The sequence below is a fragment of the Trifolium pratense genome, linkage group LG4 (genome assembly GCF_020283565.1).
Source record: "Trifolium pratense cultivar HEN17-A07 linkage group LG4, ARS_RC_1.1, whole genome shotgun sequence".
NCBI classification, from domain to species: Eukaryota; Viridiplantae; Streptophyta; class Magnoliopsida; order Fabales; family Fabaceae; genus Trifolium; species Trifolium pratense.
The window spans coordinates 6,325,465-6,386,608 of record NC_060062.1 but is presented as its reverse complement, the minus strand read 5'-3'; the positions used below and the strand labels follow the sequence as shown (position 1 = coordinate 6,386,608).

The following is a 61,144-nucleotide window of genomic DNA, read 5'->3' as shown; positions in this document are numbered from 1 at the left end:
ATCGCGAGGCTTCTTTCAACGCAGCAGCGCTGTATCCTGTGAAGTCTGCTGTAATAATGATTCTGCAGTAACTAGTTCGCTGTTTGCTGTAGCAGCAGCAGTATAACCGTTGGTCTGTTGCATTCTATTGACTGTGCTCCATTCTCCAACCATGTGCACAGCTCGCATGGCTACTTCCTTCGCCGTGTCTTTAACTCCGTTCCAAACCCAATTGTTTCTATTGTGCCAAATAAACCACACAACCATAGCCACATTTCCTGCCGTGGTTGCAGATTCATTCCTGCATATATCAAATAAAACATTTTCCACACTGTTAATGACACGCAATCTAGGCTCAATAACCTCTCTCAACCCGGCTTCAATCCACACTTGTCGACTTTCTCTACACCCAAATAGGATATGCCAATCATCCTCTTCATTATTAACGCATAAAGGACATTCACTTGGGCACGACACATACATTTCCTTTAACCGAACTCGGGACGGTAAGCATCCACGACATATTCTCCAAAGCAGATGTTTAGGTGCACATACACGCCATAGGGAGCTCCACTCACCTTCCACCAAGCAGTTTTGCTCCACGGACTTACTCTTATGTAATGTTTGTATCCGGATTTCACCATGTAGTTACCATGGTTCTCATAATTCCACACCATTTTGTCCTCTTTCACCTCCTCAAATAAGGGTGTTCTTATAATACTCTCAGCCACTGTTTCAGGAAAAAGTGAATGAATTTTATGAATATCCCACACTTTCACTTCATGTTATTCACATCATGTAATAACAAATCATTGACATATAAATCATACATACTTTGAGATTGAAGAGATTGCACCCATAAATTGTTCTCCCCATGCAACCAAGGTTCATACATAATTTTGATCTCATGTTCAAATTTTCTCAGTGACACTTTCTGTGTTGGGTCAGTTCAATATAAAACTAAGCTTTTGTTTTAAATAGACACATTTGCAAATGGACGGTGAAATTGATATCATTCAGAATTTCAGATTAGTCAATCCTTAGACCAGATACTAATTTTTATATTTTTTTTAAAAAAAAAAAACTAATTAAGAGCTAAATCTTGCACTGAAAAGCACTACTAAAAACATATAGTAATGTGGGTCAAACCTACTTAAGCTAAGATCTTGACTTAATCCATTTACAGAAAATATACGTCGACCACTTGATTAAGTGATTGATATTAGAATTTACCTACATTTTATATCATATTTTTGCTCACAAAACTAAGATATACTACTGATAAAGTACTATTTTAAAGTAACATACAGCCACTTTTCATTATGAATGAAAGGACACTTTCAATTCAATTTTATAGACATCGACTAGAAAACTTTTCTTTTTAATATAGTGACTTGAGTATAAAAAATAAAAATGGATGCTGACTGAAGACCTAAATCTCAAATACTATGATAGATATTTGAGATTTTTTGTTTCGGTTAGATAACACTCCAGTATATAAAATGCGATCTCTTTACTAATTGAATTAAATTCATAAGAAAATATTTGAGATATCTAAATTAGCAGTGTATATTAGTAACAATTCCGTAAACATAACTTAACTGATAGAAATATTATATTTTATATGCAATGCTAACGTTCGAATATCAGATCTTCCACTTATTTACTTAAGAGGTGATTTTTTGTTTTGACCAATCGTTTGAATAGGAGGCATGTTCAACCCTTGAGCAAAACTTTAGAGGGTTTGTTTTACCTAATGAACAAGAGATTATTACTTTTTTTTTTATTTGTTTAAAAATAACATAAAAATATTGAGCTTGACATAGCACCCATTATTTGTGCCTAAATCACAATGCATTTTCCACAAATTATCCATCAAATGAGAGGAAAATACAAAAAATGAGATAATGACATCTAATCAACAATCACCTTCCCTAGAAAAGTATAATCTTTTACACCCACCCACTGCAACCGAAAGTTAGATACCAAAGACAAATAAAAACAAACATTTATAGTAAAAATGACTTCATCTTACTTCTAAGTTCTAATAGTCCTTTAAAATGAACTGTGTGACTAGTTAACAAAGGAGTAATCTTCTTTTTTGTTATATGAGATTCATCACAAACTTCTTTTTATGTTTATAATGTTGCCAATAAAAATCGAATATGTAAAAAAAATTTATGCATACTATTCAAATTCTTCATCAGCCACGTTAGATCAAATCAGATGACTTTATCATAGACTTTTTTCATTGACTATTTATGTAAAAACAAAATCATATATGCATTAAATTATATCTTATTTCTTTATCATTAATTTACTATATTAGTTTTTAAAATATCTCTGCAATTATCATTTTCATACGAATCGTGCATATCAATTAAACTTTTTTTTTTCTCCTTAATTTTTGTAAGAAACTTGTAGGTTGGCATCAGAAACTGAAAAGCAAAGAATGGTACTTCACTTTTAGGCTGGAAAACAAAAGCTTGAGACCATAAACCCTCACTAGAAAATAGAAATTGCATAATTCAGGGACCACTGTTACAATAATTCAAAACAAAAAAAAAAAGAATGAAAAACAAAACCATTGAAGCGCAAAAGTCTATAGGATGTGTCACCTTGTCCGATATTCATATGACACTTGTACGATACGTGTCAGATAAGTGTCTCAAAAAATTACTTTCTCCTCTATTATAACATTTCTTAGATCATCCGACACCTCTATAACTATGGCACTCGTAAAGACAACTCAGACATGTGGTCCAAAACAAATACGTTTTTCTTTATTCTGACACTCCTTAGACACATCTACAAATAAAAGATGTGTCGAAACAATATTAATCAATATAGGGTTAAAGACATTATTAAAGTCAAATTATATCAAATATTGTTTTAAAACTTTTTTTAACAAAATAAATTATTCAATTTAAATGCAATAATACATTGTGTCGATATAATGTTCTATATTTTTATATAAATAATGTCGACGTGACAGTGTCCGGTGTCCATGTGATACTTCTGTTTTATATAAGAAAACAAAACTATGTATTGACTGCATTAAGAAAACAAAAACACAGTCCACTGTATTTCTTCCTTTTCTGTGGATCATTTGAAGGCTCTCTCTACTTTTTAGTAATTCAGATAATTTCTTCTTCTTCATCATCTTCATCCCTAAAAATGGGTTCATCTCAACGATTATTCAACAGAGAAAGAACTCTTCATGAGATCCTTGGAGGTGGTCAAGGTAATACCATTTTCTCATAGTTTTTTTTTTTTATCAAATATCTGAACTTTATTCCTCATTTCATTTAAATTCTCATTCTTGTTTTGTTTATGTTCATTTGATTCTATTTCAAATTTAAATAGCCAAATGGGTTGGGCTTGTATTTCATTTTTTCAGTATTAATTTTGAAAAGAATGATCCTTGACATTGACATTGTTTTTTTGAATGAATGTGATGTTTCAATGCAGTTGCAGATTTGATACTATGGAGGAACAAGAATCAAACTGTGATGATATTGTTGGTGACATTAGCTACTTTTGTTGTTTTTGAGAGATCTGGTTATACCCTTTTGTCTCTAGTTTCTAATGTTCTTCTCCTCCTTGTTGTTATTCTTTTTCTTTGGGCCAAATCAGCATCAATTCTCAATAGGTAAATAACTAAATTCTTATACATTTATGTTTATTTTGAGTATACTTTTACTTGGATCGATCGTCTTGATTTCCATTGTGATGTTTAAACGTTAAGGACCTGTTTGGATTGACTTATTTGAGCTTATCTATTGACATAGAAACTGGCAAGACTCTGAGAGAGAGCTTATGAAAACAATGTATGACATGTCTTTAAGTTGTTTTCAACTTATTTCCATAAACTCTCCAGCTCTCCAGAATAGCTTATGAAAATGAATTGACTTTATAATACATAAGTACATATATGATAGGGGTTTATATATAAACACATAATTAAGTTGTATATCCAAATTCCAAATAGAGGTTAAGTGTGATAAATTGTGAAAGGGTTTATTGATTATTGATTGTCTGCATTTCAAATTCAGATATTTTATCTGATCTAGAATTGTAAAATATTTGTAGTGTGTTTTCATTTTTGGTTTACTTGGTACATAGCCATTTGTTTTAATGGTAAAAAGTTGTATGATTTGGAGGTTGAAGTTTGTGTAACATGTATACTGTATGCTTAAACTGTATGTGCAAATGGACTTTGTAGTTAATACATTCTTAGCTGTTGAAGTATTAAGAAATACGAAGAATAGTTCGAAAACTTATGCGTAATTGCAGTGTAAGTCTGCATTAATGTTTACCGTTTAGTACTTGCTTTTTAGATTGATTTTTAGATTGAAGAGACAATAGTTATCGGGGATTCCAATTCTATGCAGTAACTGTGTGATCCAATAATTGCATGACGTAGTCTTGATCTGGTGAAGATAATTTTAAGTTGATTTGGTGAAGTTGTAATGTGAGCCGACCGATCTCAAAATCGATTTCCGAGATCAATCAACGTGTGTAACTGAGGCAACACCAAGTCTTAAAGTGTCTTGATCTTACATCCATTTAGTTAGAGTTCATTTTGGTTCCGAACTATGATAGAAGCCTTATTTGCATCTCAATACCTGTAAAAGAAAATAATTAAACTGATAAAATCCAGTTACGATACATTGGATACCTGTAAATGAATTGGTTTGATGGATATATGTTGTTGAGTAATCACTTGGCTTCCTAAAGATTAGTGTATTATCACATCAAACCTCCTTATGCCAAGATTGAACATCTAGAGCGTAATCCAAGTCACTGCAACGGATCTTGAGTAGGCTCTAATACCATCTTAAAATTTGAAAGTCTAGGTTGGTTTGTTGTGGTTCAAGATTTTGTGGAAAATGTTGTTTTCCCACTCCTTCAATTGAAAAATGTACTTTACACACCTCAAAATATTAGCTTTCATCATTCTTTACAAGTCATGTTCAATAATTTGCACCCATCATTTCTTAGGTCAAATATATATTAGTTACTAGAATTTGGTTTGGACGTAACTCTAGCATACCGGCTAGTTAACGAGGTGAGAATTTCCCCCCTTAGGCGCTTACTTGTATTTCCAACATACACTCCCAACACCCTCTTACGCCTAGAACTAAATATCTGGAGTGTAACTCGGGTAGCCTAACGAATCTCATATATAACCATTATTTAGGCCATATCATTATTTAATGTTTGACTCTCGACTATAGTCATAGTAAATGTTTTACATTTATCAATAAAATTTACAAATGCATGTTAAACTTGTTTTTTTGCAGACCTGCTCCACCTCTACCACATTTGCATCTATCTGATGAAATGACAAATGAAATTGCAGCTTTTATCCAAATGAGAGTTAATAATTTGTTTTCAGTTTCTCAAGATATTGCACTTGGTAAGGATTCAAGGCTGTTTCTGAAAGTAGCTGCATACCTCTTGTTAATTTCTGTTGTTGGTGGCTTCACTGATTTTCCTACCTTGGTATACACAAGTAAGTTCAAATGCTACTTGAAAATAGGATCTCAAAAAATACTATAAACTAGTGAAAACACGCTATAAGCTCATGAGAGAAGGGTCGTTACCAAACTGTCAAGCACGGACATAGACACGGACACCGGACACAACACGGACACTGACATGTTGACACTGATAATAATTTAAGAAAATGACACAATTCAATGTAATTATAAGTGTCGGTGTCGTGTCGGTGTCGTCCGACACCGGGACACGGCTAATCCAAGGAGTGTCCGTGCTTCATAGTTACCAAACAATTGTGCTTTAATGTACAAGGTTATACGTCTTTTCAAATAGAGCCTAGCTAATAGCAAAGAATTTTTTTACAAGGACTAAAAACATAAAGTAGTAAATTTACAGTGAGCAAAAATATATTAAAATTTACAATCAATTAGGATCAGTTTTTGAAAAGTGTAGTAGCAAATTTTGAGAAGAAAATTGAATTTGTTGTTTTTTGATTATGTGGTAGGTCTCTTTATTGTTCTTACTTTACCAGCACTCTATGAAAGATATGAAGATTACATTGATACATTTGTTTTGAGGTGCTACAAGGAATTATGCCAATTGTATAGAAAAATAAATGAGGAATATATTAGCAGAGTTCAATACTGGATTCTGGAGAAGAAAAAGTTGAGCTGAGTTTGTATTTTCACATTCATTTTTTGTAAATTTCTTTGTAACTTTTTGAAATATTTCTTACTATGATCATTGGTCATGGTGGCATTTAGCCTGGTCTACTAACGTTTTTAACCACCATGGTCTACTAACGTTTCTGAACACTATATCTTTTTCACTACTTTCTCTGATTCTGTGCCATACTACCATTTCACCATATTGCTTTGGTAATTTTTTTTTTTGAACATCACTCTCCATGAACGTTTCAACATGGCACAAGCAGTACTAAAAATAAACAATGGTTTTTTCAGAATTTCCATTTGGGTCTTCTCAAATTTTCCATTAGTTACTTTTGATTTTGCTATTCCATCACCGATTCATCTGCTTAATATATATCTTCTAAATTTTTTCATATTGAAATTTATTACGTGTTCACTTCAACAAATTGAGATTTTAGGAATAAATCCACAAATTTTGTTAAAAACCCATGAATAAAAAAACATCTTTTAGTTTCATATGCAAAACCAGTAATGAAAAAAACATTTTTTAGCTTCATATTGGTTAAAAAGTCAGTAAAGTTTGAGTGGTGTTAATTAAAGAAAAAATGAAGAAGGTAGTGGGAGATTAGATGATGTGAAAAAATGATATAGTGTGAAGAGAGTATGATAAAAATATGTTCCTTATCTAATCTAATGGTCAAAAACTAACTTGACTATGGTGGAGAAATTTGTCACTTGACCATGCTAAATGCAACCATTGCTCATGGTCAGATTGTGGTTGTGTGTATAGGAATCTTCTCCCACTTAAAATTTTGTTCATTGGTCATGGTCAAATCCTAATTGTTTAATTAGGAGATTAGAAATTAATATATCAGAGCATAAACAAAAACGAGAGTTTTTGCCTCACTTAAAATTTTGTTCATTGGCGTTGCACCTCACGATCTTCTCTACTCTTCTTTCTATAGAGTTTTTGCCTTACGTTAAAACGAGCTCACTCCGGGTCATTTAACTGAGGAAGAATGGAAAATTTCTCATCCCACCTACCCACTTTCTCACCCACCTCCTGTTTTTTCATTTTTGCCTTTGGTCAAAAAATTCGGAACGCGTTTTCCGAATTTTTTTGCCTTTAAAAACAACTTCGAAATGTGTTTTTCGAATTTTTTCCAAATTTGAACTAAAAAAATTCGGAAAACGCGTTCCGAATTTTTTGACCAATGGCAAAATTGGAAAAACCAGGGGGGTCGGTGAGAGAGTGGGTAGGTGGAATGAGAAATTTTCGAAAAAATATGTACTAACTCAACAGTCCTGACAATAGTTGTCTTCATAGCACCCCCTCAATAAAACATTTATCTCGACTATCAATAGCAGTTCCGTAACACCACATCAAAACATTCCTTGATTATTATTTTTTTGGTCAAGTCCTTGATTTTTATTTTGACGCATGCTAATCCTTGGTTAAATTTTCAAAAATAAATTACTTTTAAAATACTTTGATTTTCTTGGCTGAGATTGCTGTCAAATCCGTCAAAAAACATATAAATTGGCAAATTCATATTTAAATATTATATTTATATATTTAGACAACAAAATAGCGGGGAATATGGATTCTCTGCAGTCAAAAAATGACCGCAGGTAAATCACAGTCCTTAGATCTAATAAATTTATGTTGATATATTGATCAAATGGTAGATAATGAACTGACCGCATGAATTTACCGGTCCCTGACTGCATGGAATTCATGTCCCAAAATAGCTGCAAAATATTACAGAGAGAAAGAGAGAGTGGCCGTTTGAACGGCCACCACCATCTCCACCTCAACACACCTGGCTGGCCACTCCTCCATCTCTCTTATTCTCTTTCCCCTCCTATTTTCTGCTTTCTCTCTTTTCCTCCAAAAAAAAAAAAAAAACAAAAAAAAAAGGAGGAAAAAAACAAAACAACAATCTGGGTTAACCCCATCATAAAAAAAAACAAATATTTTCTTCTTCCAATGTCACCACCACGTTAAAACATAAGAAAAATCATTTTTTTTATTCATTTTTGGTTTTTTATATTTTTGTTGGTGTTTTTGTTATTTTTAAGGTTGTTGTTGGTTTATGTTGTTGATGTCAAAGTTGAATTATTGAAGAAGAAAATGCAGCACAATATTTTTACTACAATGCGTAGTTTAAAGATCATGGATGGTTGCAAAGGTTCTCAGGTTTATGCTGTCCACCGTCCTTCTTCTGGTGGAGGAAGTGGTGGAATTGGTGAAAAGCTTCTTCAACAGCTTCATGATCATATTAAAAGTCAAACCTTTAGAAGCAAATCGGTTCGAAATTACCAACCACCAAATCAGACACCGAATCATACACCGAATCAGACACCGTCTGAGGTTGTTGCTGAGGGTTCTCTTTTGCCTTATGGACTTCCTATGACAGACCTTCTTGAGCCGAAGATTGAGCCGTTTTTAAGGCCGGTTGATTTCGTCGAAAGGCTAGCTGAAATTCATAATAAGATTGAGAATTGTTTGGAGGTTGATAGGTCTGAGGTTTATTTGGAGCATTGTACCGTTTTTAGGGGATTATCCGATGCCAAATTGTTTCGTAGGAGTTTGAGGTCAGCACGACAACATGCTGTCGATGTCCACAACAAAGTCGTGTTGGCCTCATGGCTTAGGTATGAGAGGAGGGAAGACGAAATGATTGGTTCTTCCTCGATGGATTGTTGTGGAAGGAATATTGAATGCCCTAAGGCTACATTGGTGGCAAATGGGTATGATCCTGAATTGGTTTATGATCGTTGTTGCTGTCGTCGTGATCGTGAGGGTGAGGATGAGGATGAGGAGGATTTAATGACATTGGTTGTTGATGATCAAGAATGCTCTACGTCGGATGAGGATGATGGAGGTGGGGATATGTCATTTTGTATTGGTGATGATGAAATTAGGTGTCATAGGTTCAATATGGCTTCACTTTCAAGGCCGTTTAAGACAATGTTGTATGGGGGATTCATAGAATCAAGGAGGGAGAAGATAAATTTTTCGAAGAATGAGATTTCTGTTGAGGCAATGAGGGCTGCCGAGGTTTTTAGTAGGACAAAAAGTTTGAGCACCATCGAACCTAATGTGGTTTTGGAGTTGTTATCTTTGGCGAACCGGTTTTGTTGCGAGGAGATGAAGTGTGCCTGCGACGCGCACTTGGCGTTGTTGGTTTGTGACATGGAGGATGCCTCATTGCTCATCGAGTATGGACTTGAGGAGACTGCATATCTTTTGGTTGCAGCTTGCTTGCAGGTGTTTCTGCGGGAGCTACCCGTTTCAATGGAGTGTTCATGTTTTGCGAAATTGTTTTGTAGTCCAGAGGGCAGGGATAGGCTTGCTACGGCAGGGCATGCGTCGTTTGTGTTGTATCATTTCTTGAGTCAAGTGGCCATGGAGGAGGAGATGCGGTCGAACACAACCGTGATGCTGTTGGAGAGATTAGCAGAGTGTGCAAAAGATGGGTGGGAGAAGCAACTAGCATATCACCAATTAGGTGTTGTTATGTTTGAGAGAAAAGAATACAAAGATGCACAACATTGGTTCGAGGCAGCAGTGGAGGCAGGCCACGTTTATTCGTTAGTTGGAGTTGCAAGGGCAAAATATAAACGAGGCCATACATATTCGGCATATAAGTTGATGAACTCCCTTATTAATGATTATAAACCTGTTGGTTGGATGTATGAGGAAAGGTCTTTGTATTGTATTGGGAAGGAAAAAATGATGGACTTGATCTCAGCGACCGAATTAGATCCAACACTTTTGTTTCCTTATAAATTCCGAGCTGTTTCTTTGCTTGAGGAGAACAGGATTGGAGCTGCCATTGCAGAAATAAACAAAATACTTGGTTTCAGAGTTTCTCCTGACTGCCTTGAGTTAAGGGCTTGGTTCTTGATTGCCACGGAGGATTACGATGCAGCACTTAGAGATGTTCGGGCAATTTTGACATTGGACCCAGATTATATGATGTTCCACGGGAATATGCACGGTAATCACTTGGTAGAACTACTTGGTCCTGTTGTTCAGCAGTACAATCAGGCTGATTGCTGGATGCAATTGTACGACCGATGGTCCTCTGTCGATGATATTGGTTCATTGGCTGTTGTACACCAGATGTTAGAAAACGATCCGGGGAAAAGTCTTTTGCGTTTTCGGCAATCTCTCCTTTTGTTACGGTGAGTGTAATCCTTATACTGCTAACTAAATTCTATGTAGTGTCATAAGTTTTAATCTAGGCCATTTTTTTAATTTTTTTTTTGTTATTTATATTCATTGCTTGCGGAATGAATGAAAAGCTGACATCTACTTCTCTATAGACTGCCAGGGCATATGTTTACTGCAAAGAACAAATTTATATTTTATTAGTTTTTATAATCCGATTTTCTCTAGTTTTTAGATATTTATTTCGTTTAGAAAGTGTTTTATGACATCAACTTGGGGAGACGATTAGTCTCATATATCTTTATCATTTTATGCACAAATCTGATTACTGCAAGTGTTGACTTTCCTGAATCTTTCAGGCTAAATTGTCAAAAGGCTGCCATGCGTAGTTTGCGGCTGGCTAGAAATCATTCTACTTCTGACTATGAAAGGCTTGTCTATGAAGGATGGATATTGTATGACACTGGTCATCGTGAAGAAGCACTAGCAAAGGCTGAGGAGTCCATTTCTATTCAAAGATCATTTGAAGCTTACTTTCTCAAAGCTTATGCATTGGCCGACTCAAGTCTTGATTCAGAGTCTTCAAAGTATGTTATCCATCTCTTGGAAGAAGCTCTTAGATGTCCTTCAGATGGTCTTCGGAAAGGACAAGTAAGTACTTTATGTTTTAGTGTAAAATTTTGATTCTTATATGTGCGAGGCGTTATTACAATAGTCCCTGAATGTATGAAAATTACAAAAACATAAATGCACATTTCTTTAGTTAGTTTGGTCCTCGAATGTGTCTTCCGTTAGTCAATTTGTTCCATAAAATTACTAACAAAAGATACACTTAAGGATGTTTTTGCAATTTCTATATAATCAGGAACTATATTGTCAGCATCTCGCACATTTAGGGACCAAAATGAATGTTTACTCTATATTTTACTTTGGATTATGCATGTTAACTTGATTTCAATGCCGAAGTGTATTTATTATTGTCGTTTTATTTTAAACTATAGGCACTGAATAATCTCGGGAGCGTCTACGTAGATTGTGATAAGCTGGACCTTGCAGCTGACTGCTACATGAATGCACTCAATATCAAGCATACACGAGCGCATCAGGGGTTGGCGCGTGTATATCATCTTAAAAATCATCGCAAAGCTGCATATGATGAGATGACAAAGCTAATAGAAAAGGCTTGCAACAATGCATCAGCTTATGAGAAACGGTCGGAGTATTGTGATCGTGACATGGCAAAGAGCGATCTTACTATGGCAACACTGTTGGATCCTCTAAGGACTTATCCTTACAGATATAGGGCAGCAGGTGAGTCATATACATACCAATGGTTTATTATACGTATCAAACCATACTATTGCAGGGTGCATGTTCAGCTGGGTTTGTTATACGTATGAAGTGAAGGATTTTGTGTTTATCCTTGTTCAGGAATATAACTTATTAGTGGTCCTTTGTTGCTTTATATTCTCTGAATTTTTCTCTGCACACACACATACAAGCTTATTATGTTCTGACTTTGGAAACTCTGTTTACCAGTTTTAATGGATGATCATAAGGAAGCTGAAGCAATTGAAGAGCTTTCAAGAGCCATTGAATTTAAGCCAGATCTGCAACTATTACATCTTAGAGCAGCCTTTTACGATTCAATTAATGATTTCGCTTCTACCATCCGAGACTGTCAAGCAGCACTTTGTTTTGATCCTGGATACGCCGAGACGCTTGAGCTTTGTAATAAAGCACGGGAGCGGATTAAAGAACAAAAGTGAGAGGATCAGAGATTGGAAAGAATCCATGTTTTTTCTGAGTGTTCCCTATGAACACAAGACTATTCTCGCCAACCTGTACCATTGTCAAAACATGAAAGACCAGTAATCATCAGTGCTATTCATATGTTAGCTTCTGTCTCCAGCAAAATATATGGTTTATATCTTTCAACTGGCCTTCTGGATACATGACTACAGAAAGGAAAAGTTTAGAAAGCTCATTTGAGTTGAAACAGAAAGGGAAAGTAGAGAAGGATAGCTTGTAAATATATGTAATGACTTGTGTTCTATGTATTACCGACACTTCAGAGTCAGACCCTAGCACAACACTGACACATGTATATAGTTACATTCAATTTTTTTCAATTTTTTGATTTATTATCAGCGTGGTCGTGTCAGTGTCGTGCCCTGTGTTTGTATTTGCTTCATAGGATGGTAAGGTAGTGCACACAGTTGCAGCTGTATTGTTCCCCTATCCACACCATGAAGAATGGTGAGGAGAGTTCCCTGTTAGACAAAACATGTACATGAAAATTCAATTTATGTTGAATCCAAGATTTAGATGTTGTAACATTGTCACTTCTCTGTTGTATAAAGCACAATTTTTCCTTGGCGAATTTATGTTTGTTATGAGTTCTTTTTGGAGAAGCTATATCCATATCCAGATATTTTCAGTTTTTCAACCGTTAATTCATCTATATTTTGTATATTTTTTTGTTTATATTGTTTTTAAACTTCATCTTACCTTGTAAATTTTTGAATATATTATGTAATTCACAACCAGACTTAGATATCTACAGTCCTGATTCTAACCTTGGCTTGAAAAATCCGTAGTCAAATTTACATACGCCACAGTCGAACTCTGAGTTACCAAAATATTTTTCCTCGAGAACCGGAGGGTTAAGACTCTACAGTCTCTCAAGCCAAATCTAAGTTGAATTGATATAACAGCAGAGAGTGTTGATCTTTCTGTCGTTAATTTTTTCAACTATTCAGATTTGAGGAACCGGAAACGACCTAGCTGGGTACACAACCATGTCGATTATTTACGACGCGGACAACCATGCATAGTTGTATACCTGACATTCTTAAACTTTATTCTTTCCTTTTATTGGTTCACATGCATCCCTCTTCATTTTTCAACCTGTTTTTTTTACTGTGTAAGCTGAAACTATCTTGTAATAAGTTCTTGTTCCTTGTTTTTGTAATAGTCTCTACCCACGTGGAAGTGCTTTTTCCACACACCTGTGAACACATAAAAGCAAAAGCTTAGTATTAATTATTTTCACGAGATATCCATATATTCAACTGCTACTATTTATTCCTCCAACAAACTAAATGTGATATCCACTCTAATACCAATTTTTGACAAATCTTTTGTGCTAAAGTTTATCTCAGATATACTCAATCTAGTCATTGAAGTTCATCTTAGCAGAGACAAAGAAGTAGCAGAAGAACAAGAATAAGAAGGCGGTTTTCGTAACCAAACCATGGATCGTTCCAAACGACATAGAAAGTTAAACTTAAATGCGCCGATAATGTCAACAAGGCGATTTGGTTCAGTTTTTGCAGATACGTCGTCAAGTTCATTAGGTGGTACATTTCAAAACACAAGTCAAAGAGTTCCATTTTCATGGGAGAAAGAACCGGGAAAACCGAAAGATTGCTCCAAATTACCTCCCTGTCATCGTTGGTTTCCACGTAAAGAATCGGCCAACCAACCTTATGTAGGTAATGGTTATGACGACCGGGATGACATTGACAATAAAGACGATCTTTTCTCAGATGCTATGGAGGATGTGTTTTCTTTATCAGAAGCATTAGATATTGTTCAAAGAAAATCAGAGAAAGCTCATAGTGATAACAATGAGGGTTTGAAGTTAAAGCTTGCAGAGTGTAGTGGCTATCAATCTCCAACTTACTTGATCAACCGTTTTCTTCCGGATGCAACCGCTTTGGCTGCATCATCATCTGCTTTAAATTTTCATAATGATTTTGAAGAGAATATTTGTAATACTTGTAGTTATCCAGAATGCTATTTATCTGAATCAGGTAGACATTCACATTCATATGCTTATGCTTCTGGTTCTTCTTCTACTTCTCCAAAGGGTTGTGGTCTTGAAGTTCTATTCCCTTGGCGAAATATGAAGCATAAGTTTTGTTCTATAGAGAGCCCTGTCTTGCCATGCTCCGCGACTACGAATCTGCAGAAACATCAGCAGCGCAACTTGAGAGAGTCGAAACGGAAAAAACATCAGTCATCAGGCTACATTCCTTGCACAAATGTGAAGAAAGATGTTTGATGAGTTGAGATAGTTTCTTTTTGGTCTAGACCCTCCGTATAATTTGAGCTGAGTCGGGTGGACTTAGAGAGGACGGTAAAGTTTTCATGATATCATTCTTTTTTTTCATAAAACTTGAATTCAAAACCTTACATAGGGTAGAGAATCAAACTCATTACGACTTGAACCAACGAGAGTTGGTTAGTCGAAATAGTTGTTTCATTCGTTCGATCTTTTTACATTTATCCAAAATCTTTTTTGTATATATCTGTATCTAATGCTATCTTCTTAAGCCATATGCACTTGTTATAATATTATAATGCTATTTTTTTTTTTTGACGAAAAATTATAATGCTATCTTCTTAAGCCATATGTTATTATAATATTATAAACATGAATACAAAAAATGATTCAAAAATTTGAAAGTATACAAGAATTTGATTAAAAGTAGGGATCAAAAATTGTGATAGAAAATTTTTCAGGACCAAAAAGTGCGCCCTCGTTGCCTCAACATAAATCTCATTCTTTGAAAAATTTATCTTCTCCCTCCTTGATTCTATGAATCCCCAATACAAAATTGTCTTAACGGCCGCGAAAGTGAAGCCATATTGAACCTACGACACCTAATTTCATCATCACCAATACAAACTGACATATCCCCGCCTCCATCATCCGAGGTAGAGCATTCTTGATCATCAACAACCAATGTCATTAAATCCTCCTCACCCTCACGATCATGACTACATAAACAACGATCATAAACCAATTCAGGGTTATGTTTAATTTTATCATTTCAACCAAAATCTAAAAAAAAAAATAAAAAAAAAATTGTCAATTGAAAAGTATTTATTACACAATTTAACTATCTGTAAAATCGATAAAATCATGTTTAATTTTATCATTTCAACATAAATCTTTTTTTTACAAGTATTTTAATAAGGTTCAATATTTGGTTTATATTATAGATCAAATATATCAATTATTCTAAAGGTGAATTTTTGCTTATAGTAGTCAGCAAAGAACAATGTCTCTTATTTTATGAACATGTGCGAGAATAAGAAAGGAAAAAGAAAAATATACAAAAGAATAGATGAAAACGTGTGAGCATAGAAAGGAAAAAGGAAAATATACAAAAGAATAGATGAAAACGTATGAGAGAAGAAACATAAGTAATTAGATTTTGATAAAATAATAGAATATAAAAAAATTATGCAATTATTCAAATTTAATAAGTTATTTAATAAATAATACTCCACCCGGTCTTAAATATAAGATAAATTTTACTTTTTAGATTAATTGAGAACTTAATGTATCTGGACCATATTATGAACCATATACTTTAGATTCTTAATGAATCTAAAAAGTAAATTTTCTCTTATATTTAGGACTAGAGAGAGTAGATACATAAATGTAATAGGGGTTACATAAAAAATAAAATAACAGGGATTAAAATTTACATTACAATCACTTTATATTTCAATAATATATAATATTCATTCTTACATGACATGCATGATTTAAAGAGTCATATGAAAAAAATAATGTGACTAATATTATTCTTTCCAAGATCTATTGTGGGTATGTAGTTGTTGGTTTGTTGGGAAAATCAACACTTTTCAACGTGTATATTTTCAACCAACACCAACAAGATGTGATATTGAAATACACGACTATAGTCATATTTAATTCATAAGAATGAGAGAAAATCAACTGAGTGTGAATTATCTAATATTTAAAATTGATTTTTGAATTTAAAAATAATAATATATTTTTTTTTATATTTTTTTTAATTAATATTCATAACACTTAAATTTCTAGATTAAAAATTAAACAGGTATAACCACCGCTCCATAATATATATGTTCTTAATCATGTAATTAAGAAATTAAAATCAATTATTTACTGTTTATGGAATTTAATTATTCTAAATTAATTTTTCTTATTTTAATTGTGAAATTCCCGGAATGAGGGGTGAAAACTATAAGGTTTGGAAGGAGAGTATTCTTCTTCACTTAGGTTGATGGATATTACTTATATTGTTCGAAAACACAGACTGCCTTTTGTTACTGAAACTAGTCTTTCAGATGATGTTGATCATTATGAAAAATGGGGTCGATCTAATCGTCTTAGTATAAAGTTCATAAAGACCAACATCCCTGCTAGTATCCATGGTTGTTTTGGTCAGCATGATAATATCAAAGCATTATTCGACTATTAAAGACTTATTATATCAAATTTAACCTTACGTTAAGAATTTTTAGGTCAATTCGTATACTAAGATTCAAAAGAAAGACAAAAATGAAAATAGCTAAGTCAAAATTTTCAATTTTTATGACTGTAATTTTGATAAAATGGAGCTTGAAGAAGAGGGAGAAGATGTAGTGAATCTGAAAGAGAGCATACCTTTCGTTTTTAAAAAATAAAATTAATTTAAATTAAAATAAATAATAATGAAATGTGAAATTGTTTTATCCACATGACATTTTCCATGTCATAAATGTCTCTACCACATCATCAAAATTGAATCCAAATTAGAGCATCTCCAATGCATTTTTATTTTATTTTAGGTTCTTAAATTTTTTGAGTAGATCTCAAATGGAATAACTTGAATCTCTAGAATGGACCCTCCATGGCATACTTTAATTAATACATTCACCTTTTTCCCTCATTTTTTTAATTTAAGGGTTGGTAAATTACAAAAAATAAAAAGAAGAGAAAATCAACCATTGAATTAAGAAAAAAAAAAACATTAGGGAAAATTGGAGAGATCCAAATCCCATCATATATAACCAACACAAACTTATTTCACTACGATTCAATGGTCCCTCTAGAGTGAACCTCACATGTCATCTTTTTATAATATTTTATTTATGATATGGACAAAATAAATTGGTATTTTATTTTGCTAAGGGACTTTATACATTCATCCCTTGCATAAGAGACCCATAAGGAACACATGTACAAGAGTCATGCACATAAGCAAATAAGTGATGACACATGACATCTAAGAGACTCATAAGGGACATGCATTGGAGATGCTGAGTGGGGATCAAAAGTAAAAAAAATTGAAATAAGGGATAAAAAACTGATTTTTAAAATAAGTGGACCAAATGTTTAAAAAATAGAGGGATCAAAATTACATTTAAGCAAATATTTTAAAATTAATCTTTTAACATGTCAAATTGTACTTTTTACTTAAAAGTTCAAAATAGAAAAAGACTAAATTTAAAACAGAAAATAATAATAAAAATTTATTAAAAATAAAAACAACTCTACAATGTGATTGTGATGGTCATTATTATATGGGAACACCCCCTTATTATATATGTTGTTCACCAATATCACTTTTCTTTCTTTTGGCAAGCTTTGAATTTCAAAGGACCCTTGTAGGCATTGCACACATGATTCAGTAGATCATCCTGGAGAAAGGAATGTGCATATTAATTTAGGAAGATAAATATAACTATTTAAATAATTAAAGAAGATTAATGTTACTAACATTTTCAGCATCCACATACTGGCCATTCACAAGGAGCCAAGGTACATGAGTAAGAGGTGGATTGAGATCATTTGTTTCTTTACCATTGCGTATATGGAGCTGCAATGTTAAATTTTAGCCTAGAATTAGTAAAGAGAGATTCTCAAACACACGAAAATTAGAAAGTGAAAAACATGAAATTGTTTCAAATTTCATTTTCTTTAAGTGTAAACAAAATGCACGTAACTGCAGAGACTAATCTATTACATATACCTAAACCAGAGATCAAAATCAATATTTTGGTTAAGCTATAAGATATCTGCACCATATTATCTAAACACTTTTGGGTTATCTTTTGTTAATATCTAATGCAGGTTTCTTATAGATTATAAAAAGTGGTTTATTGTAATCAAAATATTAAACTGATATTTAATAATTTAATTTTTTTTAAGAAAACCAATTTTGTGTGTTTTTATTTATTATAGTGAAAATATTTTTTTTTAAAAAAATATATGTTGAAGATGATTTACAAAAGGAGCTATTTAAAACGGCTTCTCAATTGAAGCAATTTAAAATTAAGTTTTTGAGATTATCATTTGTCTTAAAAGTAATCTATTTATAAATTTTTTTCTTAAAACTTAAAAGTAATATAGTTTTTTAATTAGAAGAAAATAAAAAGTAATCTTAGGGAGAGTTTGCCACTCATAGGGGTCCCACAATGCTCGAGGGTTTAGTCTCTACAATTGCACGCAGAGGATACCCGGTTTACAACAAAAAAATAAAATATCGTAACAAACGAGCCATAGTATGCGGCAGTATCTAAAATATTTTTTTGGCAGCATACATTCAATACTAATTTTTTTTTACCAAAATACTAAATGAGTTATAAATGAAACTGACCTCATTTCCATGTTTACTTGAATAACAATTTTGGATGGGTCTTGGGTCCAATCTGAGACGGTTGCAACATGATCCCCAAACACTAGGGTTTCCATTTGTAAATAAACCATTCTCAACACAAAAGATGAATGGCAAACTATATTTCTTCATCAAATTTAAAGATAGGTCAAGTACAAAGAAAAATTTGTTAGAAATAGAAGAAATCTCATTTAGATCATAGTAAAAAATGTTTACTAAGGTTTTACAAAATAAATTGTTTGCTAAGGAAAATCCTTACCAATGGCCAAGCTTCAAGAGCACATGCTTCTATGATATTATAATAGCATTCATCAGGACCATGCTACATATTTTAAAATAAAAAAATAAATTATAACTTTTACAATATATATAAATCTGAATTCGGGTTTTGAAAATCTTGTATTTACACGGTTGAAACATCAAGATCGAACAATAAAAAATTAATACTTCTTTTTATTTTATACTTCAAAACAATGTTTCGACTGCGTAAATACAGGAAATTTTTGTCACTAAGAAAGCAAGGAAATTTGGGACCTGGCAAGAAACTGTTCCATTTTGACTTGTAAAAGCATTGCCATAAGGAACCAAATGGAGGTTGACAATAGACATAACATCTAATTTAGTGAATTTCTCAAGTACTTCCAAAATGAAATCTTTGCTAAATGGACACAAAGATTCATAATACAAAGAAACATGGACAACATCATTTCCATTATTCAACTCAGAAAAATGAGATTGAGATGGATTGATGATCATCAAAAGTAGAAGAATTAAAGAAAGGAACCGAAATGAACTTAGTGAGGTCATTTCTATGTGCATATACTTTTTGATATGTTTGTGTCTCTTTATTGACTCTAAAGGGTTTTATCATATATAGTATTGTTGCATTCGATCTTATGTATATATAAATATATGATATACAATCTCTTTCACAACGAACTCCACCAAAGGACAACCGTTCGAGTGAATACTGAGTCAAGTAGAATGAATTTTTATTAGATTTTATTTACCTTCTGATCAAATCTTAGATTACTGACACATCTTCATCTAAGAACCAAATGATTAACAAAAAAATTGTCATTAACTCTCTTAGAATTGAGTTTTAGGTCTAACTCATCCTTACAAAATCGACTTTATAATTATATATTCCAATAGAAATTTTACACATAGGTACTTTTTTTTTTTTTTGTCAAGTACACATAAGTACATTTTTTTGGTCAAGTACTCAAGTACACATGACATAGGTACTTTATCTCTCGATCTCTCTTATTTTAATACTATATGACTATATCATAGTAGATAGATATGTAATATATTCAGCATGCATGGTCAATGTGTCATGTGTGTATCCTTCCAAGAGCTTGACGTGATCAAGTGCACACGTATGCATGTAACATTTTTCTTCACCAACAATATGAATAGTTAAATTTATTTCTCACTTGCATTCAAATGAACATTGCAAGCTGCTGGAATAGCATCACCTTTATAAGCCTTGCAAACATATTGTGTAAAATTTTCATAGTCCTGAATTAACACAAACATGATGAGTATTTTGTTAATAATTTGGAAATTAGACCAATGTGTGTGTGTGAGAGAGAAAAACAAGAAGGAGAAAAGACAAACTTTTCCAATAGGTTGATTATTCACCACCACCCATGGCACAAATGAATGAGGTGGGTCTAGTTTTGCTATTTCATCAATATATTTTTGTCCAAGCTGCAAACAAATTCAAATTTAATGTTAATTTATACCAAAGTAAGAATTAATGTTAAGGACATTTAAACAAGCATTTAACTAAAAAAAACTCATAGAATTAGAATACTTTTTCCATGTCTATATGTGACTTTAGCTCAGTTGACAGAGACATTACAAGAAATATGCATGATCGGAGTTCGAACCCTGATATTCTCATTTATTCACCTCGAGAGGTGAATTTAGACTACATGAAGAAAAAAATTACTTTTTTCAACTCAACTGAAAAAATCGGACACCATCCGAAGTTCAAACCTGAACTCCTCCACTTATATGTGTGGGTTTATAATGGTTTATCATTTTGTCTATCTGCTACCAAAGAAAAACTTTTTCCATTTTCTATGCCATGTCATTTTAATTAACAATGCATTCAAAGAAATGAACAAAATTAACGTCAAAAAAAAGAAAAAGAAAAAGAAATGAACAAAATTAGTAACCAAAAAAAAGAAAGAAAAAAAGAAATGAACAAAATTATAACCTCTGTTCCATTTCCTCTATTAAAGCAATTTTTAATAGGCTCCAAAGGCAAACCAAGTTGGTTGGTACAGTTTTGCCACATTTTGTTCTTTCCATCAATTGCCAGAAACTCAAAGCAGTGAATTAAACCATAATGTGTATCCTGCATCACAATTTAGATATATAATTACGATGATTTTTTTTTATTATACTTTAATTCATATATACCTGGTGAGTGTACATATTTTTTACACTATTAGCCGATCATAATATTTTGATTATTAAAACACATTTAATTTTAGTCAATTTTAAAGTATGTGTTTACGTTGGAATTTGGTAAACAACCGCTAGTTTAAGTATTTAAACTCGCGAGATCAACTAGTAAATCTCAGGACAATTTTGTGTTTATTCGCTTCAAGAAAACTGTTTGAATGTTCGTTTGAATAAGGAAACAAACATTTAGGAATCAAAATATTTTAAAGCATACAAGAGAAACTAATTCGAATCGCCTCGAAGTAGCAGTTTCTCAAGCGAGTATCTGGATTCAGACTTAGAAAAAATTACTGGAAAACAAATTGCATTGCATTGAATGAAAACAATTACAAATAAAGATGGTTCACAAAACATACATTTCTCCTTTGAATTCCGTTCGTTCGATCGCTGAGTACTTAGAATTTTTAGAGAGAATGTTTGTATAAATTTTGTGACCTTTGTTCTGAATGAAAAACTACTATAAATACTACTACAAAGTGGTAACTGTTCTTCGATCATCTGGACGCTCCTCCATTTGCCACGTCGACCACGTTCTCCACTTTCATCTTTCATTCCTTCAGCGCGCGCCAAGATCTTTTGGGCCGTTCGTTGTTTCTTTTTTGGGCTTGGCCCAACTGTCTCTCGATTCGATTTTGCGCCTTCGATAGCCTTCTGGTAAAACCAAAACTATACGCATCTTCTACAGCTCTCGAAACGCTTTTCTGCTTCGACATAGGGAGTTCTCGACACCAACTTTGAAAGTTTTATTTTGATAATATAACCTCCAAAACAAATATTGGACCCACCAATTATATTTAATTGATAAATACCAAATTTATGTCCAACAAATTGCCCCCCAAAAATGCCATTTTCGACGGTGTCTATCGAAAGAGGAAGTGGCATTTTTGAAAGTATTAATGGATAACTTTCTTTTCCATTTATCTCTCCTATCGTTTAGGCTGCCATTCAAAACTTTGGATTGACTCCAAAACTTGTTTTTTTTTTTTTCTTTTCACCTGTCAAGGGGTTTGGACACTTGTCAACATAAGAAGTTGAAAAACTTTGTTATTTTCCTCAATCTGTGTGCCTCTATAAATAGCCAAATTCTTCCTTTATTGCGTTTTTCTCCAATTTTTTGCTCTGTCAACTGTTCATCTTCTTCTTCATCTTCTGCGATTTTTTCTTGAATTCTTGCTTTCAAGAAACTTCTTGTTCTCACCTTTCTGCTCATCACCCAGTCATTAACTTTCTTTTCACTCGGATTTTCCTCAACCGTTGCAAACAACCTGCGATTCCCAAATTTAACCCTAATCACCATTTTTTCACGCCATCTTTATACCTTCATCAATGGCGTCAGATTCAGGTGTCAGAAAATTCCTTCCTTACGCCGGTAAGTGGACCGCCGCCACTCTTTCTTCTTACGATGAGGATGTGGTTCCAGAACCATCGTTGCGTCTGGACTTGCAAAAGTTTTGGGAAAGTCAATTAATCTTTCCTTATTCTGTTGATAACCTTGTGCATGCGTTTGGGGGACCCAAACCAAGTGATAAAAGCCGTAATTCCAAGGTTCTGTCTATCTTTCCTGTTTATAAACCTTGTGTTCCTAGGGTTTTCATTAGTGAGCCCTACAATTTTAGCTATATCAAGGCGCCTAACAGAGTGTTTCGATCAGCTCCTTCTTTGAATGACCAATATCTTGGCTGGTTAGACAGGGTACAACGTGATAAGGCTGATATTTGGCAAGCCTGTGGTATTTATGACCTTATTCAGCTCTCTCGGACAGGCCTTAAATACCAGCAAGAGATGATTATTGCTGCTTTACACTTCTTTGAGTCTTCCACCAACACCTTCCACTTCGAATGTGGCATGATGACTCCTACACTGCTGGATGTTGCTGCCATTACTGGCTTATCGCCTCTTGGCGACACTTATGATCCTTGCAAAGCTTCCGACACCATCAAATTTGATTTTCGAAACAAGTCTTACTCCAAATACATCGTGGAAAATCGAAAGACTAGCGATGAAGTAAGTGACGAGGAACACGTTGCTTTCCTAACCTTATGGCTATCGCAGTATGTCTTCTGCACTCAATCTCTCCAGGTAGCCAAGAAATTCATCCCTATGGCTATTCAACTACATGAATGTCAGCAATTCAACTTCGCTCGACTTATTCTTGGATGTCTTTATGAATCCATGAGGGATGCTTGTGAACACCTTAAGAGAACAGGCGATGGATCTACCTTTTTAGGTGCTGGCCCCTTTTGGTTGCTGCAATTATGGCTAACTGCCACTTTTCACGCTGAACTTGACCTTTTCTTGCCTGAGCCATACTATGAGGAATCAAGAACACGTCGAGTCGAAGGCACAAGGCTGGCGAGGATGGTGCCTAGGGAAAGAGGCCTTGGTTATGATGTAGCCTTCCAGCAGTATTTTAATGCTTTTCTCAGCCTGAAGAAGTTCAAGCCTAGCTTTGCTCCTTTTGTAGATAGGCCACTTGGTCCTCCTTGGTTTACTCACAGATTTCCTTCTCCACCAGAATTTGAGATGGTAACCAACAGCATTTGGAATGCTTACTTGATGCCTACAGTCTTGTCCTGTCGAATTGGCTTGACCTCTGGAGATTTTGGGTTAGTTGGCTACTTCCCAAACCTGGTGTCTCGCCAATTTGGCTTAACTCAAATACTCCCTAAGAGCATATACTTGGAAGAAAGGGAGGTTTGTTTAGGCAAGCATGGCATGACAGAACCACAATTCCATTCATTCTTGAACCACTTCGATCAGCCTTCCTATGAGCTTACCCCATTCGACTTCGCTCCCTCACATGCCTGCACTAGGGAATTTTTTACCTGGTGGTCTCGACACTATGAAGGACGCCTGGTTGACAAGACTGCCTTACTCACTGCTATCTCTAATGGGTTCGACTCATCTATTTTGAACAAGATTAAGTCGAAATTGAACGCCCGAGGTATTCTTTTAGTTTTACTTTTACTTGCATCATTTTTACCTTGCGTGCTTTTCTCTTATTCGCACTTCTCCAATGCAGGGAGTAAGTCGAAGGCAGGTTCTAGCAATTCTAGCAAACCTCTTCCTCCACCACCTAAGGTTGAACTAAAGGTAGGCCCTTGCCTTTTTTGTGGCTTCTCACACTTTTGTAGGATGTCCATATTAACTTTGATATGCCCTTTCCAGATTGCTTCGCGCAAAAGGTCTCATTCAACTGAAACTCCTTCTGTTTCGAAGAAACAAAGACCTATTCCAGCCACTTGTTCGAGTGCTCCAGATAAGGTATCCATTTAGCTTAAGACTTCTTTTTCTTTTGTCCTGAATGTGAACTTACTGAACTGTGGCCTGTAGGATATTCCTGTCCTTTCGACCATCCCTGAGCAGACTAACACTGCCACTATTCAAGATCTCCCTCATAACGCTGAACCCATTACTGATGAGAAGAAGAAAAAGAAGAAGAAGAAAAAAGAACACCAACCCAACCAAGAAGGTACTCCTGAACACAAATCCTCTGAGATTGAGGCACAACCTGCTACTCTGGCATCACCTGAGGACCCTCCTTTAGAGCAATCGGAGAGGAAGAAGAAGAAGAAAAAGAAGCACAGGAAGTCTCCTGCTGCAGCCACTGTTGTCGAGGCTTCTGCTACTGCAAAAGAAACAACTTCACAGCCTGAAGCTTCTGCTACCCCTCAAGCCCAAGTAGGCCATTCTTACTTCTTATTACTTCTTCAGCCCTTGACTGTGTTACTCATTCTTTCATAGTTTCATTTATTTCAGCCAAAAAGTTCTGCCCAGGTTATTCCTCAAGATGAGCCTGCTCCTAGCAAAGCGGCTGAAGGGATGGTCGAAGGACCAAGTGGTACTCATCCTGCAAGTGTGGCAGAAAAACCTTCATCTCCTCAGCCTGTCGAAACGGCCGTCCTTACTGAAACCTCATCACCACCCAAAGCTCCTGGCTCGCCTCACCACGCTTTCGAAGATGATACCCTTAAGCCTAGCAATGAAGAGGACCAACTTGATCAAGGCCTACCGCAACAAAATCCTTTGACGAACCCTGCCCAAGTATTAGCTGAAAATGATCCTCCAACCAATTTTCAAGTTGACCCTGCTGCCAACCTTTCCAGTGAACAAAGGCCAACCGTTGATGGCGAACATTCCACTACCAATCAACCACAACCAAGTGGGTCAAACCATGAGTCTAGTTCACCCAGTGCTGGCACTTTCGACTCTGAAGATGGGAACTCCTATATTGGTGATTCACTTGGTGAAGAGGGAACTTCCGTGTCGAAACCTCCTCCTACTGTTGTTTTACCGGCTGAACTTGCCAAAGAGCTAAGAGATTTAACCCCGGCAGATGCACTCAACAAGCTTTTATCAAGTCATGGCGCCTCTAGCTCTGCTGTTGGGAACACGGAAGATAAGGAAGATGCACTTGCGCAAGAACAGTTTGAGCACGAAATCAGATTTAGGCGAGAGATCCTTGATGGGGATATGCTGGGCCTGCTTGAACATGATTCTTCTATATACTACAATATCAAAGCCCTTTTTCGCAAGCTGCAGAACCCAAGGACTGACGAAGCCATGTTCCTTCTAGTGACTCAGGCTGAAACCTTTTTAGAACAATTCGTTAGTCAATCTCAGCTCCTAACCAGGACTAGCAGCCTTTTGACATCTCTGCTTGCCACCCAGCAACACCATTTCGAACAAGCTAATAGTTGCAATGCAGAGGTCACAACTATCAAGGCTGCCTCTGATGAAGCTCTTGAGCAACTTGTGGCTTGTGAGAACAATATTGCTCAATGGCAATCTGAAATCGAAGCGCTAAAGGCAAAGATTCGACAAGAGGAAGCTAAGATGGAAAAGCTAGCTGCAGTGGCCATTGAAGCACAAAAGGTTAAGCTTGATGAGCTAGCACGTGAAGGTATCCAACACTACAGTGATGGTCTAGCTGTCCAAAAGCGAGTTGAGCACCTTGCTAGTGATAAGGAAATGCTACAACGTAAACTGGCGTCCATTCGAACTCAGTATTACCAATTTCAAGCGGCCAATCGAAAGCCTCCTTCAACATCCCAACAACAACCTTGACTTTATAAATTTTCCTTTTAGTCTCAAGTTTTTCTTTTGGATGTCGTAATTGTAAATCTTTTAACACTAGCAACTGTCAAACAATTTCGTACATGCCTTTTGAATGCATGCCCGTTTTGGCTTTTTTAATGCTGCATGTTCATATATTTTGGCTGAGTATTTTATTCCTTTGTTATTGTTTGCTTTCCTTCTTTTGGGCCACTTTCCCAAGCCTTATTAATGGCATTTTGTAAGGAATGAAGCGAACATGTTTCTAAAGCAGTCAACATAATTAACTACATGGCTTTGAGCATTAATGCAATGGCATTTCCTATGCAAACTGAACGTGGTTAGTTGTAACTGCCTAGCTATTAATGCGTATTAATCCTGCTATAAATACCCACGCCTTGCAACTCTTTTGTTCAGCACTTTGCACCAATTAACGCATCAACACCTCTCCACAAAGAATGGATAACAAGAAAGATCTTCCTTCCTCTACCCCGGGCTCAAGCACACCACGTCCTCTTGGAAGGGGACGAATCAAGATTCCAGCTTCCAAACCTCCACGCACTAGAATCCTTCGCCCTAGGCCGGCACCAGCCAAGGTAGTAGAAACCATCATTCTCTCTTCTGATTCTTCAAGCTCCAGTTCAGATGATGAAGATGAAGACTACCTCAAGTTCCTCAGTACCCTAGAGCCTGATGAAGAATACCCAGGAACTCCAACTCCTTCTTCTGAGGATGAAGACTCTCAGATCTCAGAACTTTCCAATTCTGATTCAAAGGATGAGGGGACTCGGGTTCAGGGTAAACCTTGAGTGTTTATCTTTCAACATTCAACCATTTCTTGTATTTTCTTGAACACTCTTGAATGATTGGTTGTATTGTTGATTTTGTATGAATAAAAATTGATTCTTGGCATTTTCTTTTACCATCTTGCAAATTTTATTCTTGCGTTATTCACTTTTTATGGTTATTTCTTGCAACATTGGCTTGTATTTCTTTAAATATTTGCCATTCATATTGACTGAACGTCTCTCAGGAGTTAACTCTTCAATCTCATAAGCTCCATTTGACAAAACTTGAGAAATCTTAAATGGTCCTTCCCAATTGGGTGACCATTTTCCAAAGACTCGATCTCGTCTGTCCATGGGGAGGATGACTTTCCAAACTAAGTCTCCTACGTCAAAGAGTTTGGATTTAACCCTTTTGTTATACGCTCTAGCAATTCGTTCTTTTTGTCGAATCAAAGCATCTAACGCCTGCAACCTTTCCTCATCCATGTCTGTTAATTCATCTAACATTATGTTCTCATAGTGATCAAGAGGTAGTTCCCATTGCCTTTGTATTCGAATCGACTGCATCATTATTTCAACAGGTAACACGGCATCGTGACCATATGTTAGTCGAAAAGGTGTCGAACCTGTTGACTCTTTAGGAGAATTCCTACATGCCCATAGGACTTGGTCCAGGGTCTTATGCCAATTCTTTGGTTTTTGGGCAACGTGCTTTTTAATTAAACTAATTATAACCTTGTTGGCTACTTCAACTTGGCCATTTGCTTGAGCATAATAAGGCGTCGAAGTCATTAGCTTAAAACCTGATTGTTCAGCAAAATTTTGCATCTTTCGACCAACAAACACCGTTCCTTGGTCAGTAGTGATCGTCTCAGGAAGCCCAAACCTATAAATAATATGGTCTTGGATAAAATTGATCACTGTCTCCTGATCCACATTTGTCAGGGCAACAGCCTCTATCCATTTGGTAAAATAATCAATCCCAACTAGTATATAACGTTGGTTCTTGGATGACGCGGGCCTTATCTCACCAATTAAATCTAAAGCCCAGCCTCTAAAAGGCCAAGGTTTGATAATCGAATGCAACTCACTGGCAGGAACGTGTTGTATCCCCGCGTGTTTTTGACACTCTTGACAACCTTTCGCATATTCTATGCAGTCCTTAAGCATGGAAGGCCAATACAAACCCTGTCGAAACAAAAGCCATTTCATCTTGTGGCCTGCTTGATGGGCACCACAGGCTCCACTATGGGCATTTGAAACTGCTACATACGCTTCGTTTTCATTTAGGCATTTCAACAAAACCCCTTCAGGAGTCTTCTTAAATAGTTCATTTCCCATGATTGTGTAATTCAAGGCTCTATACTTAACCTTCCTATCGGCTGTACCTGTTGGATTTTCTATGTATTTAACAATGGGTTGTCTCCAATCCGTGTCAGCCAAATTGTCAATCACAAAGACTTCGGTCATTACTTCATCAAAATGTGCATCAGCCATTTCGGACTCCCTTTCGCCATTTGGTTCGTTTGCCCCCAGCTGATAGGGTATTACCTCACATGAGATTAGTTTTTCTTTAATCTCGACTATCTCATCTAATTCTTTCCCCGTTACCTTATAACCAGAAGCTATTTGGGCTAAGTCATTTGCTTCTTGGTTTTCGATCCGAGGCACGTGTTGAATGTCGCACGAATCAAACCGTTTTAGTAACGAGAAGGCAATGACAAAGTATTTCATCAAATGTTCTTGAATGCATTTGTATTCCTTTGTCAATTGTTTTATTACTAACTCAGAATCTCCTCTGATTTTAACATGTTTTGCCCCCAAGTCCAAAATAATCTTTAGACCTACAATTAAAGCCTCGTACTCGGCTTCATTATTGGAGCATGTTCCATTAATCTTGTACTTAAATTTTGTTGGAATCTTTAAAGGAGAAATGATTAAGATTCCAACTCCTGTACCATGTTTGTGCTTCGAGCCATCGAAGTACAACATCCAAGGTTCATGTTCTACATATGTTATTGAGGTCTCAGTCACCGAGTGGTCAACAAGAAAATCAGCCACTACTTGACCCTTTACAGCCCTCAGGGGTTGGTAAGTCAATGAATATTCAGTTAAAGCTAAAGCCCATTTCCCAATTCGACTATGCAAAATTGGTTTTAACAACATATGCTTAATGATGTCAAAATGAGAATAAACATAAACATGAACTGGTTTGATATATTGCTTAAGTTTGGTACAAGAGAAATACAAACATAGACAAAGCTTTTCAATTGGACTATATCTAGTCTCAGCATCATTCAAGATTCTACTTAGATAATAAATAGCCTTTTCTACGCCATTTTCATCCTCTTGTGCGAGCATGCTTCCAATAGTCGAATCTGATGCTGCGATGTACAACTTCATTGCTTTGTTTCGAATAGGAGGCATTAAAGTTGGAGGCTTCGACAAGTATGCCTTAATATCATCAAATGCCTTTTGTTGTTCCATTCCCCATTCAAATACATCACCTTTCTTGAGCCTCAGCAGTGGAGAAAAAGGTTGAGCTTTACCACTTAGGTTTGATATAAACCTTCTCAAGAAATTGACCTTTCCTAGCAAAGATTGAAGCTGTTTCTTCGTTCCTGGAGGTTCTGTCTCCATGATAGCCTTTGTCTTATTTTGGTTAATTTCTATGCCCTTCTTATGCACAACAAAGCCAAGGAAATCTCCTGCATGTACACAAAAAGCACATTTCAATGGATTCATTTTTAATCCACATTTTCTCATTCTTTCGAACGATTTTTTAAGATGTTCGATATGTTCATCCTGGGAAGCGGATTTCACAACAATATCATCAATATAAACCTGCATAAATATTTCGATAAAATCATGAAAAATTAAGTTCATAGCTCTTTGGTATGTTGCTCCAGCATTTTTCAATCCAAAAGGCATCACCACCCACTCATAGGTGCCTAAAGCACCAGGGCAACGAAATGCGGTTTTTGGCACATCATCTTCATCAATAAAGATTTGATTATAACCTGAATAGCCATCTAACATACTCAAATATTCATGCCCTGCTGCTGAATCAACTAACATTTCGGCTATAGGCATGGAATATTCATCTTTAGGTGTAGCATTATTCAAGTCTCTAAAGTCTATGCAAACCCTAAGTGATCCGTTTTTCTTAATAACAGGAACAATGTTAGCTAACCATTCCACATACCTGGTTGTTCGAATGAACTTGCATTTGAGCAACCTTTCAATTTCTGCTTTGATCTTTGTCATGATTTCTGGTGCAAACCTCCTTGGAAGCTGCTTTACAGGTTTCTTATCTGGTCGAAGGGGTAGCCTATGCTCCACAAGATTTCTGCTTAACCCAGGCATTTCGTTATAGTCCCATGCAAAGCAATCTCTGTATTTCTTAAGCAACTCGACCATTTTTTCTCTTAAGGTTGGGTCTATATTGGCACTAATGTAAGTTGGCCTTTTAACAGAGCCATCTCCAATATCAACCTCCTGCAAAGGGTCTTGGGCTTGCATTCTCTGAATCGAACTATGTGGATCTTTCTCAAAACCCAAAGGCTCATCATCATAGATGCAATCTAACCTTTGCTTTTTCCCATCATTTACTTCACTAGCCTCCAAGGCCAGTTCGTTCCTTAAGTCATCGTTGGCTTCGACAGCCATATTTTCTTGAACATTAATGGCCTCAAGAGCCATTTTGATTCTATTCTCGGCTGCGTAAGCCGTAATTCGATCCCATGCTGGGGACTCAATCATCAAACTCATCGTGGTTGACCCATCCAGACACTGGTGGGTATGCATCCTCACACAAGGGTTTCTCTATATCTTCCCTTTCCCAACAAAAGCCATGGGTTGGATGCAACTTAACTGAGTGGTATACATTTTTTGATACCACTTCATTTGGATCGAAGGCAGCATCTTGCTCACCACAAGGAGCAATCGAGGCCAGGTTTTTGTCGAAATTCTGTAAAGTCACAGTGCCTGTCTCTGAAACATATGCACTCTGATCTGCTTCTACGTTCTCGACTAAACCATCTTCTCTCCAGATGATTAATCTTTGGTGCATGGTTGAGGGAACAGCTCCAACACCATGTATCCATTCTCTACCTAATAACAAATTGTAATTAGGTTTGGCAGCTATGACCATAAACAAGGTCTTTCGAACTGTACTGCCAACACAAACTTCCAACTGCACTGCCCCCAGGGAATGACCAGTTTTTCCTTCATAGTTGGCCAACACCACATTGTGGGAATGAAGGTCTGTGTCATAGAGACCTAATTTCTTCAACATGAAGTGAGGCATGATGTTCACCACAGCTCCTCCATCCACTAAGACTTTATTGATTCCCACATTGTTGACTTTTGCCCTAATGAACAAAGCTTTCAAGTGGTTCTGCATTCCCAGATCTGGCTTTTCGAAGACAGCTTTTTGCTCTTCGACACAACCATTTTGCATAACATAATAACACATTGGCTTATGATCAGCCAAATTGAGGGCCTCGAAGTCCTCTTCCAGCTCATTGACTTCCGTAGGCACATCATATTCCAGTGGCAGAATGGACACCACATTGACCATGACATCAAAATCAGACCCCTCACCCAGGAGATCATCATCCTCCATGTCATCCTCATCTTCTGCCCCTCCTTGGGCATTTTCAGCTGTTGGCTCTTCCAATATTATGGAAAGCCTCTCCTTTACTGGCCTCTTGGCCATTTCAACCTTTTCAGCCTTCTGGGTTGCTACAGCCTTGCCCCCAGCCTCAGCCTCTTTTGTTGTCAACTTTTGTTTCCTCTGGAACCTTCGCCATTGAGTGCGGGTCATAGGATTTTTTCCCTTATAGTTATTCCTATAAGAGTATTTGTTGACTTCAGTGGCAGCATTCACTTTTTCCTTCCCAGCTACCACTTTTGAACCCTTGGGCTCAGATACAATGTTCACATTAACATTGCTAGAGCTTCCATTTTCCATCATCCTTCGATTGAAAGTGACGTACTGTCCACTCACCCATTGGTTAACAGGTGCTCTCCCAGATGGTTTGAAAGTGTTTTGGGGGCCTAGCCTTTGCTGGATCGAAAGGCCTTTGGTAATAGGCTTTCCCCAGTTGGCTCCTTTGTAAGGCCAAGCTTTCTGATTTGGCCTAGATTTTGGCCATTTTCTCTTGTTTTCAGCATAAGGTACAACACTTTGAAGGCCTGCAGTAGCCTCTTTGTCGCACACAGCACTGCATCTAGGGCAAAGCATCACTTCAGCATTCTTCAGCTTGCACCTATTTAGGAAGTCCACCAATTCTTCCTCAGCATTGGGGTACACCTCACGTACCCTCTTTTCATACTCCTCTTCAGGCACAGCCTTGATTGGAGCAGCAGCGTCTATCACTTCAACCATGTTGCAGTCATAGACTTCGACATAGGTAGCGTCTGCAGGTGGCAAGGGATCTGAATCTACCTTCATTGGAGGCTTTGCCTTATCAGCATACTTCAGCCTTCCTTCATTCAGCGCTTTTTGCACCAAATCCCTGAAAACAACACATTGATAAGTTTTATGTCCCAAATAATTATGAAACTTACAATAACCTCTTTTCTTTCTTTGTTCTATTGGTGGTATTTTCATATCTTTTGGCACAATAATTTGGCCGTCAGTCACCAATAAATCAAAAATCTCATCACATTTAGTAATGTCGAAAGTATAAGTCTTGGTAACAAACTTATCATTTTTTGGTTCGATAGGATTTTTTCCATTCGACGGCCTCAACAATTTGCAAGTGTAAGGAGGCCCAGGCTTTAATTCAGCCACATTAATATCACTATCATCGAAATCTAAGCATTCATCACTCATTTCATAATCAATTTCATTATCATAGGAATCAACAAAACCTATTTCTTTCTTTTTCTGAAACTTAGAATTTCTAACTTTTTCAGCTTTTAACCTTTCGATTTGTCTCACTCTGTCAGCCAACTGTGACATGTCTCGAAGGTATTGGGTATCCAATTTCTTTCGAATTGAATAATCTAACCCACCAGCAGCCATCTCCACTAGTTCGTGTTCAGGCACTTGAGTAAAGCACCTGGATTTCAACAAACGAAACCTATTTAAATAGTCATCAATTGACTCTAGGTTTTTCCTTTTTACACTGGCTAACTCTTTCAGACTTATCTTGGTTTGGCCCATATAAAATTGCTCGTGGAAAATCCTTTCCAATTGGGCCCAACTATTGATCGAATTGGGAGGCAAAGTTGTAAACCAAGTGAATGCATTCTTGGTAAGCGAATTAGGAAAATACTTCATTCGCAAATTTTCATTATTCGCCAAATTCCCAGACTCAGCTAGATACCTGGCAATATGTTCTACGGTTGATTCATTAGTATCCCCAGCAAACTTAGTGTATTTTGGGACTTTCCAACCTCTTGGTAACTCGGTTTGCAGCACATATTCAGTGAAGGCAGAGACAAAGTTTGGCCTTCGACAACCCGTGTTTAGGCCGTTTTGGGCCAAAATCGTTTCGACCATGTTAGCCAAATTGTGTTGGCCAAGCAAATTATTGTTTTGCACCTCTCGCACTACCTCGTCAGGATCCTGGTTCCTCCTAACCATTACCACTGGAGGGTTCTGATGTACCACTTGTGGATTTGGGTTAATAACAGGAGGGTTTTGATTTACTAATTGAGGCATTTGATTAACCTCGTGAGGATAATAGGTTTCCTCTTGTACAACTGGTGTAGGTGTTGGGTTAGGAACTGTTTCAGTAGCCACATAGGTTGGCCTTTGCTGCACTGGAGTCGAAGACATTGCAGGGAGTATTACTTGTGGAGTAATGGGATTTACTCTAGGAGGTGGTGGGGGTGTCCCAAAAAAATCTGCAATTCGACTCATTTGAAATGCCAACATTTGATAACTCTCGTTGGTATTCTGAATTAATGGATTAAACACAGTACCCATTTGTTGTGTTAAGAGATTAACCATTTCATGGTTGCTCTCATCCATTTGTTGTCTCAAAGACAACACAGATGCAGTCGTTAAGGGTGTAGGAGTTACCCTTGACGAAGTATACCTATCAGATTCGAAACTTGGCATCCCTAAACCAAGTGTAGGGGGAGGCCCATACATAAAACCCTGACCTGACGGTGGTTTCGAACGTCCAAAACCAGCAGTTACGGACGGAATTGCCATAGTTGGAATTGGCAAAGTTGGAATAACATCATGCACAGTCGAAATGGTTGGACTGGAGAATATTGGAACATTCACTAACTCAGATGTTACCACACTTTGTGGAGGTGGATCGACTCCACCACTCGAACTTGCTTCGCTACTCATCGCACTAGAACTTGGAGTTTTACTAGGATTAGATCTCTGAGTAGTTTTAACCATAACCTAACTTATCATGAGTTATATGCAAGTAACAAGTTTTTTATTCCACAATATAAAAATAAACACAACTTTAACAAACACAAAACCAGTCCCACTGGGCGTGCCAATTTGTTTACGTTGGAATTTGGTAAACAACCGCTAGTTTAAGTATTTAAACTCGCGAGATCAACTAGTAAATCTCAGGACAATTTTGTGTTTATTCGCTTCAAGAAAACTGTTTGAATGTTCGTTTGAATAAGGAAACAAACATTTAGGAATCAAAATATTTTAAAGCATACAAGAGAAACTAATTCGAATCGCCTCGAAGTAGCAGTTTCTCAAGCGAGTATCTGGATTCAGACTTAGAAAAAATTACTGGAAAACAAATTGCATTGCATTGAATGAAAACAATTACAAATAAAGATGGTTCACAAAACATACATTTCTCCTTTGAATTCCGTTCGTTCGATCGCTGAGTACTTAGAATTTTTAGAGAGAATGTTTGTATAAATTTTGTGACCTTTGTTCTGAATGAAAAACTACTATAAATACTACTACAAAGTGGTAACTGTTCTTCGATCATCTGGACGCTCCTCCATTTGCCACGTCGACCACGTTCTCCACTTTCATCTTTCATTCCTTCAGCGCGCGCCAAGATCTTTTGGGCCGTTCGTTGTTTCTTTTTTGGGCTTGGCCCAACTGTCTCTCGATTCGATTTTGCGCCTTCGATAGCCTTCTGGTAAAACCAAAACTATACGCATCTTCTACAGCTCTCGAAACGCTTTTCTGCTTCGACATAGGGAGTTCTCGACACCAACTTTGAAAGTTTTATTTTGATAATATAACCTCCAAAACAAATATTGGACCCACCAATTATATTTAATTGATAAATACCAAATTTATGTCCAACAGTATGGTATTTTGAGTTGTTGACGGTATCATTTTTTTTACACCAACGTACACTATATAAAAATTAACCTTTATAAAAAAAAACTCACCTAATGTAAAGTATGGTTTTTAGGTTCCCAAAATACTTACCACATTAGGCCAAATATTGAGGGCACATGCTTCCAAAGAATTTAGCTCACATTCATCTGGTCCATTCTGATAAGTTTTTGGGTGTGAAGAGACAAATATAAATACAAAATAAAATAAAATTGAATAAATAATCATTATTACTGTAAAGCTTTGGAAATTATTTTAAAAAATTAAATTGATGAAGATAATGAAAAAAAAAATCATCAATTGAGTCATCAAAATATAATCATTATGTTCAGAAATATGGCTTGACTACAACAAAAAATATTCATGACCACATAAATTAGTAATAATAAAAAACTTCAAAACAAAAAATATTTAAATCTCTTTTTCCCACATTGAAATGAAAACATCATAAAGAAAAAGCAAAAAATGAAAAGTATATGAACATTTCATACAAAAAATAACTTAAAAAATAAAGCAAATTGACATCAATGAAAGTGAATTTTTCAAAGAAAAGTCAACCATGTTAATTATTGAATTATTTTATAATGCATTGCAAAATATAATTCCAACAATATAGCAAAAAATGAGAGAAAAATTAAAACCTGACATGATATGGAATTGTTGGTCTGATTGACATAAGAATTGGCCCAAGGAACTAGTTGGAGATTGACAATGTCAATGAGATCATTGTTGAATATTTCCTCAATATTCTTCACAATGAAAATTGCACAAGATTGGCATAGACTATCATAGTATATTGATAGATTAACTTTACTCATAGATTCACCCTTAGATTCATAGGTGAAAAATAAAAAGACTAATGCTATTACTATAGTGTTTGAAAGTTTTGGAGAAACCATTTTTTTTCAATCCTGCAAAAGTGGATAGATTTTGTAATTGTGAACTCTTGAATATTATTTTGGTACTGAGTCTTTTATATACACCTTCGTGTATGTTTAATTTCGATTTTGGAGAGATAAAATTTATTTCAAAGCGGTTGAAATTAGTTATAAAATATCTTACATCTCCTCGTGAACCAAACATATTTGTGATTAAAATATCTCCCCTCCCTTTCCCTTCCCTCGTTTGAACTAAACATATGTGGAATTAAACTCCCTCCCCTCCCCTCCCCTCCCATTAATTGAACCAAACAGACCCTATATGTTAGAAATAATATAAAACCGTTGATGTGGCCCTATCCTAACAACTTAAACTTTTGGGATAATCGGTTATTTGACATGGTATCAGAGCCTATCGGGTCTATCGTTGGGCTTCCGCCTTCCTCCGTCGTCCACGCTTCAGGCCCATTCCGCTGGGCTGAAGCGTGAGGGAGGGTGTTAGCAGCCAACACTCGGTGGGATTTAGTCCCACATCGGATAGATAGGACTCTTGAGAAGAGTTTATAAAGAGGAGGCAATCCTCACCTTACAAGCCGGTTTTGTAAGGATGAGTTAGGCCTCGATATTCGTGACATAGCCAACACTCGGTGGGATTTAGTCCCACATCGGATAGATAGGACTCTTGAGAAGAGTTTATAAAGAGGAGGCAATCCTCACCTTACAAGCCGGTTTTGTAAGGATGAGTTGGGCCTCGATATTCGTGACATGGTATCAGAGCCTCTCCACGATCCGTCGGGCCACCTGTTATCAGGTTTCCGCTATCGGGCCACCTACCGTTTATATCCACGCACCAAGCCCAATAGTGCTGGGCGTGAGGGGGTGTGTTAAGAGTCCCACATCGGTTGAGAGATGATCTGACTAAGTGTTTATATACTAGAGGCAATCCTCACCTTACAAGCCGGATTTGTAAGGATGAGTTAGGCCCAATACTCAATTCTAAGATGGTATCAGAGCCTCTATGACTAAGTGGTCTAGAGTTCGATCCCCGCTCCCCTCACTTTCTAATTAAAAAGTGGAATTTAAGCATATGGTAGGTGGGCCTATGCATTATCCACGCTTCAAGCCCAAGTGGGCTCTTGCGTGAGGGGACGTGTTAGAAATAATATAAAACCATTGATGTGGCCCTATCCTAACAACTTAAGCTTTTGGGATAATCGGTTATTTGACACTATATTTACTTTTGCTTTTGAGTAGAAGTGATTTTTTCTCGACATTTGTTTTTTAGCTTTAAATTTATCATTGAAACTCATTTACATATAAATAAATCACTTTAAGTATAATATGTGCCAACTCGTTGTTTAAACGTCGTGACAGACTCACTGCTAATAAGAGATAAATGTCTCTCGATATGTGCCAATTTGCTAGTTTCTATATACAGTGCATGTTTGAATTTATAGTGAATTGATAAAATCATAGTAAATTATTATAATTTTACGAAAGTTACACTTTAAAATTTCAACCGATTTATCGTGATTTCAAAAAATAAAGATACTCTTTCTGGTTGGATCTAATGGCAAACCAATTTCTTAGTTTGTTTTGAGTTAGCAAATAGTCTCTCTTTTTGTTTTCAAGTAAAAATGAGGGTACATAGGGAAAGAAGCTATAATACAACCTTTTCAGTCATGATCATCCTTCTTTGGGTACTGCCGTGTTAATTAACCTTGCTTTATAAGTTTCATTCTACATGATATTAACGGTCACTCTTAACTCAACATCCTTTTATATCTTTGTAGTACTTTTCATAGTTTAATTATTAGTTTAAATACAATTTTGTCTCTTTAAGTTTTACATTTGTTTAATTTTGCTCCTTCAGAAAAACATAGTGTGACACAAGTGATAAATACTTGGGTCTCATAACCATTTGGTCCTGGATTCGATCCCAGCCAATGCGTATGGAGAAATATTTGTTGGGAGAGATCAACCCCTTAAATGAATCTCAGTTAACTCGAAGGGATTATTATCTGCAGTTGCGCGCGGAGGATACCTTTGGTTTAAAAAAATAAATAAAAAATTGCTCCTTCAAATTTCAATTGTTTGATTTTAATTCACAAATTTTACGATTGTTTGATTTTAGTCTCCCAAATTTCTTGAATTTGATTAAAAGTAGGGATCAAAAATTGTGATAGAAAATTTTTCAGGACCAAAAAGTGCGCCCTCGCTGCCTCAACATATATCTCATTCTTTGAAAATTTTATCTTCTCCCTCCTTGATTCTATGAATCCCCAATACAAAATTGTCTTAACGGCCGCGAAAGTGAAGCCATATTGAACCTACGACACCTAATTTCATCATCACCAATACAAACTGACATATCCCCGCCTCCATCATCCGAGGTAGAGCATTCTTGTGTTGGTGTAAGCCCTAGAGGCCAATTATTTATAATTGCATGATACTTGTATTGGATAATTTACTTATTAAATAAAGGTTTTTCTTTATTATGTTTATGTGTTAAATAATAATAGAGTCCCTAGAATAGTAAGTTCATTGAATGGAACGTTAAGTGTGACTTAATCGTGAGAATCCATTACACATGAGAACACTATTCTTAAAACATCCGTAGTCGAGCTTTAATGTGAATTGGGATAACATCAAAACGTAGAGACTATTATGTTGACAGACTGATGATCACATCTCACGGATCATAGATAAAGAGTTATCAAGTCTTCACATAGATATAAATATTAAGAGTAATATTTATATCGGATTGACCCACCATGAGAATATTACATAGTATGTTATGAAATGTCATAAGATATTCTCATAGTGATAAGTGGTGTATTCCACCCTTCGACCTGAAACCACTATGTTCCCTAGGTGTAGGAGTGTAGTACTTTGTCGCCATTCAAAGTTATCCGTAACAGGATGACTATAAGGTTGGTTGATGGGTATTCCACGAATCATGCTGAGGGACATGAGTGACCTAGATGGAATTTACCCCTCCTACATAACGGGAGATATGTCTATGGGCCCAATATTGAACTTAACAAGGGTGACGTACTATGCCTTGTGTTCAATATAGACATAAGGGTAAAAGGGTAATTATACACACGAGTTTTATCACGGAAAGGTTTGTCAGATCACGTGACATTCTTGTGACTTGGGTAGCAGTGATGTGTTGCTAGATACCGCTCACTGTTTATAATATTGAGATTAATATTATTGCCAACGTCATAGGAACCTACAGGGTCACACACATAATCTGAATTTTAGAGTAACCTTAAAATTCTCTAAAACCCTAACCGCACTAAATCTCCCTCTACCGTCGTCTTGAAGCTAGCACTAAGAGGTGAACGGAAACTGTTCGTGTGGACCGGCTAGAGGTACTGCGATCGTGCGGTTCTTGTGATCAATTCAGAATCGAGGAATTGTTCTTCAAAGGTAATAATCGAAACCCTGATCATGTCCATTCGCAAGGATCCACCGAAGGAAAATCTTAAATTTCCGCTGCGTTTTACTCTGTTTTAAATGCAATTTTCCTTCAGTGGTATCAGAGCCACTTGTGAAACCATGAATCGGTTTGTTGTTTATTACTGTTTTATTAATATGGTTTTGAATCGGTATTAATAATAATAACAAGGATTAATAAAATTTGATTGATCGGTTTTAAAATATATATGTGATATATATTTCTGATACGGCGCATCGATGTATATGATACATTGATCGTGTCATTCATTCGAATGTTTAAGTGATTGGCGTTTAATTTGGATGATTGTGAGCGTGAGCTTCGGAACCGTTTATGGTGAAGCATCATATATCCAATCGTTCATCTAGAACTAGCAGTCCTGAAACGTTTTGATGAATGGCGGTTGTATTAGGGCTTATAACAATACAAGTGTTGTGTTGTTATATATAAACAGAACATATTGTTCATTGAAAGTTTTAAGTGATTGTCGTGAGCATGGATGATTGTGAGCGTGAGCTTCGGAACCGATAACTGGTGAAGCATCATATATCCAATCGTTTATGGTGAACAAAATCCTGAAACGTTTTGATGAATAATTACTGTATTAATTTTGTAAAAGCAGAGTACGGCTAGGGTTTATTAATTGGAACCCCCGGCTAACTCTGCGTAAGGTGATCAATCATGGTGTTTTATTAATTGGACTAATGTAATAATAATAAATTGTGTGTTTATTGTTATTAAAGTTGCATGATGAATGGTTATGGCCTTAGTTCTTCTTTTCGTTTTATTTGGGATTTAAATACGGCCTGCGTGTCGTGCCTTTCTTATATTTTCTTGATGTAATTTCTTTTCTCATCTCACTCCCTCGTATGAACACGAGTTTCTTGTAGTGATGTAATATAAGATTAGCAAATAGGACAGGAAGGACAGCAATGAAGATCTATCTTGGAGAAGTATAGGTTTTTGTTAGATATAGCATAGGTTCTCTCATTGGCTTGAGGGAACAATCACGCTAGGGGCCATAACCATATCATTTTATTATATTATGTATGTTGATGCATGTTATGTATGGAGTGACGTCATTGTATGTAAGCCGTGGTAAGGTGAGATCAAATTAATTATAAAAGCCCTCAAAGGAATTAATATTAAGTTTTATTGCTTTCCAACGAATAGCGCCCTTCAAGATCAATATCGACAAATGTAGGTTTTGCCAACGCGAAGTGCATTGTCAATATTGATAAGTTGCGGTGAGGTAATTTATTTATCCGATCGCTATTTAATGGGTCTAACTTAACTAAAGGGAATATAATAAGATTATATAACTTTAGAAGCAAGTATTGGGTTATTTCATGTGATGAATTAGAATAAGTGTTATTCGCCCAATAGAAAGGATATGAGAGTTGTATGAGATACAATTGGAAAGGAGTTTCCTACCTAAATAACTAAGTTTTGTGTAATCAGCCCAACGCTGACTTAAAACGAAGTGAAATATGGATCTCATTCTCACTAGAAAATCTTCCAACGGGATTTTCCGAATCAAATGTCGAGGGTCATTTGTTTTGAGTAAAATAGTGGGAGCACATGTTTAATTAAAGGCCTAATTAAATGTGTATTAAAATTGTTCAAATACTTATATTTTCACTTTTACAATTGTAGATCACCATGTCAAACACCAATACTTCGAACAACATTTTGCGAAGCATTCTTGACAAAGAGAAATTGTCTGGGACAAATTTTCTTGATTGGCATCGTAACTTGAGGATAGTCCTCATGCACGAGAAAAAGCTGTATGCTATTGAGGAACCCCAACCTAACCCTGAGGATGAACCTGCGGCTAATGCCCCTAAGGCTCAAAGGGATGCTTATCAGAAGCGTCTTGATGATGCCATGGATGCAAAGTGCCTAATGCTGGCTACCATGACCTCTGAGCTTCAGAAGCAACATGAGGACATGAATGCGTTCGATATGATCGAACACTTGAAGACGCTCTATCAAGAGCAAGCCAGGATTGAAAGGTTTGAGGTTTCCAAAGCCCTGTTTTCAGCTAAGCTATCTGAGGGATCTCTAGTAAGTCCACATGTGCTCAAGATGATTGGGTACGTGGGGAACTTAGAAAAATTGGGATTTCCACTTGGAAATGAGCTTGCAACTGATCTGATCCTGCAATCGTTGCCGGAGAGTTTTAATCAGTTTGTTCTGAACTTCACCATGTCGGACATGGAAAAGACTTTGCCACAACTGCTGGGCATGTTGAGGCAGGCTGAGCAGAACATGAAAACAAAAGGGAAATCCAACCATGTTCTTATGATTGGCAATGGAAACAAAGGGAAGGGCAACAAAGGGAAGGGAGGTAAAGGGAAGGGCAAGGAAGTTGCCAAACCCAAACCTACCCCTAAAGCTTTGAAGCCCACTGGGGGAGTTGCAAAGGAGGGTAGGTGCTTCCACTGTAACAAGACTGGACATTGGAAGAGGAACTGCCCAAAATACCTGGAAGATAAAAAGAATGGAGTAGAGAGCTCCAATTCAGCAGGTATCTTTGTTATTGAAATTAATTTATCTACTTCTTCTACATGGGTATTAGATACCGGATGTGGTTCTCACATTTGTACTAATGTGCAGGGGCTGCAAAGGAGTAGAGGATTGGCTAAAGGTGAAGTCGACCTACGAGTGGGAAATGGAGCAAGAGTTGCCGCATTAGCTGTAGGAGTTTTTAATTTAACTTTACCTTCTGGTTTAATAATACAGTTAGAGAACTGTTTTTATGTACCTGCCATTAGCAGGAATATTATTTCTGTTTCTTGTTTGGATAAACTTGGCTTTTCATTTATAATAAAGAACAATTGTTGCTCCATTTATTTAAATGATATCTTTTATGCCACAGCTCAAATGAGTAATGGATTATATATTCTTGATCTTGAAATGCCAATTTATAACATTGATACGAAAAGGATTAAACCTAATGAGTTAAATCCTACATACCTTTGGCACTGTCGTTTAGGCCATATAAATGAGAAACGCATTTCCAAGCTCCATAAAGATGGGCTCTTGGATTCATTTGATTATGAATCTTTTGAAACATGCAGATCTTGCTTATTGGGAAAAATGACAAAGACCCCATTCACTGGTAAAGGTGAAAGGGCAAATGATCTCTTGGCTCTCATACATACTGATGTATGTGGACCATTGAACACACATGCTAGAGGAGGTTTTCAGTACTTCATCACATTCACTGATGACTACAGCAGATATGGGTATGTATACCTAATGAAGCATAAGTCGGAATCCTTTGAAAAGTTCAAAGAATTTAAAAATGAAGTACAAAACCAACTAGGAAAGAAAATCAAAATCCTTCGATCAGATCGAGGAGGTGAGTATTTAAGCCTAGAATTTGATGACTATCTAAAAGAGTGTGGGATCTTATCCCAACTCACTCCTCCTGGAACACCGCAATGGAATGGTGTGTCTGAGAGAAGGAACCGAACCTTGTTGGACATGGTGCGGTCTATGATGAGTCACGCTGATCTTCCAAACTCCTTTTGGGGACATGCTCTATTAACAGCAGCTTATACACTTAACCGTGTTCCTTCTAAAACGGTTGAAAAGACACCATATGAGATATGGAGTGGCAAGAAACCACATATGTCTTACTTAAAGATTTGGGGTTGCGAAGTTTATGTAAAACGTCAAATTTCTACTAAACTTGAACCTAAATCTGACAAGTGCTTCTTTGTGGGATATCCAAAAGAGACAAAAGGATATCACTTCTACAATCCTTCTGAGGGCAAAGTGTTTGTCGCTCGAACAGGAGTATTCCTAGAAAAAGATTTTATTTCCAAAGGAATCAGTGGGAGGAAAGTAGATCTTGAAGAAATTCACGATCCACAAAGTAGTGACACACCAATGGAGGAACAAGAGCAGGATGCACAAGATGTTGTGACAGAGAACCCTGCTCATGTAACACAAGAACCACGTAGGTCCAACAGGATACGTCAAGAACCTGAAAGATATGGATATCTCATATCGGAACAAGGTGATGTATTACTCATGGATCAAGATGAGCCTGTGACTTACCAAGAGGCCATTACTGGCCCTGAATCTGAGAAGTGGCTTGAAGCCATGAAATCTGAAATGGATTCCATGTACACAAATCAAGTTTGGAACTTGGTGGAAGCTCCTGATGGGATTAAACCCATAGGATGCAAGTGGGTCTTCAAGAAGAAGACTGACATGGATGGAAAGGTACAGACCTACAAAGCGCGATTGGTTGCTAAAGGTTTCAAACAAATTCATGGGGTAGACTATGATGAAACCTTTTCACCAGTTGCGATGATCAAATCCATTCGGATCTTACTTGCCATCGCTGCATACTATGATTATGAAATCTGGCAGATGGATGTAAAAACTGCCTTCCTCAATGGGAGTCTCCTTGAGGATGTGTATATGACACAACCTGAAGGCTTTTGCATTCCAGGAGAAGCCAAAATGATATGCAAATTACAGCGATCAATCTACGGATTGAAGCAAGCTTCCAGAAGTTGGAATCTTCGTTTTGATGAAACTGTAAAACAGTACGGATTCATTCAAAATGAAGATGAGCCTTGTGTTTACAAGAAGGTTAGTGGGAGCATAGTCGCATTCCTAGTATTATATGTAGATGACATATTACTGATAGGAAACGACATCCCTACCTTGCAACAAATTAAAACTTGGTTAGGGAATTGCTTTTCTATGAAAGATCTGGGTGAAGCAGCCTATATATTAGGAATAAGAATCTATAGAGATAGATCACAAAAACTGCTTGGCCTAAGCCAGAGTACATACATAGATAAAGTGCTAAGACGCTTTAATATGCATGATTCCAAGAAAGGATTCATTCCTATGCAACATGGCCTATGTCTTTCAAAGACACAGTCTCCTTCATCTAAGGAAGAAAGGGACCGCATGAGTAAGATCCCTTATGCATCGGCTATAGGATCCATCATGTATGCCATGATATGTACTCGACCAGATGTTTCATATGCCTTAAGCGCAACAAGCCGTTATCAGTCTGATCCTGGTGAGGCTCACTGGGTGGCTGTCAAGAACATCCTTAAATACTTAAGGAGGACTAAAGACTCATTCCTAATATATGGAGGCCAAGAAGAGCTAAATGTAATTGGTTACACTGATGCTAGCTTCCAAACAGATAGGGATGACTTTAGGTCGCAATCAGGCTATGTGTTTTGCATAAATGGTGGCGCTGTGAGCTGGAAGAGTTCAAAGCAAGATACAGTTGCTGATTCTACAACCGAAGCTGAGTACATCGCTGCATCAAATGCAGCAAAGGAAGCTGTTTGGATAAAGAAGTTCATTACTGAACTTGGCATATTCCCTAGCATTGTGGATCCCATTGAATTATTTTGTGACAACAATGGTGCAATCGCACAAGCTAAGGAGCCTAGATCTCACCAAAAGTCCAAACACATACTCAGGCGCTATCATCTTATTCGAGAGATAATTGATAGAGGAGATGTGAAAATATGCAGAGTACCAACACTTGACAATGCTGCTGATCCACTTACAAAGCCTCTTGCTCAGCCGAAGCATGAGGGCCACACTAGGGGCATAGGTATTAGGAGTATGCCTGATTGGCTCTAGTGCTAGTGGGAGATTGTTGGTGTAAGCCCTAGAGGCCAATTATTTATAATTGCATGATACTTGTATTGGATAATTTACTTATTAAATAAAGGTTTTTCTTTATTATGTTTATGTGTTAAATAATAATAGAGTCCCTAGAATAGTAAGTTCATTGAATGGAACGTTAAGTGTGACTTAATCGTGAGAATCCATTACACATGAGAACACTATTCTTAAAACATCCGTAGTCGAGCTTTAATGTGAATTGGGATAACATCAAAACGTAGAGACTATTATGTTGACAGACTGATGATCACATCTCACGGATCATAGATAAAGAGTTATCAAGTCTTCACATAGATATAAATATTAAGAGTAATATTTATATCGGATTGACCCACCATGAGAATATTACATAGTATGTTATGAAATGTCATAAGATATTCTCATAGTGATAAGTGGTGTATTCCACCCTTCGACCTGAAACCACTATGTTCCCTAGGTGTAGGAGTGTAGTACTTTGTCGCCATTCAAAGTTATCCGTAACAGGATGACTATAAGGTTGGTTGATGGGTATTCCACGAATCATGCTGAGGGACATGAGTGACCTAGATGGAATTTACCCCTCCTACATAACGGGAGATATGTCTATGGGCCCAATATTGAACTTAACAAGGGTGACGTACTATGCCTTGTGTTCAATATAGACATAAGGGTAAAAGGGTAATTATACACACGAGTTTTATCACGGAAAGGTTTGTCAGATCACGTGACATTCTTGTGACTTGGGTAGCAGTGATGTGTTGCTAGATACCGCTCACTGTTTATAATATTGAGATTAATATTATTGCCAACGTCATAGGAACCTACAGGGTCACACACATAATCTGAATTTTAGAGTAACCTTAAAATTCTCTAAAACCCTAACCGCACTAAATCTCCCTCTACCGTCGTCTTGAAGCTAGCACTAAGAGGTGAACGGAAACTGTTCGTGTGGACCGGCTAGAGGTACTGCGATCGTGCGGTTCTTGTGATCAATTCAGAATCGAGGAATTGTTCTTCAAAGGTAATAATCGAAACCCTGATCATGTCCATTCGCAAGGATCCACCGAAGGAAAATCTTAAATTTCCGCTGCGTTTTACTCTGTTTTAAATGCAATTTTCCTTCATCTTGATCATCAACAACCAATGTCATTAAATCCTCCTCACCCTCACGATCATGACGACAGAAACAACGATCATAAACCAATTCAGGGTTATGTTTAATTTTATCATTTCAACCAAAATCTAAAAAAAAATAAAAAAAATTGTCAATTGAAAAGTATTTATTACACGATTTAACTATCTGTAAAATCGATAAAATCATGTTTAATTTTATCATTTCAACATAAATCTTTTTTTTACAAGTATTTTAATAAGGTTCAATATTTGATTTATATTATAGATCAAATATATCAATTATTCTAAAGGTGAATTTTTGCTTATAGTAGCCAGCAAAGAACAATGTCTCTTATTTTATGAACATGTGCGAGAATAAGAAAGGAAAAAGAAAAATATACAAAAGAATAGATGAAAATGTATGAGAGAAGAAACATAAGTAATTAGATTTTGATAAAATAATAGAATATAAAAAAATTATGCAATTATTCAAATTTAATAAGTTATTTAATAAATAATACTCCATCCGGTCTTAAATATAAGATAAATTTTACTTTTTAGATTAATTGAGAACTTAATGTATCTGGACCATATTATGAATCATATACTTTAGATTCTTAATGAATCTAAAATTTAAATTTTCTCTTATATTTAGGACTAGAGAGAGTAGATACATAAATGTAATAGGGGTTACATAAAAAATAAAATAACAGGGATTAAAATTTACATTACAATTACTTTATATTTCAATAATATATAATATTCATTCTTACATGACATGCATGATTTAAAGAGTCATATGAAAAAAATAATGTGACTAATATTATTCTTTACAAGATGTATTGTGGGTATGTAGTTGTTGGTTTGTTGGGAAAATCAACACTTTTCAACATGTATATTTTCAACCAACACCAACAAGATGTGATATTGAAATACACGACTATAGTCATATTTAATTCATAAGAATTAGAGAAAATCAACTGAGTGTGAATTATCTAATATTTAAAATTGATTTTTGAATTTAAAATTAATAATATATTTTTTTTATATTTTCTTTAATTAATATTCATAACACTTAAATTTCTAGATTAAAAATTAAACAGGTATAACCACCGCTCCATAATATATATGTTCTTAATCATGTAATTAAGAAATTAAAATCAATTATTTACTGTTTATGGAATTTAATTATTCTAAATTAATTTTTCTTATTTTAATTGTGAAATTCCCGGAATGAGGGGTGAAAACTATAAGGTTTGGAAGGAGAGTATTCTTCTTCACTTAGGTTGATGGATATTACTTATATTGTTCGAAAACACAGACCGCCTTTTGTTACTGAAACTAGTCTTTCAGATGATGTTGATCATTATGAAAAATGGGGTCGATCTAATCGTCTCAGTATGAAGTTCATAAAGACCAACATCCCTGCTAATATCCATGGTTGTTTTGGTCAGCATGATAATATCAGAGCATTATTCGACTATTAAAGACTTATTATATCAAATTTAACCTTACGTTAAGAATTTTTAGGTCAATTCGTATACTAAGATTCAAAAGAAAGACAAAAATGAAAATAGCTAAGTCAAAATTTTCAATTTTTATGACTGCAATTTTGATAAAATGGAGCTTGAAGAAGAGGGAGAAGATGTAGTGAATCTGAAAGAGAGCATACCTTTCGTTTTTAAAAAATAAAATTAATTTAAATTAAAATAAATAATAATGAAATGTGAAATTGTTTTATCCACATGGCATTTTCCATGTCATAAATGTCTCTACCACATCATCAAAATTGAATCCAAATTAAAGCATCTCCAATGCATTTTTATTTTATTTTAGGTTCCTTAAATTTTTTGAGTAGATCTCTCATGACACATCATTTATAAGCAACAAAAACCTATTTCACTCAAATGCAATAACTCGAATCTCTAGAATGGACCCTCCATGGCATACTTTAATTAATACATTCACCTTTTTCCCTCATTTTTTTTAATCTAAGGGTTGATAAATTACAAAGAATAAAAAGAAGAGAAAATCAACCATTGAATTAAGAAGAAAAAAAAAATAGGAAAAATTGGAGAAATTCAAATCCCATCATATATAACCAACACAAACTTATTTCACTACGATTCAATAGTTCCTCTAGAGTGAACCTCACATGTCATCTTTTTATAATATTTTATTTATGATATGGACAAAATAAAGTAATATTTTATACCAATTTATTTTGCTAAGGGACTTTATACATTCATCCCTTGCATAAGAGACCCATAAGGAACACATGTACAAGAGTCATGACACATAAGCAAATAAGTGATGACACATGACATCTAAGAGACTCATAAGGGACATGCATTGGAGATGCTGAGTGGGGATCAAAAGTAAAAAAATTTGAAATAAGGGATAAAAAACTGATTTTTAAAATAAGTGGACCAAATGTTTAAAAAATAGAGGGATCAAAATTACATTTAAGCAAATATTTTAAAATTAATCTTTTAACATGTCAAATTGTACTTTTTACTTAAAAGTTCAAAATAGAAAAAGACTAAATTTAAAACAGAAAATAATAAAAAAAAAATTTATTAAAAATAAAAACAACTCTACAATGTGATTGTGATGGTCATTATTATATGGGAACACCCCCTTATTATATATGTTGTTCACCAATATCACTTTTCTTTCTTTTGGCAAGCTTTGAATTTCAAAGGACCCTTGTAGGCATTGCACACATGATTCACTAGATCATCCTGGAGAAAGGAATGTGCATATTAATTTAGGAAGATAAATATTAACTATTTAAATAATTAAAGAAGATTAATGTTACTAACATTTTCAGCATCCACATACTGGCCATTCACAAGGAGCCAAGGTACATGAGTAAGAGGTGGATTGAGATCATTTGTTTCTTTACCATTGCGTATATGGAGCTGCAATGTTAAATTTTAGCCTAGAATTAGTAAAGAGAGATTCTCAAACACACGAAAATTAGAAAGTGAAAAACATGAAATTGTTTCAAATTTCATTTTCTTTAAGTGTAAACAAAATGCACGCAACTGCAGAGACTAATCTACTACATATACCTAAACCAGAGATCAAAATCAATATTTTGATTATGCTATAAGAGATCTGCATCATCTTATCTAAACACCTTTGGGTTATCTTTTGTTAATATCTAATGCAGGTTTCTTATAGATTATAAAAAGTGGTTTATTGTAATCAAAATATTAAACTGATATTTAATAATTTAAATTTTTTTTAAGAAAACCAATTTTGTGTGTTTGTTTATTATAGTGAAAATATTTTTTTTTAAAAAAAATATATGTTGAAGATGATTTACAAAAGGAGCTATTTAAAACGGCTTCTCAATTGAAGCAATTTAAAATTAAGTTTTTGAGATTATCATTTGTCTTAAAAGTAATCTATTTATAAATTTTTTTCTTAAAACTTAAAAGTAATATAGTTTTTTAGAAGAAAAAAAAAAGTAATCTTAGGGAGAGTTTGCCACTCATAGGGGTCCCACAATGCTCGAGGGTTTAGTCTCTACAATTGCACGCAGAGGATACTCGATTTACAACAAAAAAATAAAATATCGTAACAAACGAGCCATAGTATGCGGCAGTATCTAAAATATTTTTTTGGCAGCATACATTCAATACTAATTTTTTTGACCAAAATACTAAATGAGTTATAAATGAAACTGACCTCATTTCCATGTTTACTTGAATAACAATTTTGGATGGGTCTTGGGTCCAATCTGAGACGGTTGCAACATGATCCCCAAACACTAGGGTTTCCATTTGTAAATAAACCATTCTCAACACAAAAGATGAATGGCAAACTATATTTCTTCATCAAATTTAAAGATAGGTCAAGTACAAAGAAAAATTTGTTAGAAATAGAAGAAATCTCATTTAGATCATAGTAAAAAATGTTTACTAAGGTTTTACAAAATAAATTGTTTGCTAAGGAAAATCCTTACCAATGGCCAAGCTTCAAGAGCACATGCTTCTATGATATTATAATAGCATTCATCAGGACCATGCTACATATTTTAAAATAAAAAAATAAATTATAACTTTTACAATATATATAAAGCTGAATTCGAATTTTGAAAATCTTGTATTTACACAGTTGAAACATCAAGATCGAACAATAAAAAAATAATACTTCCGTTTATTTTATACTTCAAAACAATGTTTCGACTGCGTAAATACGAGAAATTTTTGTCACTAAGAAAGCAAGGAAATTTGGGACCTGGCAAGAAACTGTTCCATTTTGACTTGTAAAAGCATTGCCATAAGGAACCAAATGGAGGTTGACAATAGACATAACATCTAATTTAGTGAATTTCTCAAGTACTTCCAAAATGAAATCTTTGCTAAATGGACACAAAGATTCATAATACAAAGAAACATGGACAACATCATTTCCATTATTCAACTCAGAAAAATGAGATTGAGATGGATTGATGATCATCAAAAGTAGAAGAATTAAAGAAAGGAACCGAAATGAACTTAGTGAGGTCATTTCTATGTGCATATACTTTTTGATATGTTTGTGTCTCTTTATTGACTCTAAAGGGTTTTATCATATATAGTATTGTTGCATTCGATCTTATGTATATATAAATATATGATATACAATCTCTTTCACAATGAACTCCACCAAAGGACAACCGTTCGAGTGAATACTGATTCAAGTAGAATGAATTTTTATTAGATTTTATTTACCTTCTGATCAAATCTTAGATTACTGACACCTCTTCATCTAAGAACCAAATGATTAACAAAAAAATTGTCATTAACTCTCTTAGAATTGAGTTTTAGGTCTAACTCATCCTTACAAAATCGACTTTATAATTATATATTCCAATAGAAATTTTACACATAGGTACTTCTTTTTTTTTTGTCAAGTACACATAAGTACATTTTTTTGGTCAAGTACTCAAGTACACATGACATAGGTACTTTATCTCTCGATCTCTCTTATTTTAATACTATATGACTATATCATAGTAGATAGATATGTAATATATTCAGCATGCATGGTCAATGTGTCATGTGTGTATCCTTCCAAGAGCTTGACGTGATCAAGTGCACACGTATGCATGTAACATTTTTCTTCACCAACAATATGAATAGTTAAATTTATTTCTCACTTGCATTCAAATGAACATTGCAAGCTGCTGGAATAGCATCACCTTTATAAGCCTTGCAAACATATTGTGTAAAATTTTCATAGTCCTGAATTAACACAAACATGATGAGTATTTTGTTAATAATTTGGAAATTAGACCAATGTGTGTGTGTGAGAGAGAAAAACAAGAAGGAGAAAAGACAAACTTTTCCAATAGGTTGATTATTCACCACCACCCATGGCACAAATGAATGAGGTGGGTCTAGTTTTGCTATTTCATCAATATATTTTTGTCCAAGCTGCAAACAAATTCAAATTTAATGTTAATTTATACCAAAGTAAGAATTAATGTTAAGGACATTTAAACAAGCATTTAACTAAAAAAAACTCATAGTATAAAATTACTTTTTCCATGTTTAGGTGACTTTAGCTCAGTTGACAGAGATATTACAAGAAATATGCATGATCGGAGTTCGAATCCTAATATTCTCATTTATTCACCTCGAGAGGTGAATTTAGACTACATGAAGAAAAAAATTACTTTTTTCAACTCAACTGGAAAAATCGGACACCATCCGAAATTCAAACCTGAACTCCTCCACTTATATGTGTAGGTTTATAATGGTTTATCATTTTGTCTATCTGCTACCAAAGAAAAACTTTTTCCATTTTCTATGCTATGTCATTTTAATTAACAATGCATTCAAAGAAATGAACAAAATTAACGTCAAAAAAAAGAAAAAGAAATGAACAAAATTAGTAACCAAAAAAAAGAAAGAAAAAAAGAAATGAACAAAATTATAACCTCTGTTCCATTTCCTCTATTAAAGCAATTTTTAATAGGCTCCAAAGGCAAACCAAGTTGGTTGGTACAATTTTGCCACATTTTGTTCTTTCCATCAATTGCCAGAAACTCAAAGCAGTGAATTAAACCATAATGTGTATCCTGCATCACAATTTAGATATATAATTACGATGATTTTTTTTAATTATACTTTAATTCATATATACCTGGTGAGTGTACATAATTTTTACACTATTAGCCGATCATAATATTTTGATTATTAAAACACATTTAATTTTAGTCAATTTTAAAGTATGGTATTTTGAGTTGTTGACGGTATAATTTTTTTTACACCAACGTACACTATATAAAAATTAACCTTTATAAAAAAAAAAAAACTCACCTAATGTAAAGTATGGTTTTTAGGTTCCCAAAATACTTACCACATTAGGCCAAATATTGAGGGCACATGCTTCCAAAGAATTTAGCTCACATTCATCTGGTCCATTCTGATAAGTTTTTGGGTGTGAAGAGACAAATATAAATACAAAATAAAATAAAATTGAATAAATAATCATTATTACTGTAAAGCTTTGGAAATTATTTTAAAAAATTAAATTGATGAAGATAATGAAAAAAAAAATCATCAATTGAGTCATCAAAATATAATCATTATGTTCAGAAATATGGCTTGACTACAACAAAAAATATTCATGACCACATAAATTAGTAATAATAAAAAACTTCAAAACAAAAAATATTTAAATCTCTTTTTCCCACATTGAAGTGAAAACATCATAAAGAAAAAGCAAAAAATGAAAAGTATATGAACATTTCATACAAAAATTAACATAAAATTAAAAATAAAGCAAATTGACATCAATGAAAGTCAATTTTACAAAGAAAAGTCAACCATGTTAATCTTTGAATTATTTTATAATGCATTGCAAAATATAATTCCAACAGTATAACAAAAAAATAGAGAAAAATTAAAACCTGACATGATATGGAATTGTAGGTCTGATTGACATAAGAATTGGCCCAAGGAACTAGTTGGAGATTGACAATGTCAATGAGATCATTGTTGAATATTTCTTCAAGATTCTTCACAATGAAAATTGCACAAGATTGGCATAGACTATCATAGTATATTGATAGATTAACTTTACTCATAGATTCACCCTTAGATTCATAGGTGAAAAATAAAAAGACTAATGCTATTACTAAAGTGTTTGAAAATTTTGGAGAAACCATTTTTTTTTTTCAATCCTGCAAAAGTAGATATAGATTTTGTAATTTGTTTCTAAAGGGTAAGAATGTGAACTCTGAATTTTTTTTTGGTACTCAGTCTCTTATATATACACCTTTTGGAGAGGTAAAGTTGATTTTAGTGCTGTGACAGGTGTGAGTTGAGTTAAGTCTCACATTATTTAGAAAAGTGAATACGGTGAAATTAACCCAAATTTAACGAGGGGCCAAATATAAAAAATAAAATATCATTTTATGAATTTTATTTTGACAATTTTCATAGGTGACAAAATTTCCAGTGTAGTTAATATAGAGACGGAAAGTGTCAAAATAAGAAACAATTTATCTATCAAGTAAAGTTTTTGTCTTTCGTATTTTCTATTAGTTTTTATAAAGAAATTTATTTCGAGTAGTTAAATATACAATTACAAGCTAGACTAACTAACTATAAAATATACTAACATATATATGAAAAAATAAATAAAATAGGGTAGCAAATGCTACTCCAAAGTATAACCGAGTTTCGCTCCTGAAAGTGGAGGTTGAACACTTTATAAGTGAAATAACCCATAAACCTAATATCTTAAGGTTTTGAGTAAAAATGTGGTGTACAACTCACTATATTGTTGCTCTGAGCCTAATGTGGATGTTCCCCCGGCCGCCCCTCGTGACCCAAATTTAGAGGTGTTGCACTGATTTTTACTTGGTTTGTTTTCGAGTATAAGTAATTTTTTCTCGACATTTGGTTTTTAGCATTAAATTTATCGTTGAAATTCATTTGTGCCAACTCGTTATTTAAACCTAAGTCGTCGCAACAGATAATATGAGCGAAATGTCTGTCAGTACGTGCCAACTTATTATTTTCTATATACAATGCATGTTTGAATTTACAGCAACTTGACAAAATCACAGTAAATTATCATAATTTTACAAAAGTTGAGTGTCCCGGATTCGAACCCAAACTTCTGCACATATAGTGCGATGTCCCTACCAACTGAGTTAAGCTCACGGGGACGCAAATCAATTTCTTAGTTTGTTTTGAAGTTAGCAAATTTGCAAATAATACCAAATAGTCTCTCTTTTTGTTTTCAAGTAAAAATGAGGGCACATAGGGAAAGAAGCTATAATACAACCTTTTCTGTCTCGATCATCCTTCATTGATATTATTAATCACTCTTATTACCCTTTTTAATTTGGGTACTGCCGTGTTAATTAACCTTGCTTTATAAGTTTCAATCTACATGAGATTAATGGTCATTCTTAACTCAACATCCTTTTATATCTTGTACTTTTCATGATTTAATTATTAGTTCAAATACAATTTTGATTCCTTAAATTTTACAATTATTTAATTTCGGTCCTTCATATTTCAATTGTTTGATTTTAATCCTCAAGTTTTACGATTGCTTGATTTTAGTCAATTTCCCACCAAATATGATGCATTGTCTTTCTTTTAATCTTCTGATTCTCAAAAAAGGATGTCTGGTAATTTAGAATTCGACCACGAAGTAAATAAAATCTGGCCAACATAATTTTATGAGCCCTGTTGAATGTGCAGTTTGTTAGAGTGTGCTATATGTTAATTTCGATTGTGTTTAACTTATACAAGTGGATTGGTTCGAAAAAAAAAACTTATACAAGTGGATTATTTATGAAGGAAATAACACAAGAAGAATATTGAAGAAAGTTTTGATAAATAAAGGAAATAATACACAAGAAGAAAGTTAGTTAGTTAAGCCAGCTTATTTTAGATTTTAAGTTGGTATATTCTCTAGCATCTCATCCTAAAGAGATATCTAGAACATTCTAGATAATGAGTGACTCACTAATAGAGAGGAAAGATATAGAATCCATGAGTGACTACAATTTGGGCCTATTTTATTCTCCGGGCCTATATTCATTACATAACCACTAGAAAATGTACATAGGCACTATGTCTCTATTTTAATACTATATCATAGATGTAATGTTTTTCTTGACTAACAATATGAATAGTTGAATTTATTTCCCATTCAAATGAACTTTGCAAGCTGCTGGAATAGCATCACCTTTATAAGCCTTGCAAACATAGTATGTAAATTTTGCATAGTCCTGAATTTAAAATAAACACTAATCTTGTCAATAATTTAGAAATAAGATCAATTGTGTGTGTGAGAAAAACAAGAAGGAGAAAAGACAAACTTTTCTAATAGGTTGATTGTTCACCACCACCCATGGCACAAATGAATGAGGTGGGTTTAGTTTTGCTGTTTCACTAATATGTTTTTTTCCAAGCTGCATACAAATTCAAATTTAATGTTAATGTATACCAAAATAACAATTAATATTGTTAGAGACACTTAATATTGTTGGTCCAACATAGATCGGTACTTAAAATTGTTTGAAATTCTAATGATAAGAGACATTGGCCACCAATAATCAAAGTTCATACATTTTGTTACGACTCAGAGACACCGGTTTAATTTGATCTATATTCATTTGACAAAAATAAGATAAACAAATATGTAAACCTCAATAAATAACTGATCGTTTTTTATTTTTTATATTTTTACCACTGTCGATTAGGTCATCGTGTCAATTGTGAAAGAACACTATACATATATAGTAATTTTTTGAGTTGGGTACACCAAATGCTCCACAGAATAAGAACACTTTTTCCATTTCCTATGCTATACCATACTAGTATCATTTTAATTAACCATGGAGTCAAAGAAATGAAGGGAAAAAAACCTCTGTTCCATTTCCTCTATTAAAGCAATTCATAAAAAGCTTCTCAGGCAAACCAAGTATTTTGGTACAGTTCTTCCACATATTGTTCTTTCCATCAATTGCCAGAAACTCAATGCAGTAAATTAAACCATAATGTTCATTCTGCATCACAATTTAGATACATATATAATTGAGATAAATTTAATTTATATATACCGTTAGTATAAATGTTGTTAATCAATCATAAATTCATAGTATTTTGATCATTAAAAATATTTAACTTTAAATTAAAAAATATAGTGACGGTTTATCAAAATTAAAGTTGTATATAATTAAGTAAAATTAAACTCATGAGATATGGTTTCAAGGTTCCCTTACTTACCACATTAGGCCAAATATTGAGAGCACATGATTGATCTTAACTGTTGATCAGAACAGGTAGAAGGCCAGCTGGAAGTCCGTTGAGCAGGTGGTAGGCAGCAATCCGAGCAGATGGTCCACGGAGGGGGGGGTTGTACCTGCAGGTGCTCCGATGCCAAAGTCAGACAAGGAATAGAGAGCAAACGAGATACTAGAGAGAAGTTAGAGTGAGAGAGTAATTGTGATAATGAATAGTGTCTACCTTGCTCTCCCAAGAGGGAGAGTATTTATAGCCCCCAGCTCTGGGCCAAAGGTCCTCTTAGTGGGCTGGACTAGCCAAGGCCCATTAAGAGGGACTGCCAAGATATCACCCTTAGATAGTGGGTAGAGTAGTAATTTTACCCTATCTTGGTGGAGAGGTTGTGCCTTGCTGACATGGAGGTGATTGGGCAAGCCATGTGGACTTGGTGAAGGTCTAGGTGGACTAGCATTAGTCTAGTCCAGAACAGGAGCCCCCCAAGTCATTGCTCCTAGGCATAGGAGTGATGACTTTAGATGTGTGCCCAAGTGCAGAAGGAAATCTCCTTGCAACCTCTCTTGAACGAAAGTGGACGAGGACGTTGCTCGTCTAGGCCTTGCTCGCAGCAAGGATCTGCAATGTTTTGCTCGAAGTGGTTTCTCGAGGATATTCAGTATTCTGCTCGTATCTACTGCGAGGAGATAACTACGAGAGGGATTTGTTGCTCGTATTTATGACGAGGAGATAAAGGAATTGTTGCTCGTTGCTATGAAGAAGTTAGCAACGAGGAGGTTTTCTGCAAAGTGCAGCTTTTTGCTTGAGGACTTGCTCGAGTGAAATTCGAGCATCCTCTTTCATTGGGGATGTGAAAAGGTTGCATTTACTGCTTTGATTTTTACGAGGGAGTGTAAGGACCATTGGATCAAAGCGTCTCTTCACTCCCCTGGCTTGGTCTATATAATAGAGGAGAGTGAATTTCATTTTTACTTTTCACTCTCTCTCTTCAATCGTGAATCTCTCTGAAGTTCCAATTCACTAGTCAAATCGTTCTTCAGATTTTCTTCATATATTCAAGGTAATTCCTTCAAATTTTCCTCTTTAGATCCATTTTTTGTTGTTCCTGCCCAGCTTTGGGCGTTTTTTTCATGAAGATTGTATGAATTTATGAACATTAAGATGAATGTGCCGGGCACCATATGAACTTGGTACCGGGGAGATTTCCTCCCCTTTGAAACTCTAGGTTAGATAACTAGTGACGGGGAGCCTATCTCCCCGTTTCAAACTTTAGATAGTTTATTTTAAGAGCCGGGGAGTCTATCTCCCCGTTGGAAACTTTTAGATAGTTTGTTTAGGTGACGGGGAGCCTATCTCCCCGCTTGAAACTTTAGATAGTTTGTTTAGGTGACGGGGAGCCTATCTCCCCGTTTGAAACTTTAGATAGTTTGTATTGCTGGGGAGCATGTTCTCCCTTTTTAACTTAGGAATTTTTTCATGAAATTCGTTGTTTAAAATTCAACCGGGGAGCTTATCTCCCCGTCTTTCACCTGAGCTACCTTCCTCGGTTTGATTTTAATTGCCATTTGAAAAGGGCTTTGGTCGGGGACAGCGTCCTCGTCCTATCCTGCGCCCTTTCACTTGAATTGCGGTGAAAGGGTGGATTTGATCATCGAATTCACTTTGTTTTTGCTGCATTTCAGGTTGTAAAATGTCAGAAACCGAGGAGGTTGTGGAAACGCAGGGTGCGGAGAAGTATACATTGGTTGACTGCATAACCGATCCTGCGCTGGATTGGGTTGCTCCAGAACCCCGGGGAATAGCCTCGTCGCTTACTTCCCAGGATCCAAGATTATATACGACCGTCGAGCAGCAGAGAGCAGACGGGCTTCAAAATTGGTCGACCCGTATACCCGGGGAGGGTGAACGGGTGTGCTCGTCTTTTGACGGGTATGATTTCGCTATGTACGAATTTGTATTTAAGGAGATGGGGCTCAGACTGCCGTTCAGCCCCTTTGCGGCCAGCGTGCTTAAAGCCTTGCAGGTGGCTCCGTCGCAGCTGCATCCAAACTCGTGGTCTTTTATTATGGGGTTCGAGCACCTCTGTACGTATAAAGGCGTTCTTCCCACTCTTCCCCTTTTCTTTAGAATCTTCAAGATTCAGCGTAAGCCGGCGAGGGAGGTTGGGCGAGCACCTCGTCAGAATTGGGTTTCATTAAAACATCACGAGGATGTTAAATTATTCAAAATGTTTGTGGATTCCGTTAAGGATTTCAAAGAGAGGTATTACGTTGTCCGACCAGAGTCTTCATCTGCCCGGGAGAGTTTAATGGAGCTGGAGGAAGATAGGGACGAGCAAGGTGTTGCCCGTAAGGATGCCAGCGGGCAAGTTATAGTTCGGGCAGTCCCTAAGTTCCCGTTAAGCTGGTCGTACACCCATTTCCTGAAGGAGCCTAAGGAATATACAACCGGGGACGCAGACTTGTCTCCCGAGGACATGGCTGCCTTCGAAAGTCTGAAGACCTTTGTGGCCGGTTTTACTCCCGGGGTCTGGACGACTCGTAAGGGAGTTACCATAAGAGATGAACACGGGGAGCCTAAGGCCTCTCCTCGTCTTATTAATACTAGGACCCTCCTCAAGTGCAGAAATGCCGGGGAGGTCAAATTGTGTTTGGGTATTGTTTCCTTTCTTTTTAACTTAGAAAAATTTCTGTTACTTTTGTATGTATTCTTCCTCTTTTACTAACTTGCTCGTCACTTGTTTGCAGACGAAATGGAAACTATTGCCGAGCGCATGTTGAAGGCCAAGCAGGATGAGAAGGCGAGCAGGTCTGCCCGAGGAAAAAAGAAAATTGTTACCAGAGCTTCCCAGGAAGTGAGGCCGGGGACCCCTTCCGTGCAAGTTATTGGGACCTCGGTGGGCGGTTCGGGCACCCCTACCTCAGCTCCCCGGCCTCCTCCAGCGAAGAGGACAAGAGAAGAAGATCCCCCGGTTGAGGAGTCGGGCATGGGTGCATGCAGCAAGTTTCCTGTTCCTCGGTGCTTTACCGTAGACAGATTTTTTGAGAAATATCCTCCGGAGGTCTTTGAAGCTGAAAGGGCTGCTATTCTAAACCAAGAGCCTGAGGTCCGTAAGGAGCAGCATGCTCGTGACATGGCTGCTGTGGTGCGAATGATCTCGAGCTCCCTAGTTCTCGGTGACGAGCGGGAATCCTTAGTCGAGCAGCTGAACACTGCCCAGGCCAGGCACGAGCGGGCCAAAGGTCGGATCAACCAGCTTAAAATTAATGTGGATGACCTCAAGGAGAAGCAAAAACGCTGGGGTGACCAGCTGGACGAGCACCGTAAACGGGGAGAAGAATTGGATGCTGCTCGGGCTGAAATTGAGAGGCTTAATGCTGCCATGGCTCCGGGTGAGAATGAGCACAAGGCTGCTGAGGGGTTGACCACCCGAGCAGACTTGGTCAAGGTGATTGCTCAGCTGTCCCATGACTTTGTAGAGGGCACTGAGTACGCCTTTGAGAATGCCGTGCAGCAAATCAAATGCCTTAATCCTGACGTGGAGCTGGTGACCCGGGGAATGCATGTGAACGGGCAGGTCAAGGATGGCCAGATTGTTATCCCGGCTGGTCTGGCCGACTCTGATGAAGAGGAGGAAGATGCTGAGGGGGTGTTCGGGGAGGGTCATGAAGACGAGCAGGGTGACGGGCATGAGCAGGAAGATAGGTGCGAGGAGTAGATGTCCCTGGCCTTTCTATTATAATGTAATTTATTTTGTCTCTTTGAATTTTTGGGGCCTTTGAGCCATGGTTTGTAATTTTGGAACAAGTGGGCTTCTGTCCCCGTTTTACTTTTATGACAATTCCGGGCAAGTGCCCGTTTTATTTATATATGCTTGTATATAACTGCTCGTCTATACCTACTCGCATGTATGTTTCCTTATTTTTTAACTTAGAAAATTTTTCATGAAATTTGTTGTTTAAAAATTTCAACCGGGGAGCCTCCCCGTCTCATAACTTAGAAAATTTTTCATGAAATTTGTTGTTAAAAATTTCAACCGGGGAGCCTCCCCGTCTCATAACTTAGAAAATTTTTCATGAAATTTGTTGTTAAAAATTTCAACCGGGGAGCCTCCCCGTCTCATAACTTAGAAAATTTTTCATGAAATTTGTTGTTAAAAATTTCAACCGGGGAGGTCTGGTCCCTGCTTTTAACTTAACCAAATTTTATGCTAATTTATTGCTCAAAATCTGAGCCGGGGAGCTTGTCCCCATTTTAACTTAACGAAATGTGTTGTTTAAATTTCGTGCCGGGGAGCTTACCTCCCCGTTATTGAGGTGCTCGTCTGGCATGCTGGTATGCTCATTCGAGCAAGTTGGTGTGCTAAGTTTTGCCTGTTTA

At 35.8% G+C, this 61,144-nt stretch overlaps 8 protein-coding genes across 9 annotated transcripts; 3 read left to right on the top strand and 5 right to left on the bottom strand.

Moving 5' to 3' along the window:
- The first annotated feature begins 3,001 nt into the window (after window positions 1–3,001).
- Window positions 3,002–6,273, top strand: LOC123924812 (reticulon-like protein B12). Its single transcript, XM_045977784.1, has 4 exons — window positions 3,002–3,223; window positions 3,451–3,631; window positions 5,286–5,497; window positions 5,990–6,273. Exons 1-4 carry the CDS (start codon window positions 3,157–3,159, stop codon window positions 6,157–6,159), a joined length of 630 nt encoding a protein of 209 aa, XP_045833740.1. The 5' UTR covers window positions 3,002–3,156; the 3' UTR covers window positions 6,160–6,273.
- Window positions 6,274–7,307: 1,034 nt separating this feature from the next.
- LOC123924811 (ethylene-overproduction protein 1-like) lies at window positions 7,308–12,763 on the top strand. The gene is made up of 4 exons (XM_045977783.1): window positions 7,308–10,328; window positions 10,674–10,965; window positions 11,316–11,625; window positions 11,854–12,763. The coding sequence occupies exons 1-4, from the start codon at window positions 8,269–8,271 to the stop codon at window positions 12,081–12,083; spliced, it is 2,892 nt and encodes a 963-aa protein (XP_045833739.1). The 5' UTR covers window positions 7,308–8,268; the 3' UTR covers window positions 12,084–12,763.
- An 855-nt stretch (window positions 12,764–13,618) lies between these two features.
- Window positions 13,619–14,383, top strand: LOC123922016. Its single transcript, XM_045974760.1, has one exon. It carries the CDS (start codon window positions 13,619–13,621, stop codon window positions 14,381–14,383), a length of 765 nt encoding a protein of 254 aa, XP_045830716.1.
- A 3,115-nt stretch (window positions 14,384–17,498) lies between these two features.
- On the bottom strand, window positions 17,499–19,630 carry LOC123924810 (gamma-interferon-responsive lysosomal thiol protein-like). 2 transcript variants are annotated; one of them, XM_045977781.1, is made up of 5 exons: window positions 19,293–19,626; window positions 19,018–19,080; window positions 18,741–18,884; window positions 17,862–17,960; window positions 17,499–17,781 (listed from the first exon to the last, which is right to left on the bottom strand). In XM_045977781.1, the coding sequence occupies exons 1-5, from the start codon at window positions 19,575–19,577 to the stop codon at window positions 17,704–17,706; spliced, it is 669 nt and encodes a 222-aa protein (XP_045833737.1). In that variant the 5' UTR covers window positions 19,578–19,626; the 3' UTR covers window positions 17,499–17,703. The 2 variants fall into 2 exon arrangements, with proteins under 2 accessions (XP_045833737.1, XP_045833738.1); XM_045977782.1 differs by having other exon boundaries at window positions 17,601–17,781; window positions 17,881–17,960; window positions 19,293–19,630.
- Window positions 19,631–20,164: 534 nt separating this feature from the next.
- Window positions 20,165–36,277, bottom strand: LOC123924809 (gamma-interferon-responsive lysosomal thiol protein-like). The gene is made up of 5 exons (XM_045977779.1): window positions 36,020–36,277; window positions 35,472–35,537; window positions 20,989–21,129; window positions 20,382–20,474; window positions 20,165–20,282 (listed from the first exon to the last, which is right to left on the bottom strand). The coding sequence occupies exons 1-5, from the start codon at window positions 36,275–36,277 to the stop codon at window positions 20,187–20,189; spliced, it is 654 nt and encodes a 217-aa protein (XP_045833735.1). The 3' UTR covers window positions 20,165–20,186.
- A 12,678-nt stretch (window positions 36,278–48,955) lies between these two features.
- Window positions 48,956–51,078, bottom strand: LOC123924808 (gamma-interferon-responsive lysosomal thiol protein-like). The gene is made up of 5 exons (XM_045977778.1): window positions 50,748–51,078; window positions 50,473–50,535; window positions 50,196–50,339; window positions 49,322–49,420; window positions 48,956–49,240 (listed from the first exon to the last, which is right to left on the bottom strand). Exons 1-5 carry the CDS (start codon window positions 51,030–51,032, stop codon window positions 49,163–49,165), a joined length of 669 nt encoding a protein of 222 aa, XP_045833734.1. The 5' UTR covers window positions 51,033–51,078; the 3' UTR covers window positions 48,956–49,162.
- Window positions 51,079–51,618: 540 nt separating this feature from the next.
- On the bottom strand, window positions 51,619–53,667 carry LOC123924807 (gamma-interferon-responsive lysosomal thiol protein-like). The gene is made up of 5 exons (XM_045977777.1): window positions 53,410–53,667; window positions 52,857–52,922; window positions 52,435–52,575; window positions 51,836–51,928; window positions 51,619–51,736 (listed from the first exon to the last, which is right to left on the bottom strand). The coding sequence occupies exons 1-5, from the start codon at window positions 53,665–53,667 to the stop codon at window positions 51,641–51,643; spliced, it is 654 nt and encodes a 217-aa protein (XP_045833733.1). The 3' UTR covers window positions 51,619–51,640.
- Window positions 53,668–55,446: 1,779 nt separating this feature from the next.
- LOC123924806 (gamma-interferon-inducible lysosomal thiol reductase-like) lies at window positions 55,447–56,777 on the bottom strand. Its single transcript, XM_045977776.1, has 4 exons — window positions 56,753–56,777; window positions 56,392–56,532; window positions 55,843–55,935; window positions 55,447–55,752 (listed from the first exon to the last, which is right to left on the bottom strand). Exons 2-4 carry the CDS (start codon window positions 56,470–56,472, stop codon window positions 55,663–55,665), a joined length of 264 nt encoding a protein of 87 aa, XP_045833732.1. The 5' UTR covers window positions 56,473–56,532; window positions 56,753–56,777; the 3' UTR covers window positions 55,447–55,662.
- Between the last annotated feature and the right edge of the window lie 4,367 nt (window positions 56,778–61,144).

What these genes read in the sequence shown, in the direction of transcription:
- LOC123924811 (XM_045977783.1), top strand. Translation starts at nt 8,269, where the DNA reads ATGCAGCACAATATTTTTACTACAATGCGTAGTTTAAAGATCATGGAT. An exon ending in ATGGTCTTCGGAAAGGACAA is followed by an intron (nt 10,966 to 11,315) that starts GTAAGTACTTTA and finishes TTTAAACTATAG; the next exon opens with GCACTGAATAATCTCGGGAG. An exon ending in TTACAGATATAGGGCAGCAG is followed by an intron (nt 11,626 to 11,853) that starts GTGAGTCATATA and finishes TCTGTTTACCAG; the next exon opens with TTTTAATGGATGATCATAAG.
- LOC123924810 (XM_045977781.1), bottom strand. Translation starts at nt 19,577, where the DNA reads ATGCACATAGAAATGACCTCACTAAGTTCATTTCGGTTCCTTTCTTTA. An exon ending in CAAGTAAACATGGAAATGAG is followed by an intron (nt 17,961 to 18,740) that starts GTCAGTTTCATT and finishes TTAACATTGCAG; the next exon opens with CTCCATATACGCAATGGTAA. An exon ending in AGTATGTGGATGCTGAAAAT is followed by an intron (nt 17,782 to 17,861) that starts GTTAGTAACATT and finishes TCCTTTCTCCAG; the next exon opens with GATGATCTACTGAATCATGT.
- LOC123924812 (XM_045977784.1), top strand. Translation starts at nt 3,157, where the DNA reads ATGGGTTCATCTCAACGATTATTCAACAGAGAAAGAACTCTTCATGAG. An exon ending in GATCCTTGGAGGTGGTCAAG is followed by an intron (nt 3,224 to 3,450) that starts GTAATACCATTT and finishes GTTTCAATGCAG; the next exon opens with TTGCAGATTTGATACTATGG. An exon ending in TCCTACCTTGGTATACACAA is followed by an intron (nt 5,498 to 5,989) that starts GTAAGTTCAAAT and finishes ATTATGTGGTAG; the next exon opens with GTCTCTTTATTGTTCTTACT.
- LOC123922016 (XM_045974760.1), top strand. Translation starts at nt 13,619, where the DNA reads ATGTCAACAAGGCGATTTGGTTCAGTTTTTGCAGATACGTCGTCAAGT.
- LOC123924807 (XM_045977777.1), bottom strand. Translation starts at nt 53,667, where the DNA reads ATGGTTTCTCCAAAATTTTCAAACACTTTAGTAATAGCATTAGTCTTT. An exon ending in TCAATATTTGGCCTAATGTG is followed by an intron (nt 52,576 to 52,856) that starts GTAAGTATTTTG and finishes ATTGTGATGCAG; the next exon opens with GATACACATTATGGTTTAAT. An exon ending in ATAGAGGAAATGGAACAGAG is followed by an intron (nt 51,929 to 52,434) that starts GTTATAATTTTG and finishes ATTTGTTTGCAG; the next exon opens with CTTGGACAAAAATATATTGA.
- LOC123924809 (XM_045977779.1), bottom strand. Translation starts at nt 36,277, where the DNA reads ATGGTTTCTCCAAAACTTTCAAACACTATAGTAATAGCATTAGTCTTT. An exon ending in TCAATATTTGGCCTAATGTG is followed by an intron (nt 21,130 to 35,471) that starts GTAAGTATTTTG and finishes ATTGTGATGCAG; the next exon opens with GATACACATTATGGTTTAAT. An exon ending in ATAATCAACCTATTGGAAAA is followed by an intron (nt 20,283 to 20,381) that starts GTTTGTCTTTTC and finishes GTGTTAATTCAG; the next exon opens with GACTATGAAAATTTTACACA.
- LOC123924808 (XM_045977778.1), bottom strand. Translation starts at nt 51,032, where the DNA reads ATGCACATAGAAATGACCTCACTAAGTTCATTTCGGTTCCTTTCTTTA. An exon ending in ATGGAACAGTTTCTTGCCAG is followed by an intron (nt 50,536 to 50,747) that starts GTCCCAAATTTC and finishes TAAAATATGTAG; the next exon opens with CATGGTCCTGATGAATGCTA. An exon ending in CAAGTAAACATGGAAATGAG is followed by an intron (nt 49,421 to 50,195) that starts GTCAGTTTCATT and finishes TTAACATTGCAG; the next exon opens with CTCCATATACGCAATGGTAA.
- LOC123924806 (XM_045977776.1), bottom strand. Translation starts at nt 56,472, where the DNA reads ATGTGGAAGAACTGTACCAAAATACTTGGTTTGCCTGAGAAGCTTTTT. An exon ending in ATAGAGGAAATGGAACAGAG is followed by an intron (nt 55,936 to 56,391) that starts GTTTTTTTCCCT and finishes ATTTGTATGCAG; the next exon opens with CTTGGAAAAAAACATATTAG. An exon ending in ACAATCAACCTATTAGAAAA is followed by an intron (nt 55,753 to 55,842) that starts GTTTGTCTTTTC and finishes TTTTAAATTCAG; the next exon opens with GACTATGCAAAATTTACATA.